This window comes from Gossypium raimondii, chromosome 10 (assembly GCF_025698545.1).
Source record: "Gossypium raimondii isolate GPD5lz chromosome 10, ASM2569854v1, whole genome shotgun sequence".
NCBI classification, from domain to species: Eukaryota; Viridiplantae; Streptophyta; class Magnoliopsida; order Malvales; family Malvaceae; genus Gossypium; species Gossypium raimondii.
Window position 1 is genome coordinate 39,205,850 of NC_068574.1, and position 72,089 is coordinate 39,277,938.

Sequence of the window (72,089 nt, forward strand, 5' to 3'; positions counted from 1 at the left end):
GGAACAATAATGAAGGATCAGGTTGGTCAAACTAAGCTTCAACTAGCCAATGGAGTTATGACTTAGAATATGACATGCCCGGCTACTCAGCTCAGCAAGAATTTGACTTAATCATGGATGATAACGTATATAGATATTTGTATGAGCAACATATAAGCAATAAAAAATCAAAGCTGTCAAACGGAGCCTCGACAAACCAATAGAGTTTAGGTAGCGAATATGGAGAAAAAAAATATTCATATGAACCTTTTTATGACTATGATCAAGAGAATGTAACAACCTATACCCGACCCAATTGTCAAGTTTGGGTACCGGATGCTACACTAACTCGATTAAGTTAATGATATTTTTGTTTCTGACTTACTTACATACTTAAACGACTTAAACTTTCTTTCGAAAGCTTAACTTCTATTAAAACTCATAAAAAATGGTGATAAATTCTTACAACTTTAATTCGAATGAATATTTACAAATTTTGGATTAATACTTGATAATGGATATGATCAACTTAAACCTCGAGGTGAGGCCTCTATGGGTGTCCCTTTATATACATGAACAGCTACCGCACTTTACTAAACTTTGGCGGAGTCTAGCTTGGTCCCTCTTGATGCCCAAGTCTTTATCTAAACTATATTCAAGCAACAATTTTTATAAGTTCCAGAGAACTTAGTGAGATTTTCACATAATTTTATGTAAACTACATGGATCTTAAGAAATTAAGGTGTTTGGTGCAAAAGTAAAACCCCTTCATTTCTGTAGGAGAATTTGTGAACTCAATTGGCAAGACCAATGCCCTAGTTACTCTGAGTCATTTATTGGCAGACATGATCCTTGATCAGGCCATAACCATGATTTCTCATTTGGGTCCCACCCCACTAATCGTCATCTACATCCCTAATACTCATATTCATTACTCCTGACTAACGACACTCAAAATAATTGTTGACATCATGGGTCCTTACCAAAATAAGGTCTCTTTCTAACATTCTCTTTCCCTTGGGGAAATATTGCCCATAATGCATCCCAGAAAGCATAAACTCTTTTAGTCCATTTTTTAAAAAGGCTTCATTAGACTTGCAGTTCCTACCCTTGATAGATAAATAAGATCTTTATCGTGTTTCAAGGTCCTATCAGACCTCTATTTCTACTATTCTTTGGTGGACTTTACTGGCTATTCAACCTTAAGCAAGCATTTTCTCCCATGAAGACTCTAATTGGTCTACCCAATCTCTAGGTTACCTCTATCGACTTTTAAACTTGATGCTCAAACACCATAGTGTCTGCTCCACAAGGCTCGAAGTTTTGCACATCATGGTTTGTACCAAGCAACCCCGTATGGCGGTATACAAAAACACCATTTCCTAAATCCGAACTTCATCTAACTCGTCAATAATTTTCCATCTACACCATACACATTACTGAAGCATATCATTGTACATATATCACGCCAATTAACCAATCATCAACTATCTACCATAAAACAATCAATAAACAACTAGGAAGCTCGCATAGTAATGTACAACCTCTGTACATAAACAACATGATACATGCAAGTCACATGACATCATCAATCATCCAGAAGGAAAGGTATAGAGACTTACCAAGATTCTTTAATCCTCATCAACTTATCTTGTTTCCAAATGCTAAAGCCTCTTTTGTCCTAGCAACTAAGCATGACAACCATTTATTAGTTAAACTAAAGATGTTCAATCCTTAAAATCCAAAATCCCAAATTGTATAGGATATTTAAGATATACTACTTTACTTCTTTCTTCAATCCACAAGTATAGAGAGGTAAGAAAGCTTTCCAATTCCTAAATTTCTCTATTACCAGACTTTAATTCACACAATTGCTACGATATGTAGAGCTTCCTTCAACTGAATCACCTTCTTCTTTAGAACGACTAAAGAAGATGATGTTATGGAGAGAAAAGATTTGTAAATAGAATTGAGATAATTTTGTCACCACACACAAATATATATATGCACTCCTTTGGCACGGTCCTCACTGGCCATCTTAACCATCCATTCTTAATCATTTTGTCTCCCACTATGGAACCAACTGATTCCATCCTAACTAAACTAGAATTGAAATACAATAAATCACAATTCATCCATTAAAATTTTTGAATTTCCTAGTGGAGGTTAATAATTTGCTAATCCTTTTAATTTAATCTTAACTTTCCTTAAATTTTGTGTCAATAAAGACAACTAAGTGTTACAGAGATTGCTATGCTCATATATCCAGAAGATCTCTATTGTAATTCACAAGAGATATATTCGTGCAAAGAAATTAAGCAACCCATTTTTGAATGGTTGGAGGAAATATCTGAATGATTGGAGGTTATGTCAGATCAAATGTTGCTTATGATAGAGCTACCCCAATGAAGGTACGAAGAAATGACTCCATTGGAATAGGTTGTGCATGATATTCCCAACCCTAATCATGTAGACCATAGTATTGTCATCGATCATCCTGATTTAGATGATAATAGTATACAATAGTTTGGAACCAGAGACCATTAAGATGAGTTAAAAATAGTCGAAGATGTCTTTGATCCAATTGACATAAGGGTAGACATAGCAGTAGAGGTAGCATTGACAACTAACATTGAGTTGCAATCGACTCTAAATGAAAGTGTAGAAGAGTCAATACACTTTCTGGATAAAATTAGTGAGATGCTAACCAAATACATATTGTTCTCATATGCTCGTGCAACCAAAGAGTCACGCAACATGGAGGCGAGAAAGCTTGAGCCAAAACTACTCTGAAAAATAATTTGGGGTTGGCTTGGATTTGACACCAAATGGATTGTAATGTTAATACCGTAACGCCCTAAACTCGGCCTCGATGTTAAGGCTGAATCTGGCAGTGTCACATTAAGGTGTTTAGCGAAAATTGAACTCGTTGGTAAAAATTCATTTCTAGGTTTAAAATCTCCTTTATTAGTGTTTAACAAACATCTAGTCAAAACGTGTGCCTTGTTATCCGCTATTGTTATAAAAGGTTGATCTTAAATCGCGAAAGCTTTTGAAAACTCTAATGTTTAAGTTTCATGGCTTTGCAAACAGTTATTAGTTTGAAAATTCATCTCCTACTAATCTAGCAGTTTAAAATAAGTAAACAGAAGGCCAATTAAAAATTTTAAACAAACATAAAAGGCCTTATTACAAAAACAAAACCTAACATAATCTTTAAATTTATTTAAAAGCAATGTAGATCAGCTGCAGTTGTGTGGCCACCTCCGAGTTCCTCGCAGCACAAAACCGCCTATGGCTGAGGATTACCTGAAGAGTTAAACAGAGGGGTGAGTTTATGAAAACTCAGTGTGTAATCCCCTAACAAGCAATCAGACAATTAAACAGTAGATAAATGCAGTTTGGGCTTGCGTTCTGATATGATCCGATTCGGTGTGGGCCTAAGCCCTTTCTCGTAACAGTAAACGATTGGGCTTGAGCCCATCACAATGCTAGTAATCAGTAGGGCCTTTGCCTATTTTCAGTAATAGTACCAGTGGGGCCTTGGCCCATAACTGTGACAAATATTAGTCATGCAGTGAACAATATGTAATATCATTAATCGATGCAGTAACAGTATAAAATCATTAATCAGTACACATATACAATTAGAAATCCTACCCAATCCAGCCTCTACACACCACTCTGTCCCGCCAAACACACCATGTGGGGATAAAATCGACCCACCCAGCCAGACACACCAAGACTAGCACCGATTGCGGCACTAAATAGTATTACAGCAAAACTGCCAGTAAAATAAATGACATATAGCCATCAGTACATCCACAGTCGTCTTGGGCGACCCGTGCAACCTTATCAGTATGGTACACTTCCTCCAAATATAACAACCCATCAACATGCAATATGTCGTGACATAATATCATATGTGTATGCAAAATGTCATGCTCAGTCATAGTCATACATATCATAGAGCAAATCAGTCATACATAACATAAGGCCATAACAGTCATTTTATCTCCTAAGGGTATAACAGTCATTTTACCCTATGGGGGTATTTCGATCATTTTACCCTATGGGGATATTTCCATCATTCTACCCTATGGGGGTATTTTGGTCATTTTACCCTATAGGGGTATTTCGGTCATTCTACCCTAGAGGGCTATTTCGGTTATTTTACCCCAGGTTCGATCATATTATAAAGTACTGGGTGAAAAAGGCCTAGAAAGTACTCGTAATTAGACCCGATGTGAGAGAGGCCTAAAACTCTTCATATAACATGAAGGGGGCGACAACCTTAGTAGAAATACAAGAGTAAGTCATTCACCCCTCTCCTACTCTAAGTAGGATGTTGGTTTTTTATTTAAAATAAACATCTACAACTCTATAAGGGTTCTACCTTCTCTTCCAATAAATAGATGACACCTGTAGAGCTATATACACAACTTTTCAAAGATTGTTATTTTACCGAAAAATAGAGAGAATTTATTCTCAAATTATAAACATATTTTTCAGAATAACAAATTTACCAAATTCTATTAAAGAAGAGAGAATTTCCATTTTCACCCAAAAAAGAAATTTTTTTCTAGTTCTGTATTTTGATTTAATTGGTTTGAGCCCACATTTGAAGCAGTTCGTGGTACGAGAATAGCATAGAAGACCGTTTGGTTGAAATCTAAAAAACATCAAGGTTCTGCATATCCAAAAATACAGATACGAATTTAGTTAAGGTTTATTCTATAAATATCATAAATTGAGTCAATTTTCAATTTTTCAATTTTTCACTTTGCAAGAAAACCGTTGTCAAACCGGATGTTTTCTAACAATTGGAACCAAGAGTTAGGTTGTGATATGTTTATGGTGTAAACCGAGACTGAATTTCTCTCTTCATCTTGTTTGATTAATATTTAATAAGATGTGACATTCTTGTAGTTATTCTTATGTTTAGGGGAATGTGTGTGAATGAATACAATATTTGTAACACCCCAAACCCGACCTAGACGTTATGGCCGTAAAGTGTCTCTAAAAAATTTAGCTTGTTGACAAACTCATTTCATATTTTTGGAAACCTCTTATTAATAAAAAAAATAGAGCATTTATTCATATGCTTGCTTTGTTAACTACTTCTTGTTATATTAAGTTCATTTAAAACGCAGAAGCATTTTAAAAACTCTAACATTTAAAGCTCATGTCTTTGAAAATAATAATTATTTTAAAAATTCATTTTTGAATTATTAGCAGTATAAAATATAAAAGTAAAACCCAATTAAAAATTCAAAACCAAATTAAAATGCCTTATTACAAAAACCAAAACCCAACTTATTAATTAAAATAAAAATAGAAGATAAGGTGTACAGCAGTGATTGTGCGCCACCTCCAAGTCCCTCGCTGCACCAAACCGCCTATGGCTGAAGATTACCTACACAGTTAGAAGAGAGGGTGAGTTTACGAAAACTCAGTGTGTAATCCTCTACCAAACAATCAGCATGCAACATGCAGAATCAGTCTGGGCCTTAGCCCTATACAATAGCAGTGTGTGGGCCATAGCCTAATACAATAATAGAGTGTGAGCCTTATCCCAAAACAGTAATCAGTACAAATGCAGTAGTGCAACCCATCCCAATCCAGCCAACACACCACGTGGGGATAAATCGACCCACCAAGCCAACACACGATGATCGCAAAGAAAGTCGCCGATGTCGATAACACAACAAAGTCGCCGATAATAGTATCGCAGCAGAGCATCGATGTCGAGATCGCGACAATGTTACCGATAACATTTTTATGGCAAAGCCACGAGCGAGACACTTCCCTATATCAGAATCCCAACCCTATGTAGTATGTCATGCAATAAATCATACGTGTATGCAATATGTCATACTCAGTAACAGTCATATAATTATCATAAAGCAAAATCGCCATACATAGCATAAGGCCTTAACAGTCATTTCATCTCCTAGGGGTATAACGGTCATTTTACCCATTGGGGGTATTTCGATAATTTTACCCTTTGGGGGCATTTCGGTAATTTTACCCTTCGAGGGTATTTCGATAGTTTTATCCTTCAAGGGTATTTCAGTAATTTTACCAATCGAGGGTATTTTAGTAATTTTACCCTTCGAGAGTATTTCAGTAATTTTACCCTTTGAGGGTATTTCGATAATTTACACAATGAGGGTATTTTAGTAATTTTACCCAACGAAGGTATTTTGGTCATTTTACTCTTCGAGGGTATTCTGGTAATTTTACCCTTCGCGGGTATTTTGATAATTTTACCCTTCAAGGGTATTTCGGTAAATTTACCCTTCGGGGGTATTTTGGAAATTTTACCCTTCGAGGGTATTTCAGTAATTTTACCTCTTGAGGATATTTCGATCATTTTACCCTTCGGGGGTATTTCGGTCATTTGCCCACAACTCGAAAGTTGGGCTTACTACTCGAGCGTTCGCACACCCGTATGGTCTCAATCGCCGTGTTCACGGCTTTTCGGCTCTTGCCACTTTGCAGTTGAGAGAGGGTGCGATTACACACCTGTTTGTGAAAACGCACTAAGATTCGCGAATACCCCAAAATCTGCATCCAAACACGTTTTCCATTAATCGATAAACAATAAGGCTAATCCCCTTCTTTTACAACCTTGACCCAAAACTAAACTAACACTTGCCTCGACTACCAAAAATGGCTCAGCCCTCTTTTACAACTGATGACGATCGACTTCAACCTTGCTGACAAATATTTGTAATACAACCACTCATTAAACAGTATTGCATATTCATGTGGTTGGAAACCACACATGATCATATGCAGAACCATAGAATATTCAACCATCACATAAAAGAATGCTAGCCTACCTACCTTGATCGAGGAATGAGGGAGATTTCGACGACTTTACATTGCTTACACTGCATCGCACCTCGAGGAAAATCTTAACACTGCAACAAGCAGCATATCGAGAGAAAAACATTAGCAGATAGAAATCAAAGTATTATGGAGGAGGCTATTCGGTTTTAGGAAGAGAAAATAAGAGGACAGAGTGAAGAGTAGCACTTATCGGTAATCGACAATACTTGCAACACAAAAATAGAGAGGAGAAGAATAGATGAGAAGAGAAGATTCGACACAAAAAGAAGAAGAAAGAGGAAACAGGATCTGGTAGAGAGGATACAAAAACTATTCGGCCACCCCAATCAAAAAGAAAAAGAAAGAAAAGGTAGGAAAAAGGTAGATGGACAAACCCGAGAAGTTTCCAAGGTACTTTTCAGAAATCGGCACAAAGAAAACAAAATAGAGAAAGAAAAATTAAATAAAACCGAAGCAAATAGAGTAAAGAAAGACCCCCAAACCGATTACCCTTCGTACTAAAGAGCAAATTCGGCACAAAATCCCTTCCCCAGCCGATTTTCCAAGTTGGAATACCCTCCAAATGCTACACTCTCCTCCTCTCCCACAAACTCCTTGATTTTCTCCTAAAATCCCTCCTCTTATCCCTCCTTGATTTTCTCCATCAAATCCTCCCCAACTGCCTCCATGACCAGTTCAAACTCCCTGAAGCAGTATTCTAATCCAACTCCACCACCTACCCAACTCAAGCAGCAAAATATATACTCTAATGCGCAACACAGGACTTGAACCTCAGACCTCACAGTTACTTAACACACCACCTTGCCACTAGACCACAACCTCTTGCTGTGTCATAAAACAAACACTATTAGTTTTAAAGCTTATATACTAGCGTCCAGGTTCATTTAAGAGAAAAATTAAAAATTCTGCAAAAGCCAAGGCTTGAACCTAGGCTTCTCAAACACTCCCATACACGCCCAAATCACTTAGCCATTAAACCAAACAAGCAATTTGTGTCGTAACATGCAGAAACTAAAAGCTTATATTTTGGGGCGTTACAATATTATATATATTTGTTATATAATTACTATTCTTTGTTAAGGTTGTGGTTCTTAGGAGATAAACCATGGAATATCATCTCCACGTAGGATTATTTTTTATTTATAAAATTCATGTGAGCCAGAAATGGACATAGGACATAAACATAATTTTTCGAAAAAGGAGACCATGATGAGGAGAAGATGGAGAGATGACAGTTGAAGACACAAGGAATGCTTTGTGATGGAAAAATATGTAATTTTTTTCATTTATTTTCTAGAAATAGAACTTTGGAAACCTTGGCTGACAATTTTATTTTATTACCCATCTCTTTATATATCTGTTGAATAATTATTTATGATATAATTGTGATATTTTTGTATGAAATGATCCACAGTTGATCTATCAAAGATAAGGAGTGTGGTAATGAGAAAATACATGTGTTGTATTGTTTCATTCACTTCTTTAGGTTATTTGATTACTGTGAGAAGTGTGGCAACAAGAAGGTGCATGTCTAGGATGTTGGGAAATGTGTCCATATTGTAGTAAACATCTAATTTTTTTCTATGTATTTGAACGATGGATAAATAAATTTCACATTTCACTGTTATGTCGTTTGTATTTCTATCTTTCATATTTTGTATGCATAGAGAAATTGTGGAAAGCAAATATTAGTTCATTTGTTGTCTAAGTTCAAACTAATGATAAGTGGCACTGTAAGAACGTTTACATTGCGATAAAGACAACTTACTGCAGTAGATAATCTAAATGATTCCGTAATCCAGTAAAAGAATGAAAGTGAGCATTTGATTTAAATACTGAGAATGATTATTATGTCATCTACAATTCCAATTGAGGAGATGGCTAGTCTTGGCTATCAAAGAAGTTGACTCCATGGGTAGAGACATAGATGTATTCATTGGCAGAATGATACATTGGACTGAACCCAAGATGAATTAATTCTGAATTTGTTTGTGAATTAATTAACTTGTGGTATTGATTGTGTGATTCACCTAAATCCTGAGTTAGTCACTGACCATCTGTATGTAATTCACGTGCTTTGATATAAGTGGAAGCTTATGCTCTAAAGATGATCGAGCCGATAGCTAATATGTTGGGTACATGACTTGTGTATGGCATGACTTTACCAGGAAAATTTGAATTCATATATCAATTAAAGAGTTAACGATATCCTCTCATTGACATTGTGTGAATTGATAAATATGGAACGTGACCACGGGTTGCTTGTTCTCGAATGAGATATTTATCATAGTTATTTGTTGATAGTGATCATATTAATTATTAAGAAGATACAATGGTGACAATGAGATAAAATAGGATTGGATTGAGTGAACGAATTTAACTAAAAGGAAGTAAGGATATTATATGAAAGTAAAACACACATGATGAGGTCATTGAACAAAGTAGTTGGATGAATTACTTTCGTAAATAGTATAAATAAGGGGTTTTCAATCATGGTACTTATTGTAGATTGACTCCATTATTAAGTAATTGCAAATTATTAGAACGATGCTTTTAGACATAATTGTAATTACTAGAGCCTAATTGTATATATCTGATTGGTCCTTCCGCTAGCTAAACAAAAGCTCGATCGGACTGCATTTGAATCAGACGAAATTTCTACGACTTTGGAAATAATTTAATTTAGTCAAATTATTCGATGTGTAATTAAAGTGGACGGTCGTAAGAATTGTTCAACTAGAGAGTTTGATTAAAGAATTTTCTTGAAAACTTAATTTGGAAAATCTTAGTGATTTTTGGGAAAATTAATTTTGATCAAGTAAAATTAAATTAATCAAATTAATTAAAATTAATATGATATTTTTGGAAATTAATTTTCAAGTCAGACAATTGCAATGGGTAATTAAAGTTAAAAATTAGACCTGAGATCGTAAATTGGGCACAAGAGCCCAAAAACTAATCGAACTAGGCCTGGTATGTAAAATTAGGTTGATGGTCTAACCGATGGCTGAACCAAACTGGTCGGGTCATTACTGGCCCATATCAAACCAACAACAATCGAACCTACTCAGGCTGCCAGTGGCTACGATGGCTGCATTCCGGTGGCTCGAAAATGATCGGCAGTGGTGGGTCTTCGTTGGTTGAGTAGTGGAAGAATTACACTTCTATTGGGAGTCTATTAGAGAATTTTATTTTAGATTAACTATTCTAAAAATAATATTTTTAATAGATTTAATATTAAATTAAATTTAATAGTTATCTTAATAATATTATATTAATTTAATATTAAAGTGATTAAGTTTAATTATAGTTGAACTCTCTAAACTCTCTCTATATAAAGAGAATCTTGGGTTATTATTTTACACACACTTGAATTCAAGAGAAAGTTGTAGAGAAAATTCTCTAAAGAATTTATGTCAACAAATTTCTAGAGATATTTTTCTCATTTACAACTTAGCCCAAAAGTTTAGAGAAATTGTGAAGTTACCCCACTGGTAATTTTTGTGATTTTTTATTCGAAGCGAGCCCACACTTGACAGATGTGAGCGTAAGGATAGTGGAGAAGACTACTCGATCAAAGCGTTCATCCTGGACGAATCTAAAAGGTACAATTTTGATTAAGTGTTTATTACTTTAGATATCACAACCAAGTTCTTGTTTTGGAATTTTTTTTAAACTCTAATTTTTCCTTAAATTTATTTTCCGCTACATTTTCCAAACTCAATTTTCCAACAATTGGTATCAAAGCAAGTTATGCTCAACCTATAAGTATAAACAGATAATCAAAATAATTTTTTTCTTCTTGAATGATTTTATTACATAAAAAGTGACATTCTTTAGATATTGTGCATGTTTTGAGTTATATATGAGAACAGATGTGATATTATATATTCGTTATATAATTGTTTTATTTTTGCGGGGTTGTGGTTTTAGGAATAGACCGTGTACTATTATCTTCACATAAGACCTTTTTTTAATTGATAGAATTCTTGTTCATTCTTACTTGTTCCACCATAGGAAGAATGAAAGAAAAACCATTATTTGAATTTCAAATTTTGGTCATCAATTAAGTAAAGAAATCAAAACTTTTTCTTGTAATTTTTATATATATTTTTATCATAAGAGCTTGATTTAGCTAGCCCATGTATCAATTTGTTCAATTATTTAAATTTTTATTATTAAATTTTTATAGATTTGTGATCGAAGAGCTTTATTTAGCTAGCCAATGTATCATCTTGTAATTTATGATATACAAGTTGCAATTGTTGATTAATTGAGGAATTTATTGAAAAAATCTGGTTTGAAAACAGTTTTCTTGCAAATCAGAAAAATAAAATTTTAAAAATCGAGTTGGCTTTTTATATTTATAGCAATAATTTTTTTGAAATAAACTTGAGCTTTGAGTGATATAGATCCTTGTCGTTCCCGACTTTAAACCAAATGATCTTATCCGCTATCCTTATACCATGAATTGCTACGAGTGTGGGCTCGAACAAATTCAAATCAAGCCTAGAACCAAAAAATAGTTTCTTTACATTTAGTGGGAAAGTAAATCTATCTCTTAATTGAAATAGAAAAAATTGTTATTCTCACCATTTTCGAGCAAAATAACAATATCTATATAACTTATTGAATTTTTAGCCCTGCCAATGCCTTCTATTTATAGGGAGAGTAAGTGAAACCCTAGTTAAATTAGTAGAATGCATTTAATGTGTGTTTAATAGAAAAATCAATCCCCTAGTTGAACTATGAGAGAGGGGCGACTAATTGGGTGTGTCTCCCCTCATATGTATTATGATGGAGATTCAGGCCTTACCTATATTTAGTCCAATTATATAAGCTTCCTAGACTTTTAACCCAATATTTTATAATTTAATCCAACCTAGTACATGTTTTTTTTTATTTTCTTAAAATATACATTATTTGTTAAATTAATTTTAATTAATTAATTTTCTCAATTAAATGATTTTCTCAACCTGATTCTAATTTTGTTAAAATCATGACAACTTTGGGTGTTTTTTCTTGGTTTGAATAGAGGTTTATAGCTTGAAGGGTGATAGAAATCAAAAGACTAGAGTTTGGAATAATAAAATCGAATAGAGAGGTGAGGGAAAACAAAGGGACGACAACAAGAATGGGAGGGAAGAAACTAACGTGAAATATATGTAGGTGGGGGAAGTATTGGGTTGAATTTTAAATTTTGGTTTAATTGCCTCTTAAAAACTCTAAGTTTTGACTATTTTACGAATCAGTCTTTTTTTTTTCAAAATTAAAGGTCTTTAAAACTCTTTTTTCAAAAATTGACTTAATTTTCTAAAAACCATAGTAAAAAACATTGCCGATAAACCATGTCGCAAAATTTTGAACACTCTAAGGCTAAAATCCTGAAAGTACCCCAAAAAATCTTAGGCTCTATTTTAGGGTGTTACACATGCCTATTAAGAAAGATTCAGTTTGGGTCATAGTGGATCGTCTGACCAAGTCCATCCATTTTCTACCTGTTCGTACTGACTACTCTCTGTATAGATTGGCAAGGTTGCCTATCTCATAGATTGTGAGGCTTCATGGTGTACTACTGTCCATTATTTCTGATCGGGACACTCAATTCACATCTCAATTTCAGAAAACCTTGCATGAGGCATTGGGCACGCGATTGAATTTTAGTACGGCTTTCCATCCATAGCTTGATGGGAAATCTAAGTGGGTTGTATAGATTTTAGAGGACATGTTGAGGGGTTGTGTGATAGACTTCAAGAGTTCGGTGGAACACTTGCTATTGGTCGAGTTTGCGTACAATAATAGTTTTCAGTCGAGTATCCAGATGGCTCCTTATGAAGCATTGTATGGTTGCAAATTTCGTACATCTCTATGTTGGACTGATATGGGGGAAAATAAGGTGTTCGGTCTAGATTTGGTACAAGAAACTAAGGATGTGGTGAATCTAATTCCAAATCGATTGAGAGCAGCATCTAATCGACAGAAGTCTTACGCCGACCTAAGGCGGAGGGATAATGAGTTCAGTGCTAGGGGATCAAGTATTCCTAAAAGTTTCACCATGGAAGAAAGTTTTGAGATTTGGACACAAGGGAAAGCTAAGTCTGAGGTTCATTGGGCCATACAAAGTTATTAAGGGGGTTGGACCAGTGGCTTATCAATTAGAGTTTCTTCCGGAAGTGGATCACATACTTGATGTATTCCATGTAACATCCCAAAATAGGGCCTAAATGGAACAGTGGTTGCAAAACCTCAAATCCGAGATAGAAAAGTTTATTGTGATTAATTTTTATGATTTACCAATTGTCAGATGCATGTGTTAGAATATTGATAAGAAATTTCAGCGATTGCATGTTTGAATTGCATATTAGGGTTTAATTGCAAAAGTGGGTAAATATGAGCTTTAGATGATAAATGAATTAATTGAAGTGCATAATTGAAGTAGAGGTCCTTAAATGGCAATTAGACCATTAGATTTTCATGGACAAAAATGGGCAGGCATAGATAAAAATAACTAAAGTTTTAATGAAGGGCAATTTAGTCATTTGGTAATAAAAAGAATTAAAAGGGAAAAAGATGGCAATGTGCTCATCTTCTTCCATAGGGTCGAAACTTCAAGGGACACCATAGCTAGGGTTTCTTCACTTTCTCAAGCTCATAGTAAGTGCATCCAAGTCCCGTTTTTCATGTTTTTTTTACGTTTTTGGAGTCCCCGTAACTTGGTTTAGCTTATTCTACTATTAATTCATGTTAGGGTTCATATTTGGAAAAATACCCATAGGTGAAATGTGTTTATTTTGATTTTTTATGGTACAATATAAAGCTTGAAATTATGTTAAACAACTTTTTCTAGGCGATTTTAAGTGAAAACGAGTAAAACGACATAATTGGTAAAAATACCTAATGTTCATAAGTAAATTTTAGAGTGAGACTGTGATGTTACCATAGAAGGGAAAGATGTTAAGCATGTCATAAAACATGAGAATAAGGGATGAAGTTTAATTTCTGAGCTTTGGGGCAAAAATGTAAATACGTAAAAGTTTAGGGGAAAAATCATAATTTTGCCAAAGTTCGAGTCAAGGACTGTTTTGATGAATGTGATTATTAGATAAGCTAAATTTGCTATTATAGATCAAGAGGAACGAAATCTGGTAAATAATGCAATATTTCAATAATTATTATTTATGTTTTTTATTTTCCAGCAATATGTACTTATTTTATGAAATTATTTAATGTTGACTCAAGTATGAGATGATAGAGAATCAGTGTTAAAAATTCCCGTTTAAACATTAGGAATGTATCGGAAACAAATGTCATGACATTAAGGGAATGACATCCCATGTAAGACCATGTTTGGAACATCGCATTGGAATTATTGAGATTATGAACGGTCCCACGTAAGACCATGTCTGGGACATGGCATTGGCACTGAGATGAGAGGTCCCACGTAAGGCCATGTCTGGGACATGGCGTTGGCACCAAGATGAGAGGTCCCCCATTAGACCATGTCTGGGACATGGGATGGGCACCGATATGAGAACTCTCAAGTAAGACCATATCTGGGATATAACATTTGCCGTATAGGAAACATTCCATGTAAAACCATGTCTGGGACATGGCTTTAGCATGTTATTATCAGATAGGAGACCCGAGTATCTTTACTATTCCAAGTGGTTCAACGGGCTAGTTAATAGACTATGTTCCATGAAAGTTCAGGTAAAAGCATAGTAAATAGATTCAGGTGAGTTATAAGGGTTAAGAATATTCCAGTTCTTAGTTGAGAAAGAAATTTTGGCAATGGAGGAGAAGTTATAATCATGAGTTATTTAAGTAAGCAAGTAAGTAAACAAGTAAGAGAGTAAGTAAAGAAGAAGCAAAGACCATGATACTTGATGATGGTTTATGAGTATAATTATTTATGATAAATGTTGTTATTTATTTGCTTGTAAACTTACTAAGCTTTACGCTTACTCCCTTTATTTTCTTTCTTTTTATAGTACCGCCAAGCCAATTTGGGGATCGTAAGAACGTCAGAGATCGTTCCACACTATCAACAGACCATCTCGATATTTTGTGGTTCGAAACATTTTTACTTCTGGCATGTATAGGGACTTAAGTTCTGGCATGTATAGGGACTTAGTCATTTTGTGTGTGTCGTTATGATATGGCTAATGAATAGCATGTAAATATTTGATAATGATTAGCTATTGAAATGTCTATTTAAGAACATGTTTTGGTGTTATGTATGCCTAAATGATAGTTAATATAAAGAAATTATAAAAGAGTAAAAAATTTGCAATGGAATAGTTTTTGGATAGCAGCATTGACGTGATTTTGAAAAATCACCAAGGATAGTAGAAATGGAATTAGAGGGTGAATGAGATATAAAATTAAATCTTATCGAGTCTATTTTAACTTGAAAGAAACGATGTAGACAAATGAATTTTATATTTTGTAATATTTGTATTTTAGTGAGGCAGGGTCAGAATGGTTTTTGAAGTCCCCTATTCTGACTTTAGAAAATCATTAAAAATTTTATAAAAAGAATTATGAGTCATAATTTATATGTATAGATTCCTTAGTGAGTCTATTTTCAATAGAAACAAGCAGAAGCACATAAAGCTTGTACAATGAGATAATTGATTTTTAGTTAATAAAGGTCAGAACCATCAGACAGTGAAATAGGGGAGACTTTAACGAATAAACTGTACTATTTGGCTAATCTAAAACTTCTAGAAATTTTATTGCAAGAAGATATATGAGTTTAGTTTCAGGAAACATTTACAGATTTAATTTTTGAGTTTCGTAACTTGAGTTAATTAAATTAGTGACTGTTACGCAAGTAGGCAGTTTTGTTGTGAGTAGTGAAATAAATTATTTTAATTTGTTTAAGTATTCAAAAAAATTTTAATGTTCCCGGTTGGATTTGAACCATTTCCGTTGCATGTTTTAGGGTCTTGAGGGCTCTTTTTAGGGACATATTGATTAAACGTGAGTGAATTAGTTTTAAAAGTTATTTTTTATGCTCCGAATTAGTAAGTTAAGTCAGGTAACGCCTCATGCTCGAATCTGCCAACGGTCTCAGGTAAGGGGTGTTACAGTTATTGGTATCATAGCGAGATTTAGTTGATTCTCGAAATATTCAGTATGAATAAAAGTCTAGCTATACGTGCAATGCTTGTATTTTGATAGTGTGACGACTTCTGACAATTTTAAAATGTTTTTCTTTAATAGTTATGGATCCTGAATGAGCTAGTACAGATGATGTAGAAAGTAATGTGCCCGCTCCCTCAAAAGGGACGGTGCCACCAGATAGTAGTGAAAGGCCCGTTACAGTTAGTCAGGGAGGAGGGGCTCGAGAAGCCTTCTTTCAAGCTATGAATAAATGGTTTGCCGAGTTTTTTCATACGAATCCGGCTATTAGACGTCCACCCCCTCATGATTCTCCGATCCCCTATGTAGCTCTTCTAATCACAGGTACAATTATAAGAGAAAGGCCACAAGTTGATAAGATCAGAAAACAAGGGGCTAAAGAGTTTTGAGTTACTAAAGATGATGATGCAGAGAGAATAGAATATGGGCTTGAGAATACTGTCAGTGTATTTGATGAGTTATCCTGTACACCTGAGGAATTCATGAAGTGTGTTGTCTCACTCCTTAGAGATTCGACCGATCATTGGTGGAAGACTCTTGTGTCAGTTGTACTGAGCGAGAGAGTCCCTTGGGATTTCTTTTAGGAGGAGTTCCATAAAAAGTATATCAGTCAGAGGTTTATTGACCAAAAAAGAAAAAAGTTCCTTGAGTTAAAGCAGGGTAAGATGACTATAACCGAGTATGAACGTGAATTTTTCAGACTCAGCAAGTATGCTCGAGAGTGTGTCTACAGAGGCTATCATGTGCAAAAGATATGAGGATGGGCTCACTGATGATATCTGACTGTCAGTTGGCGTTCTAGAGATAAAAGCGTTTGTTGTTCTAGTTGAAAGAGCCTATAAAGCAGAGGAGTTGTTAAAAGAAAAAGAAAAGGGCAAAGCTGAAATTGAGGTTCAAGACACGAAGAAAAGGCAGATGAGTAGATCATTGCAGTCTACATCCAAGAGGCCTAGAGAGTTCTCTATTAGATCAAATTTTTCAGACGGGTACCCTAGCCAAAACAGAGGTAGAAGATTTGTGGGTTCAAGAGCTTAGACTACTACAGTCGCAAGTGTGGGTAGTACTCGACCACCTAGACCAGAGTGTGCTCAATGTGGTAGACGTCATCTCGGTGAGTGCCAAGCAAATGAAAGTACTTGTTTTAGATGTGGTGTACTAGATCATTTTATTCGAGATTGTCCCGAAACAGTTAAAAGAGAAGTAATACCGAGTACAAGATCAGGAAATGCTCCCACTAGAGGCAGACCACAGAGGAATCTGGGAGTTGGAGCAAGTAACAAGGGTACGTCTAGAGACTCAGCAGCTAGACCAGATGCTAGAGCACCCGCAAGGACTTATGCTATTCACGCTCGCGAAGAGGCATCCTCCCCTAATGTGATTACGGGTACATTTTCTCTCTATGATACTAGTATTATTGCTTTGATTGATCCAGGTTCGACCCATTCCTATATTTGCTTGAGACTGGTGCCTAATATGAACATGCCCATAGAATCTACCAAATTTGTGATTAAAGTATCGAATCCATTAGGCCGGTATGTGTAAGTAAACAAAGTATGTAAAAATTGCCCTTTAATGATTAAATGTCAATGTTTTTCGGCCGATCTTATGCTATTGCCATTTGACGAGTTTAATGTGATTCTTGGTATGGATTGGTTGATTGCCCATGATGTGATAGTGAATTGCGAAAAGAAATACATTGAGTTGAAATGCAAAAATGGTGATATTATCCGGGTTAATTCAGATGAGTCAGATAGTTCTCTTGCCATGATTTCTGTTATGTCTACTCAGAAATGTTTGAGAAAAAGGTATGAAGCTTATCTTGCTTTTGTATTGAATACTAAAGAACTAGAGTTGAAAATTGAATTAGTGCCAGTAGTTTGTGATTTTTTCGACCTGTTTCCGGAAGAATTGCCAGGTTTGCCTCCTATTAAAGAAGTTGAGTTTGGTATTGAGTTGGTTCCAGGTACCACTCCTATTTCTATTGTTCTTTATAGAATGGACCCGTTGGAATTGAAAGAATTGAAGGCTCAATTGCAGGAATTAATAAAGGTTTTGCAAGGCCTAGTTGTTCTCTGTGGGGCGCATCAGTGCTTTTTGTTAAAAGAAAGACGGATCGATGAGGTTGTGTATATATTATCGACAGCTTAACAAAGTAACAATAAAGAATAAATATCCACTGCCTAAAATTGATGATCTGTTTGACCAATTGAAGGGAGCCACTGTGTTCTCTAAGATAGAGTTGAGATCTGGTTACTATCAATTACGGGTTAAAGAGTCAGATGTTTCGGAGACTTCTTTCCAGACTAGGTATGGTCACTATGAGTTTCCTGTGATGCCATTTGGCTTGACTAATGCTCTTGCCATATTCATGGATTTAATGAATCGAATCTTTCGACTGTACTTGGAAAAGTTTGTAGTTGTGTTTATTGATGATATTCTGATTTACTCTCCTGATTAGATTGAAAATGTCGAACATTTGAGAATAGTTTTACAGATTTTGAGAGATAATCAGTTGTATGCCAAGTTTAGCAAAAGTGAGTTCTAGCTTCGAGAAGTTGGATTCCTTGGACACATTGTCTCAGGTGATGGTATTAAAATTCATCCAAGTAAAATTTCAGCAGCTGTTGTGTGAAAACCACCCAGAAATGTGTCAGAAGTTAGAAGTTTTCTTGGATTAGCTGGTTATTATGTAAAGGGATTTTCCGTCATACCTACCCTGTTAACAAGGTTGTTACAGAAAGATGTCAAGTTTGAATGGACCGAGAAGTTCTAGCAGAGTTTTGACAAGTTAAAGGCATTGTTGACTGAAGCTCCTGTTTTAGTACAGCCAGAACTGGGTAAAGAATTTGTGATTTATAGTGATGCATCCTTAAATGGATTGGGTTGTGTACTTATGCAGGAAGGTAAAGTAATAGCATATGCTTCCAGATAGTTAAAGCCACATGAGAAAACTACCCGACGCACGATTTAGAGCTAGCTGCCATTGTATTTGCGTTGAATATCTAGAGACATTACTTGTACGGTCAGAAGTGCTGAATATTCACTGGCCAAAAAAGTTTGGAATACTTGATGACCCAGAAAGATTTGAACTTGAGGCAAAGAAGATGGCTAGAGTTGATTAAAGATTATGAGTTAGTGATCGACTATCACCCGGGTAAGGCAAACGTTGTTGCTGATGCCTTGAGTAGAAAGTCCTTATTTACATTGAGAGCTTTGAATACTAGTTTGGCTTTATCCGATGACTGTTCTATTTTAGCTGAGTTGAGAGCTAAACCGATGTTTCTTGAAGAAATCTGTAAAGCTCAGAAAGATGACAATGAGTTGCAAGCTAAAAAAGCTCTGTGTGAGTCAGGTGTTGAGTCTAATTTTCAAATCGGTTCTGTTTGTTGTTTGATGTTTAGAAATCAGATATGTGTACCGAAGAATGATGAGCTTATTCGAAAGATCTTACAGGAAGCACATAGCAGTTCTTTGTCTATTCACCCAGGTAGTACAAAAATGTATAATGATTTGAAGAAAACATACTGGTGGGCAGGAATGAAATGAGATATTTCAAAATTTGTTTCTAGATGCTTGATTTGTCAGCAGGTAAAGGCCAAACATCAGGTACCTTCAGGTTTATTGCAGACTGTGTTAGTTCTTGAGTGCAATTGAGACCGAGTTACCATAGATTTTGTGACAGGGTTACCGTTGACACCGAGAAAGAAAGATGCAGTATGGGTTGTGATTGATAAGCTAACGAAGTCGGCTCATTTTATCCCAATTCGTATAGATTATTCACTTGACAAGTTAGCCAAGTTGTATATTTCAGAGATAGTCAGACTACGTGGAGTACCATTATTGATTATCTCAGATAGAGATCTGAGATTTACTTTGCAGTTTTGGAAGAAATTACAGGAAGCTTTGGGCACAAAGTTGAGTTTTAGTACAACTTTCCATCATCAGACCGATGGTCAATCAGAGAGAGTTATTCAAATACTTGAGGATATGCTCAGATGTTGTGTTTTAGAATTTCAAGGTAGTTGGGAGAAATATTTGTCTTTGGTAGAGTTTGCCTATAATAATAGTTATCAGTCAAGTTTGAAGATGGCACCTTATGAAGCTTTGTATGGACGTAAGTGTCGTATGCCTTTGTATTGGACAGAGCTTAAGGAAAATCAGATTTACAGGATTGATCTAGTCAAAGAAACAGAAAAGAAAATAGAAGTCATTAGAGATTACTTGAAAGCAGCTTCAGATAGACAGAAATCCTATGCAAATTTGAAAAGAAAAGAGATTGAGTTTCAGGTTGGTGACAGGGTATTTTTGAAAGTATCCCCGTGGAAGAAACTTCTTAGATATGGCAAGAAAGGCAAACTAAGTCCACATTTTATTGGACCGTTGAAGGTGACTAAAAGAATTGGGCCCTTAGCATATTAGTTAGCTTTGTCGACTGACTTAGAGAAGATTCATGATGTATTCCATGTGTCTATATTACGCCGTTATCATTCAGATCTGTCACATATGATTTCTCAGACAGATGTTGAGATTCAGCCAGACATGACTTACGATGAAGAACCAGTAAAGATTCTAGCTCGAGAGGCCAAGCAACTAAGGAACAAAAGTGTTGCACTTATGAAAGTATTATGGAATAAGCATGGGGTAGATGAGGCTACATGGGAGCCCGAAGAGGCTATGCAAAAATAGTAACCAAATCTCTTCACAGGTAAGATTTTTGAGGACGAAAATCCCTAAAGGGGGAGAAATGTAACATCCCGAAATAGGGCCTAAGCAGAACAGTGGTTGTGAAACCACGAATCCGAGATAGAAAATTTTATTGTGATTAATTTTTATGATTTACCGATTGATTGGATGCATGTGTTAGAATACTGATAAGAAATTTCAACGATTGCATGTTTGAATTGCATATTAGGGTGTAATTGCAAAAGTGGGTAAATATAAGCTTCAGATGATAAAGGATTTAATTGAAGTGCATAATTGAAGTAGAGGTCCTTAAATGGTAATTAGACCATTAGATTTTCATGGACAAAAATGGGCATGCATAGATAAAAATAACTAAAGTTTTAATGAAGGACATTTTAGTCATTTGGTAATAAAAAGAATTAAAAGGGAAAAAGATGGCAAAATGTGCTCATCTTCTTCCATAGGGCCGAAACTTCAAGGGACACCATAGATAGGGTTTCTTCACTTTCTCAAGCTCATAATAAGTGCATTTAAGCCCCGTTTTTAATGTTTTTTTTATGTTTTTGAAGTCCTCTTAGCTCGATTTAGCTTATTCTACCATTAATTCATGTTAGGGTTCATATTTGGAAAAATACCCATAGGTGAAATATATTTATTTTGATGTTTTATGGTAGAATATTAAGCTTGAAATCATGTTAAACAACTTTTGCTAGGCAATTTTAAGTGAAGACGAGTAAAACGACATAATTTGTAAAAATTCCTAATGTTCATAAGTAAATGTTAGACTGGGAATTTGATGTTACCATAGAAGGGAAAGATGTTCAGCATGTCATAAAACATAAGAATAAGGGATGAAGTTTAATTTCCGAGCTTTGGGGCAAAAGTATAAATATGTAAAAGTTTAGGGGCAAAATCATAATTTTTCCAAATTTTGAGTCAAGGACTGTTTTGATGAGTGTGAGTCTTAAATAAGCTAAATTTGCTATTATAGATCAAGAGGAACGAAATCCAAAATTAGACTAGGGAAAGAGAAAGGTTGAGGACTAAGTTGCTAGATTTGATCGTATTTTGTACCGAGGTAAGTTTACAATAAATAAATGCAATTTTCAATAATTATTATTAATGTTGTTATTTTCCAGCAATTATGTACTTATTTTATGAAATTATTTAATGTTGATTCAAGTATGAGATGATAGAGAATCAATGTTAAAAAGTCCTGTTGAAACATTAGGAATGTATCGGATACAAATGTCATGACATTAAGGGGTTGAGATCCCATGTAAGACCATGTCTCGGACATGGCATTGGTATTATTGAGGTTATGAGAGGTCCCACATAAGACCATGTCTGGGACATGGCGTTGGCATTGAGATGAGAGGTCTCACATAAGACCATGTCTGGGACATGGCGTTGGCACCGAGATGAGAGGTCCCTTGTAAGACTATGTCTAGGACATGGCATGGGTACCAATATGAGAACTCTCATGTAAGACCATATCTGGGATATGACTTTTGCAATACAAGAAACATCTCATGTAAGACCATGTCTGGGACATGGCTTTGACATGTTATTATCAGACAGGAGACCCGAGTATCTTTAGTATTCCAAGTGGTTCAACCAGCTGGTAAATAGACTATGTTACATGAAAGTTCATGTAAAAGCATAATAAATAGATTTAGGTGAGTTACAAGGGTTAAGAGTATTTCAGTTATCAGTTGAGAAAGAAATTTCAGTAAGGGAGGAGAAGTAATAATCATGAGTTATTTAAGTAAGCAAGTAAGTAAACAAGTAAGAGAGTAAGTGAAGAAGAAGCAAAGACCATGATACTTGATAATGGTTTATGAGTATAATTATTTATGATAAATGTTGTTATTTATTTGCTTGTAAACTTACTAAGCTTTACACTTACTCCCTTCCTTTTCCTTCTTTTTATAGTATTGCCAAGCCAAATCGAGGATCGTAAGGACATCGGAGATCGTTTCACACTATCAACAGACCATCTCGGTATTTTATTGTTCAAAACATTTTAAGTTATGGCATGTATAAGGACTTAATCATTCTGTGTATGTCCTTATGATATGGCTAATGAATAGCATGTAAATATTTGATAATGATTAGCTATTGAAATGGTTATTCAAGAACATGTTTTGGTGTTATATATGCCTAAATGATAGTTAATACAAAGAAATTATAAAAGAGTAAAAAATTTGCAATGGAACAATTTTTGGACAACAGCATTGACGTGATTTTGAAAAATCACCAAGGGTAGTAGAAATAAAATTAGAGCGTGAATAAGATATAGAATTAAACCTTATCGAGTCTATTTTCACATGAAAGAAATGGTGTAGGCAAAGGAATTTTATATTTTGTAATATTTCTATTTAAGTGAGATAGGGTCAGAATGGTTTTTGAAGTTTCCTATTCTAAATTTATAAAATAATTAAAAATTTTATAGAAAGAATTATGAGTCATAATTTATATTTCTAGATTCCTTAGTGAGTCTGTTTTCAATAGAAACAAGCGAATGCACCATATAAAGTCCGTACAATGAGATAATTGATTTTTAGTGAATAGAGGTCAGAACCATCGGACAGTGATATAAGGGAGACTTTAACGAATACACTGTACAATTTGACTAATCCAAAAATTTTGGAAATTTTATGATAAGAAGATATATGAGTCTTGTTTCAGTAAAAATTTATAGATCTAAATTTTGAGTTTTTTAACTAAGTTATAATTTAATTAGTGACTATTATGCAACTGGACAGTTTTATTGTGAGTAGTGAAATAAATTATTTTGATTTGTTTAAGTATTCGAAAAATTCTTAATGTTCCCGGTTTGGACCCGAACCATTTCTGTTACATGTTTTAAGGTCTCGAGGGCTCTTTTTAGGGACATATTGATTAAACATGAGCGAATTAATTTTAAAAGTAAATTTTTATGCTTTGAATTAGTAAGTTAAGTCAGGTAACGCCTCGTGCTCGACTCCGGCAATGGTCTCGGGTAAAGGGTGTTACATTCCATGTTTCTATGTTGAGGCGATATCATTCTGATCCTTCACATGTGATTCCGATTGAAGTAGTCGAGGTGAGACCCAATTTGTCTTATGAGAAAAAGCCATTACAAATCTTGGACCGCGAGGTCAAGAAACTGTGGACGAAGTAGATTCCTCTAGTGAAAGTCTTGTGGCAGAATCACAGTGAGAGTGAAGCCACTTGGGAACTCGAATAGATGATGTGCCGTCAATACCATCACTTTTTTGGATCAGGTAAATTTCGAGGATAAAATTTTTTAAGGGGGCAGAGTTGTGAGGCCCTAGATTTTATTTATTCAATTGCGCAAGTTTGTATCACAAGGTAATTTGTAGATAAGTGGTTAAGGGTGTTAATAAAATCCTAGAGGTCCCATGTTTGAACCCCCCTACACTCTAATTGATTTATATTTCTCATCCTAGCCACAAATTTTGACAATTCTAGAAGGTCAATACTCCCTCTTGTCGTCCAAGTCTTTCCATAAAGGGGGAGATTCTCTTTCCTTTTATTTGAGTCAAACTTTCCTCCAAAACCCCCTTTTCACTTTCCTTTCTCCCCATGATCCACTTTTCACTCTCTTTGTCACTAAACCTACCCAAAGTAAGCCTTTGACTACTCATGGTCGGCCCTAGCACTCCTATAACCCTATTTTTTATTTTGGTACTCCCATTTCTTCCTCTCCTCCCCACTTTTTCTATTCACCATCTTTCCTCCACTGGTTTTCAATTTTTTCTTCCTTTTTTTACACTTTTGAAGCCAATTCTCTTCTAATCTCTTCCCATCCTCTGCCATACACGGTTGCCACACCACCTCCCTACCTCCACCATCGTCGCCGCACTGGTGCTGTCGGCCAGTGCTGATTTTTTCTTATTTTCTTCTCCTCTTTTCAAAAATCCTCTAGAAAACTCTTGAATCTGATTTTTAAATATTAAAGGTCATCTTTTGTATTATTATTATCTCTAAACTCTTCTAATTTTCGTTTATAGTGCCTAATCCCCCTCTTTAATGGACTTTTCAGGATTTTGTTGCCGAGCCTTTTACTCTCCGTTTAATCATAAGTTTGAAATACTATTGTTCTCCTTACACTTTTGTAATATTATTTTCAATTTAACAAGGTTCTAACTATTCGATTTCATGCATTATTGAAGAGTATTAAAAAATATCGAAATTCACGCATCAACTGTAGAAAGGGTGATAATTGACAACCTTTTTGCATAAGTAGTGCTGAATCAGTGTTGTTTTAGTTAAGGGATTGTTATTTATTCATTAGATCAATACTAACACATATATTTTATTAAACATAGTGACTCAAGAAATCAGATTCGTCCCTTTCAAAGTGGAATCGAGATCTATTCAATCGGATCTAAGGTGTGGGGACATATTCTTCATAATAATTAATAATATTGATTAAATAATAAATAATAGTGATATTTTAAATTTACTATTTTTTATTATATGATTCTTGAAATATAAGTATGTGTAAATACAAGTGTATACATAAATATCAGTAAAAACCAATGAGGATATCAAATAAGTAAAATTTCGAAACTCTGAGATCTATGATGTGATTGGTTTATTGGATGATTCTATGATATATGTTATTATGTGATTTCCATCACTCATGTCATGTGATTTATGGCTCATAAAAATATGATATTCTGGTCATATGAAAATGATATATGTTACTAAATCTGATCTATGGATTTGCATGATTGAGTATGCCCTACAATGATATTCTGATTTGCATGATTAAGCATGCCGTAGTGAAAATATGTGTAAAAATATGAGATCTGATTCGCATGCTGAGCATGCCATATTTTGATATTCTGATCCGCATGTAAAGCATGAAAAATGCATGGAGGAAGTATCTGGCAGTAAATTTGCAAATATCTGGTGGTTCAACAACATTATTCTGTTTCTAGCAGTACGATTGCATTACTAGACCACATTATTGGTGTGATATTGCATGGATCAGTTCTGGGAAAACTCTCGTTGGTGTGTAGTGGAGTTGGGTAGGATCTATTTTCAAAATCTATATTGTTTTCTTGAAAAGTGTTACATTAACATTGTCGTTATGCTTTTTACCGTACCTGATTCTATGAATGAATAATTTATATTTTATGGTATGTTTAATAAATCATGTTGGTATGAGTTAGTCTGTGATTATTATTATTAGAAATCCACACTGAGTTCTTTTAAAGCTCACCCCTTTAAATTCTGATTTTCAAATAATTGAGGTTAGGATGGGTTTGATTATGGAGGCACTCTCGGTTGTTTTTCAAAAAAAAAATATTAATAATGATATTTGATATGTCGAGGTGTGTTTATTCACTATGAACTTTAATTTTGGGAACTTTGGTTTGTCTTTTTTTTATGTTTTGAGACTTGGATTTGATTTGGTAATTTTTGTGCATGATTTGGATTTAAAAACTACCGTTTAAATGGTTTGAGAAAATCATAATTTACGATGGATTTTCATATTTATGAAGAAACTTAAGCTTAATAAGGATGATTTCCAAAACTCAATATTATGTTTTCAAATTTTGACACATCTATTTATGAGACTACTATTTTACTAGTTTTATGATTAATTCACGTCTTCAAAATAAATAATGAATTTCGATTTAGAAAATTTTCTACGGCAATGTCTTAGATAAATTACAACGTTTTCAATGAACAATCACAATACTTAAGTTTTTCAAAAAATAAGATATCAACTAAGTTTGGTTTTACATAAAACAAGAATTAAAAGTGATTTTGCATGGAAATTTTAAAGTGAAAAACTTCTAAATATTTTACTATGCCATTGTCATGGCTAATGTGATCTTCAAGATTCGGCCATAAAGTCTAGGCCGAGTCTAGGGGTTACAAGTATCCGCAAGTATACGGATCTAGTGGTAATATAGTTTAACAATAGAGTGGGTGAGTACTCTGAGTGTCGTACCTAAAGAAGGGGAGTGCTAGATCAATTCTAACCTGAACACTAAAGATCTAATTAGTACTTTTAAATTTAGTTGTAGTACGAAGAATATAAAATAAAAGATTTTTGGGGTTTTCATGATAATAAAAATAAAACAACATAAAAAGATAGAATTCAAGAGATTAAAAATGAAGAATAAATCATATCTGATTATGGGTATTTAGCTCGCTTCGGTAATTTCCATCAACTATCACTTCGAGTTCCTCATCAATCAACTAGTCACTACATTACCAGGGTCTTTCAATTTTCAACTAACATAACGAGTCAACAAGAACTACTTATCTTCCAACCTCACAGTCAAGACTAGTTTGGGGTTAAGGTGTTCACAAATGGACAATACTAATTTTGGGTTAATTTCCATCTTGATGACTTTTGGAAGTTGTCAAGTCTAGGGTTTGTTTCACATTCTTCCTTTTCCAAATAGCTAATCTGAGTAACCCTACAAAATAGTTAACAGATCATACCTTCACTTGCTAATCCCCTATAGAAGGATTAGTTCCTTATGGTGTTTATAAAAATATATACTCAATGTAAAGAGAAAGCATGCTAATTAAATCGACAAGATAGAGTAAATGAAAGAGCCTGATTGTATTGGTATTAAGTGCAAATCCAAATAGTTGAATGATTCCACAATCCAAATCTCTTGAAATAAAAAAACGAACAAAATAAACTAAAAACAAGAACTCTAAGAAAACAAAACTAAATCTAAAGAAAATAAACTAGGTTAATGAAAAAGGTGTCCATAACAAGTGACAAATAAACCTATTTATAGCCTTCAGGTGGCCATCGTCCTGAACCCTTAGTTAGCTGACGTTCTCGAGCTTAAAATTTTGATTGTACAAACCAAAATGCCTTTGCTTCATATTTAGATTTCATTACAGAGTCGATGCCGGACACACTAGGACCTGTGTTGCGACATAGCAACCATTATGCTCCTTTGTAGCCATCTTCAGGGGTATGTTGCGACACCCTCAGCCTGTGTCGTGACATCAAAGGTAGACTTGGGTTTTGTTCATTTTGTTCCTTATGTTACGACATCTATCTTTTCGTGTTGTGGCATAGCATCTACTATCGTCCTAAAAGTCCTTATGATGGTGTCCTGCACACTCACAAAGTACGTTAGCTCTCCCTTAGACTTCATTCAGCCCTTAGGGTTAATAAAAGATTCAATTTGTACATTTATTGAATGTAAGTAAAACTAAAGAAATTTAACTAAAATATAATGAAAATGCTTGTATTCAGGCTCCTTAAGTATGAAAACTTGTTTAATCTGCTACACCGAATTTCAGAAGATCAGTTACAACACGAGAAGTTTGATATCCCAACATAGGGAGTAGAATACAAGAATATTGAGACTGCCTTTGGTATCACAACACAACTATGGGATGTCGCAACACACCCTTGAAGAAACCCTGAACCTTAGCATACTGCCTTTGATGTCACGACACAAGGACTAGAGTGTCGCAACATCAATCCTGTACGGGAGATATTTATGAGCCAGGGGAGTTTTGGTCTGCACAATCAAATATTTAACATGAGAGCATCAACTAACCTAGGGTTGCGGATGACGACAACCCTAACTCTATAAAGAAGCTCATTTAGTACTTGTTATGTACGACTTTTCAGATTTTATGTTTTTCCTTATAATTTCAGTTCTTAGTTTTAGGCTTAGGTTTAGTTTTAGTTCTTTTTCTCTTTGTATTCTTTAGAGAACGTGGTTTGTAAACACAATCAAACGCTAGTGGATGTTCTTTACTTCATCTATCAAATACAAATAGGATTCTCTAAACTCTATTCTTGATTTTTTGTTTATGTTTATCTTTATATTCAAGTTTACTATGTTCATGAGATTCATGAAGAACTAATCCTCTTATGGGGGATTAGCGAGTGGAGGTGTGATTAATTGATTCTTATGTAAGGTTTTCTTAGTAGATCAACTATTTGAGAGAGGAAGAACTTAAATGCTAGGCTTGACAACACTAGAAAGTCATTTAGGTGGGAATTAACCCAAAATTAGTATAGCCTATCTGTAAACACTTTAGCCCCAAATTGGTCTGGACTGTAAGGTCAAAAGATAAGTAGTTTTTGCCAACTCATTAGTTTAGTGGAAGATCAAGAGGTTCTGCTAGGGTAATGCCTACTTGATTGAGTTGAAACCTGAAATAGGAGTTAATTATGACCACCAAAGCAAGCTAATCACCCATGCCTAGAATTTATTGAAGTCTATAAATTAAGTTTTTCGAAGCTCTTTATATTTAGGTTTTTTATTCTTTCTATTTTATTCTTAAAAATCTAAAATATTTTCTTTTATATTTTATCATACAATCATTTATTTAAATTACTAATTAGATCTATTTGTTCTTAGGTTAAATTAATTTACTGTTAGCCTTTCTTAAGTACGATCCTTGGAGTACTTACCTCCTTCGTTGTAACTATATTATAACCTGACCCGTATACTTGCAAACTCTTCTTATTTCATATATTTTGTGCAAGATTCTTACTCTGTATGTTGGTCCGTCTAGAGTTGGTCAAAACTCTTCCCAGGTAAACTCAAATCTCGATGGACAGTTAGGACCTTTCGCTATAAATCAGGTTTTCCTGTACGGAGTAGGCGAGCTACGAGACAATAAGGGAGCTAAGTTTCAGGTGGTCAATGGCTGAAACATTATTGGACTGTGAAGTTGAGCGAAAAACACCTCGTTCACTTTAATCGATCCGTGAAATTTTTATGCCCGGATAATGTTATTTTTAAATTTTTCTATTTTTATTTTTCTATTTTTCATTTTCTTCATTTTTTTTCCCAACCACTATTGCTTCTTCTTACTATCACCCCACGTGTACGCTGCCCACATCGTTCACACTACAAACGACTACTAGTCGCAACCCTCGCGTGCCCATCGCACCCCGTAACGTACCAATCGCATGCCCTTGTGCGACCACAAGGAAGCATGCCCTTGTGCGACCCGTCGTTCCTTTGCGCACCACCAAGACAGCAAGCCTGCATGCACTCGACAACAACGAAAATAGCCTCCAAAGCATCGACAACCCACGAGAGTCCCTTGGCGATCCACAGTTGTTTCCCTTAACCATTCAACAATCCCTTGTAGCTGCACCTTGTCCGTCTCTAAGGTAATTGGGATTATCTTTTCTAATAAAGTGGTTTTATGTTTGTCTCTTTGAGGAAAAAGATGTTTTGAAAGAGGGAAAATTCAAGTATTCAAGCTGATGAAATCCATCACTAGTTTTGAACTCCGAGCATAAAGGCAAGATATATCAGAAAATTGAAGAAAAAACCCATGTTCTCGAATAAGGGTTTCCAACTTGCCAATGAGTATGATGTATCGACACTCATTCAGGAAATTATCAAGAAACTAGGATGAAAATTATTTTATGATATTCGGTCTCCTCCGAATGAAGACATTTTCCGAGAGTTCTATCCCCATCTGAATTGGACAACGTTGACAACATTCCATGTGTGTGGAAAGGAGTTGTCTTTATCATCAACATAAACAGTGATCGATGCTTTATTCAATTTACCTAACACGTTCCTACAATACCCAATCATATGTTAGGGCCCCCAATGGCACTATTAACCAATTTGGGTCTCCAAAACAAGTAAAAACGAGGCATTTAAACTTATTAACTCAAAACCTAAAAACTACAAAAAAGAACATGGAAAAGACGCTACTATGCTTGAAAACAAGCACCTCAAGTATACTGGAAAGGCCTAATTTGTCATATCAAATTACAACATATCAGTATTATTTTGAGAGGTTTATTGGTTGTATTGTGAGATATTTTGGTGAGTGATTTATGACAATTGGGGTCGGTATTGGGGCTGCAATTACTTCTTTGTTTCTTTGTATAAGGGTAGATTGAGCTTAAGCGAATAGGTGATCTGGAGGATTGTGGAATAAAATCATTCACTAGATGAGGCTTTGTAAATGTAAGACCATTGTGTCCAAACTATTCTAGCAAGTATCGTGTGTTAATTCTCTCCTTACTTTGCTCATCACATTACTTTGTATCTAACATTTCTATTCGTTTCTATTCTAACTGTTAGATGAAACACAACTATTTTAAAATACCAATCAAAAGCTTTTCCAATAATCTTTTAACTATTAATTAATTTTGATATAGGTTGTGAAATATTCATAATTGATTGCTATATAGTTTTGTTTGATTTTTCTATAATAATTGTATATAAAGTAATGGTGTAGTCTCTTTTATTGATTGTTATGTGTATTAAACTTATTTCAAATAATTTTAAATATTACACATTCTCAACAGAATAACAGAAGTAACAGAAATAACAGAATACTAAGTTCAAAGAAAATATAATGTCGTAGGTATAAAAATTTGGTTAAATATTATATTGAGCATAATTTAATTCAATATTATGTTAATATTATGTTGAATAAAATATTATGTTGTGAGTACGAAAACTTAATTAGATCCACGCAATCTCATTTAAATTACAATTTAGTTTTATGTTGATAATATTGACACCATTAAGTAGTTTCATAGTTTAGTTTTATGTAGGTTAAAGTAAAGTAAAATAAAATAAAATAAAGAAGAAAACCTTGTTTACTATTACTTTTATTTAATTTAGCTGGATTACAAAACATTGCTCCCGCACATATATAAATACATGCAAGTTGTAGAGTAGAAACTAAAGTTGCATGCTGTTAAGGCCATGTTTTATTTTATTTATATATATATTTATTCCGAATCCAGATATTGGGATCTGGGTTTTATTGTTGATGCAATTACGTACGTACGTACACCTAGATTAGTTGTTTGATCTACTGTTGCGAGCCTTGCCTTGGGCTAAAAACCGACACCTCCTGTCTGTTATGCTTCAACCTCATGGCCTCCTCCCGGGATATACCAAAGGAGTTGGCCAGCACGTCCACCGGCAATCCTCGCATAATGGAGACACGTCCAGCAATCTGACTAATCTTGGCATTGGCATTTGTCTTGAATGCTATCCATTCAAACCCTCGCCTTCCTGCTTTTTTCACCACTGCATGATTCTGGGGTACGGTTATGACCTGACCCCTCTCAACCTGCTCATCGAATATCGCCTCTCCATTTTCCGACACAATTTGAATCCTTCCATTTCCCCTTGTGATGTAAACAATGCTGTGGGCATTCATGTTCCAGTGAGGAGCGTAGATAGCATTCTGTTACACCCAAATTAAAGCATCATAATATACATATATTAGATACCACTGTAAGAGAGTCTAATAGAATCAAATAATACAAGTAACGTAAAATGTGAGTCAGTCCAAAGTGCAAAATACGTACATTGTAAAGGACTCCCCTCTCGGCGCTGAGTTGGAGGTATTGGAGAATGGGAAGATTGAAACTGTTAACTGTGGTGATGCGACCACCTCGTGGGTTGAAAACATCAGCAGAGGAAGCAGGGGTCCTGTGTTTCAGTCTCATTGAGCAGAATGTTTCTTCTAAGCCGTTTCCTGACCTTCTCCTTCCTCTTCCTCGTTCTTCTCTTTCTTCTTCCTCAGATCCCTCTTCTTGACTTTCTTGTCGCCTCTGCCATTTCGGTTCTCTTTCTTCTTCTCCCTCCTCTTCACGTCCTTGTCGCCTCTGCCCTTCCTCGGGCCACTCAAATCCATGCTCCATTCTAACAATGGCTCCCCTGTTATCTCTTTCGTTTTGTAGCTTCCTTGCTAGCCTGGTATCAATTCCGAAAGCCTGCGCCAGGAGATTGTCGCGAAAGCCACTGAGCACATTGTTTCCGCCGCTCTCTTGCGACTCTTCCTCCTCCCGTTCCCCTCTCTGGGTTCTGCTTTGCCTTTGGTTTCGGTCTCTGCTTTGACCTCCTGTTACCACACCTCCTTGTGGATTACCAGCAAGGAAGAATTTCTATTAAACCCACCAAAAAATCAGTTAACCGGAAAAACAATTTCTATTAAATGTTTATGGTAGTGCCATTATTTGATTTTCTCACCCTGAAGTTCTCATCGAGCTGGTTGGCATCATTGCCAACATCAACAAGTGCGACCAACACAAGTTGAGACCGCCCATTGTTGAAAATCCAGTGAGCCACTCCAGCAGGCAAGGCAACCACATCACCCTCCTTCAACCGTCTGAGCTTTTGGTGCTGATCTCTTTGTGGCCTATCTTGTATACTTTGTTGCGACTGTGATTGATATGTCTCGGGACAACCTGGGAAGACCGCCCCATGAATACCCTCCCCTGTATATTTTGAAAACCAAAAGCAATGTCAGCAGCAATATCAATACTACGGTCCTACATACATTGAAGCTGCAGAGAGAGAATTGTATAGTGTTAGAAGACCTTGTTCAACATAGAAAAGCATAGGAGCACTGGTAAATGAAGGCAATAAAAGTCCTTTGCGCTGGATCTTATGACGTAGGAAAGCAACACCAGCACACTGGAATTGATCCTCATTTTGGTCCCAGAACTCAGTTTCACCAGCCTCTGACCTAAACCGGTGCTTAGGCTGAAGAGCATTCAAGTTCTGGAGTTGGCATTGGGATTGGTGACGTGGCTGAGGTTGCTGAGGCTGCCCCCAAGGTTGATCCTGGTGATGGTTAGTGACGAGATCTATCTGAGCAAAGCAGCCATGGAAGAGAACAAGCAAGCAAACGCTAAAAGAAAGCAAAGAAGTGTAAGCCATTAGAAAATTTATTTGGTGAAGAAGGGAGGTGACTTGAGGTGGTATTTATAGAGAAAAAAATGGGGGACGTGGCGAAGGGGTTGAGTGAGTGTGTTTGGGTTTACATGCATGTGAATATGTCTTGACGTGTGCTTGCATGGCTGAGGATGGCCTCAGTGGTTTACACATATTTTCTTTCTCTCCGCAACGTGCTCTTCATCTGCTGGGGCCTCAACCGTGCTCAGGTTCACCTGTTTTGAGTTTTTTCCTTAAATAGTTTTATACAATATTTTTTAGATCACATCGGTGTTGAAATCCATCCGACTATCGGTTAGATTAGTCATTATTGGTTCGTTGATTCTTTTATCGATTAAAAAATATTATTAAAATTTTAAATATTTAAAAACATCGATCCAATCTATTTGTATAAGTTGTTTGATCTAACCAATATGAAATCATTTTTGAGGCCCATATTCTTATTAATTTTTAGTCCAATCTAAAATACAATCTGAACTCGAAATAATTTAATGTTAAGACCGATCTAAGCCGGGGTTTAAGATCGATCCCACCTCAATTCCGAAATAAATCCGATTTAAATTATAGAAAAATTAAACTTTTAAAAATATATTTTAAATATTATATAATTATATTAAAAATTTATAAACATTAAATTATAAATAAAAATAAAATTTCAAAACATTAATTATAAATATAAATTGTTTTTAATGCAATTATTATATATGCATAATAAATATTAATTATTTGAATTTTAAAAAGTAATTTAATGATTATATAAAACATGTAACCACGTAATATAATAATTTAATAATATGAAAGTTAAATTAACCTTAAAGAATTCACTTATGGAATTTGTTAAACAAAATTAGATTTGTAAGTAGAATTGAGTAAAAATTGTTTCGACTAAAAAAATCAAAATTTTTTTTTGAATTTCAAATTATTCAGATTGAGTTAATCAAGTCAACTCAAATTTTTTATTCGAATTTCGAGTTCAAGTCAAATTTAGTTTTTAAATTCGAATAATTCGAAAAAACAGAATACCAAACTATCCTCAACCCTCTTCCTTCTGCTGCACCAAAGGTTTACCCCCTCTTCTCTTCAAAATTTTTACTTTCCCTCCCCCCTTTTACACTCAAAAATCAAAATGCCCCTCAAATCTTTTATCCCCCCTTCCTTACCCCAAAAGTCTTTACTTTCCCTCCCCTCATTCACTTCCAAAATGTATTTACTTTCCAGGGAGTTTCTCATCTATGCTTAAGATTTTGTGTTCCCTAATTTCCAAGAAATCTTCTATGAAAACCAATGTATAGGATATCGCTAAGTTCTCATGAACTTATAAAGTTTTCTACTTCTACGTAGGGTAGGTAACGTCTTAGACATTTAGTGGAAGGACCAAGCCAGACATCGCCAATTTCAATTTAGAGGCCACGCCTCAGGGTTAAATTTGGTTATCTTTGTAATAAAATATATATTTAAATCAGTAAATAAATGTAGGGCTTAATAAGGCACCAATTTTGTAAGAACTTTTAATTCGCACATAGTATGAGTTGTAGTAGGGGTTTTATTTTAATCTCGATTTGGTACTTTCTACTTCATCAGAAACAGCTCGGTTCGGTTTAATGACATCTTTTAGGTATAAGAAAAACAGAATGAAATTGAGTTAGGAGGCATCACACTATCACAGGTTATAAGGTGGTATGTATTTCTAGATGCGATACATGCTACGTTCAGTCTGAGAATCGACTAATCCGTAGCTTTGATACCACTAAATGTAACACCACTAACCTGGTCTAATCATCATACTCAAGCTAGAAGATGTTACAACAGAAAATAGAACATATAACATTCGTATATATGCTTAAACATACAAGATTTCATGTAAACACCTCATCCAATCATGTTTCATAGCATTCGTATTCAATCCGAGTCTCAAATGGACACACAAAAGCCTTTAGACTAACTCGAGAACATCTATGGACTTAATTGTAAACTTTACAAAATGTATGAAAATTTCAGTAATTAGGGGTCACATGGCTGTGTGGCCAGGCCGTGTGACAGGCTGAGGCCAAGTTGAGCTAGGTAACATGGTCGTGTTGTCAAGTCGTGCAACAAACTAATGCTATGTAATCCTGAGTCTCACGGCCATGTCGTCAAGCTGTGTAATAGACTAATGACGTGTGATCCAATTGTCACCTAAATCAAACAGTCCACACGGCCGTGCCATTTGCCCGTATAAAGCACACAGCTGTATGTTAGATCGTGTGAACCTATAAGAACCTTATCAAACAAGCTACATATCACTAAATTCACTTATGCGACAAGCAAGCAATAAACCATCATTCAACCTGTTCAAAAACATAAAAAAATACTATAACCACAACTTATATCAATCGTCCTAAGTGTCTAACCAATATGCCACGATTCGCACCTCATTTCAAACATTTACAATCAAGCATTCATCATCATTCATACTTAAACATTTTCACATGATCACCGCCAAATACCAATATGACATCAAGCAAAGTTCACGAAATGACCAAAACATAATTGCCAATTCATATCAAAACATGACACACACTTTAAAACTTAACGTTACATAACATTTCAAGTCACAAACTTATAAATACACATTTGTAAGAAAAATACCTAGTTACATGCCACTTATAACCTATCCCAATATGTTCAAAAATATAACGAGTCATTTAATAGATAGTGTGAGCTTCTACTTAATTTCTAACTGACCGCGTAATTTTCAGTGACTTATAAGAAAACAAACATAGCAAAGATAAGCATACACAATACTCAGTAAGTTCGTACAGAATTTAACATAACTTACCGATGTTAATATAACTTAAGCATTGAACACATAATTACATAATTAGAAAACATGGCATTCTTTGATATGCTAAGCACATCACAAACCCAACAAGGTTAGTTTTCTTCAAAATTGAACATAAAACATGATTTATGCCTTTATACCATATGCAAAGCTAACATACATGGCTCATATAACACCAATTCTTTGCTATTCATTTGTACCATCATTTCCATTTTATAAACTTTGTTTTCACCAGTTTAACTATAGAGAAATAACATTGGATACACGGGATAAAATGCTCACACGAGCTACAGATATAGTGATCACATGAGCTGTGAAAATGGGCCTACTCACACGAGCTGTGGGTCGGGTTGATAACATTACACGAGGCAACCCACACAAGCTGTGAAGAATTCGCAACAAATGTAGGACCTTAGCCATCAATAAAACATCAAAGACTAACACTTGAAATAGTAACATCCCTAATGACCTGTCATTTGTATCCTATTCATTCACTAATTTCATACGGGGCTCAATATATGTAACATCCCTCCCGACGTAGATCGTATCGACATGATCACCGGCGTATAGTTGAGTAAGTCTATAGTAGAGAAAAAGTGGTGTGATTGTGAAGTATATGTCCGTTTTTGGTGCCAGAAAATATATGGAAAACATCATAATGTAATATCCTTTCCAAAAAGATATTAATTTCCATATATTTTATGTTTGACTGAAATTATTTTAATAATTTCGGTAAGCTATACATAATTCATATTTTATATGAACAAAATTTATATATTTATTTTAACTATGTTCTCTATTCTTGTACAATGAATTTGTACCTATACTGTGTTTATTATTTAACTGTCAAATTAAATTAATTCAATGATTAATATAATTCTCGTGATAGTTAAATTTAATACCAATTGTGTTTAGATTCTTTTCATTTCAACCTATGATGTGACCCTGTAGGCTCTTGTAACATTGGTAGTAATACTAGAACACTTCTAATGTTACAAGCAATGAGTGGCATCTAACAATGCATCACCGCTACCTAAGTTAAAAGAATTCGTTGTTCGACATAACCTTTCTGTGATAAATTTTCATGTATTATATCCTTTTGTCCTTTATATCTCGATTGGACACAAGTCATGGAATAGTCACACTTGCAAAGTCCAATCATATGTTTCTTGATACTCGAAGTAGACTACAATAAAAAAATAAGTGTAATATCTTATGTTAACTTATTTGAGCATGGTCATACATTTGTAGTCTCACTTTATCAAGTGACCTAAGATATTGCTCCAATTATGTAGGAAGGACAAATCCTATCTTGATCAATCATATCCCACTACATAGATTATGGCATACTTAAAATCAGTCTTTATAGTACAACCTGTTACAGTAGACGTTTGACTGTATCAAAATGTACGACTCACTATGTTGGGACAATGATGATCTCAAGTCTATGGATCGTATACATAGTTATCACTATGAGTAATGTTGTGACTATTATATAATAATTGAGGAAACTTACTCATAGTGGGTCAGTCCAATATGTCATTCTCTAACATATACTCATGTATTGATTTTGACATCCCTATATCAATGATAACACTTTGTCATCAATCAACTACATATTACTCGTAATGCATTATTGTTGTCCAAGCCCACAGTAATACTTTACTAAGGACCTTTTAAGAATAATGATATTATTCATTGGACATTATTATAAATAAATTTATTTTACACTTACAGAAAGTGAAATTGAAAGGTACAACCCCTAGTTCAAATATGAACTTCTTGCTCAAAACAGCCTCTTTTCCAGCTTCACTAGCTGCAATATACTCAGCTTTTGTTGTAGAATTCACAATTGTACCTTGCTTTGAACTTTTCCAGCTCACAACGCCACCATTAAGGCAAAACACAAAACCTATTTCGATTGTGAATCATCATTTTTGGTTTGGAAGCTAGCATCAGTGTAACCTTTTACACTTAGCTCTTCCTCACCTCTCTATATAAGGAAATATCCTTAGTCCTTCTCAATTACTTAAGGATATTTTTAACTGTTACCCAATGATATTTACCGGGATCTACTTGATACCGACTCGTCATGCTTAAAGCATACGATACATCTGGATTAGTACATAGCATGGCATATATGATTGACCCAATAGTTGAAGCATATGGAATCTTACCCATGCTCTCTCTCTCTTATGGAGTTGAAAGACACATTTCTTTCAAAAGTGAGATACCATGTCTCACAGGTAAGAATCATTTCTTAGATTCTTCCATACTGAACCTTTTTAATACTTTATCTATGTATGTACTTTGGCTTAGACCTATAAGTCGCATTGATCTATCTCTATAGATTTTGACTCCTAAAATGTACATGGCCTCACCCAAGTCCTTCATAGAAAAACAACGTCCTAATGAAGTCTTAACAGACTGTAGGGTAGGTATTTCATTTCCTATGGTAAGTATGTCATCTACATATAGTACCAAGGATACAATAATGCTCCCACTAGCTTTCTTATAAACACAAGGTTCATCTTTGTTTTTTATAAAACCAAACCCTTTGATTGCATCATTAAAATAAAGATTCTAACTTCAAGAAGCTTGCTTCAATCCATAAATGGATCTTTGTAGCTTGCATATTTTTTCAACATCTTTCGGATTGACAAAACTTTCAGGTTGTGTCATGTACACATCCTTTTCTAGTTTCCCATTAAGGAAAGTTGTTTTGATGTCCATCTTCCAGACTTCATAATCATGAAATGCAGCTATCACGAGAAAAATGCAGATGGATTTAAACATAGCAATAGGGAAAAGGTTTCATCATAGTCGACACCATGAACTTGGTGAAAACCTTTAGCAACCAATCACCCTTTGTATGTTTGTACATTACCGTGCATATCGATTTTCCTTTTAAAAACCCACTTGCACCTTATGGGTTTAACCCCTTTAGGTGGGTCAACCAATATCCATACTTAGTTTTTTGACATGGAATCCATCTCAGACCTCATGGCCTCTAACCATTTCTCAATGTCTGGGTTCACCACTACTTCTTGATAAGTCCTATGCTCATATTGATGCATAAGTAGAGCATCACCATGTGTTTGAATGAGAAATCCATATCTCTTAAGTATATGATGTTCTTTTAAAGAGCTTCATGGTGGTTGTGTTTTCACAACAATTGATTGTTCCGCAACAACTTGTTGAACCTGTTGTTGTTCAACCTCTAGTTCAGCGATCTATTGTTGTTCTCGAATTTTTACGAGTTCAATCTTTCTACCACTTCCTTTCCTAGAGACAAATTCTCTTTCTAGGAAGACTCCTGTCCGAGCAACAAACACTTTGTTCTCAATAGGATTGAAGAAATAATATCCTTTAGTTTCCTTAGGATATCCCACAAAGGTACATTTTTCATATTTAGGTTTGAGCTTTGTAGACGTTTGACATTTAACATAAGTTTCACAACCCCAAATCTTCATAAAAGTCATACTAGGATGCTTCCTAGTCCATATCTCATATGGTGTCTTTTGAACCGATTTAGATAGAACACAATTTAGGGTGAAGGCAGCTGTTTCAAATGCATATCCTCAAAAAGAAGTAGGAAGATCAACATGACTCATCATTGATCGAACCATGTCTAACAATGTTCGATTTCTCCTTTCAGAAACTCCATTCCATTGTGGAATACTGAGAGGTGTAAGTTGTAAGACAATCCTACATTCCTTCAAAAGCTCATCGAATTCTAAGCTTAAGTATTCTCTTCCTCAATCTGATTGAACTACTTTAATACTTCTGCCTAGTTGGTTTTGTACTTCATTCTTAAATTCCTTGAACTTTTCAAGGGCTTTAGATTTATGGCACATAAGATAAATATACCCATATCTACTGAAGATATTAGTGAAAGTAATGAAGTGTTGAAAGCCCCCTTTGTCTTGTGTATTCATTGGCCCACGCACATCACTATGTATTAAGCCCAATAAATCACTAGCTTGCTCACTTTTACCATTAAAATGAGCTTTAGTCATTTTACCCAACAAGCAAGACTCACATATATCAAATTGTTCAAAAACAAAATAATATAAAAATCCACCTTTGTGGAGCTTTGATATGCGCTTTTCACTTATATGACCCAAATGAGAATGCCAAATATAAGTTTGATTAGAGTCATTTATTTTTGATCTTATAGTGTTTACGTTATAAATAGGCATATCTTGATCTAAAATGTAGAGGCCATTAACTATATATGTTGAACCATAGAAAATATTATCGAGATAAAATGAACAATAATTATTCTTAATAATTATCCCAAAACCAATTCTATCTAAACAAGAAATTGAAATAATGTTTTTAGTCATACTGGGCACAAAATAACAATCCTCCAGACATAAATCAAGTCCACTAAGCAAGGATAAAATATGTGTTCTTATAGCTAATGCAACAACTCTTGCTCCATTTCTATCTTGCAGGTCCGTATCTCTTTTAGCTAAATTTCTACTCCTTTGCAGTATCTGTACAGAGGTACAAATATGAGAACCACAACCGGTATCTAACACCCAATAAGTAGGAGTTGATAAATTAATATAAATGACGTAAATACTTGAAGTGGATGCTCCACTTTCCTTTGCCTTCTTGACCTGTTCAAGATAAATAGGGCAGTTCCTCTTCCAATGACCGGTCTCACCATAATGAAAACATTTTCCTTCCTTAGCAACTCCTCCTTTAGGTTTCAATATAGCCTTTCCTTCTTTATGTTTGGCCTTGCCGTTGTCCTTAGGCTTTGCCTTAGCCTTAGGCTTTCCTTTTCCCTTGTTCTTGTGAACCATCAAAATGGGCTTAGGTTTAGCCTGTTTCATGTTACTTTCAACAGTTCGCAACATGCTGAGTAACTGCGAAAAAGTCTTATTAATCTCATTCATATTAAAATTAAGGACAAATTGGCTAAAACTATCTGCCAACGATTGCAGAATAACATCAATGGCCAATTCCTCACATAGAAGGAATCCAAGTTTTTCAAGGCTTTCTATATAGCCTATCATTTTGAGAACGTGAGTTCTCATAAGAGTTCCATTCACCATTTCACATCAAAATAGATCCTTAGAGGTCTCGTACCTCTCTTGACGTACTTGCCCGTCATATAATTTCTTGAGGTGCTAGATCATATCATAAGAAACCATATCCTCATATTACTTTTGAAGCTCAGGAGTCATAGTAGCAAGCATTAGACATCCTATGTCTACCATGTCATCATTGTGCTTCTTATAAGTATCATTTTCAGCTCTAGAAGCATTAGTTGTTGGTCCATTAAGAACAGGTAGTTCAATGACATTCAATTAACGTTCTTGCCTGAGGTGATGCGGTACTTCATATGTAACTCCTTACTATTTGGTGGACAACTTTTGTTCCAACCATCTCATGATTATCCAAATCTCTTGCCTCTAGGTTTCTAATCCTATTAGAGTAACCTAGTTAAGTTATTAACCAATATTATAACCGACGAATATCATTTACTTATTCTTCACTTTTGACCAAGATAAATACAAGTCCTTCGCTTTAGCATACCCTACATTGTATCGATTGAGGCTTTAACAAGGGTAAATATTGGAAGCTATCTTAAATTAATATTTTATTGAGGGTTTTAAATAATAATTATCTCACCATTAATAGTCAATTTGGCTTATTAATATTTTAATTGATCTTATCAATTTTAATAACATACATAAAAATATAAAGTAGTAAATAAAATGAAATGGTTATACCCCATAAAACTAATGTGGTTCCCCCCAAGCCAATAAGACAATCAAAAGGAATCCTAAGGGTTCTAGACGCTTCTCAAGCTTCTCCTCCGCATTAGGCAGCTCTACCTTCAACTTTTTTAGTTCGCAGCAGCTCGAACAATTTTACGACTTATAGGAACTCATTTTACATACGAGGGAGTAAGATGAGAAAAGAAATACAATAGAAAGTATAAAAAGGCACGACACGTAGGCTATATTTATAAAATTCCAACCTTTGTAAATAATAAAATAAATGGGTTATTGGATTATAACCATGCAACCCCAAACATCATGCAAATCAACCATAACATACAACATACTTGTAAAATAAAAATATGTTATGTTTTATAATTTAGTTGATTGTTAAAATTAGAAAAGTGGTAAATTTGGGGATTTGTGTGTGTTGTGAAGGCCTTCGATTGTAGTGGCCACAGATCTGGAACGGGGGTGCAAGGGCGCAGCCCCCGCGATACGGACCTTGTTGTACAAGTAAAATTCCGAATAAGATTGTTTTTTTTATGACCTTTCTTACTAGAACAACCATTGTTCCCTTTCGAAAATACCAGTAAGTTAATTGTTAACTTTAATTAAAACTCCACTGCTCCTAAGCATATTCGTTAACCCTTAATAAATAGTGTATTAATCAATCACATTTTTTTAACAGATTACATGCATCAAATATACATATAACGGATTGAACAAATTGAACTGAACAACATGCATATGATACAATTGCATCAACCATTGAATTTAATTCCAAATCCGTATCGTACAAGTGGCTTTGATACCACTGTTGGGCCACTGGGACACCCCGTGCAGTAGCGGAAAAATATTTCGGTGATCCAAACTAGGAATCTATGCACAAGGAATGAATCAAGAAGTAAAGGTTTGAAAAATATACCTTTTGAAATATGAAAAATATGAAGGAAGTTGGTTTAATCCTCTTCGCACGCTGTCGATCTAAAGTCGCAACAGAATCATCTCGGCATCTACGTTGTCCACCCAGTTGCGAACGAACGAACAAAAACTCACTTTGAACGTTTCAGAGAATCTTTTTTCAAAAAAAAATGTGGCTGCTAGACATAGGTTTCTTTTCTATTTCGTGGTTAATGTTGGTAACAGTCTCTCATCTTAGGGTTTTTATTATGTTCTCTATTCTTGTACAACGAATTTGTACATATACTAGGTTTATTATTTCACTTTCAAATTAAATTAATTCAATAATTAATATAATTCTCGTGACAGTTAAATTTAATACCAGCTGCGTTTAGATTCTGTTCGTTTCAACCATAGGGTGTGACCCTGTAGGCTCTTGTAACATTAGTAGTAATACTAGAACACTTTTAATGTTACAAGCAATGAGTCAAATCTAGCAATTCATCATCGCTACCCAAGATACAAGAAGTCGTGGTTCGACATAACCTTTATGTGATAATTTTTCATGTATTATATTCTTTTGTCCTTTATATCTCGATTGGACACAAGTCATGGAATAGTCATACTTGCAAAGTCCAATCTCGTGTTTCTTAATACCCGAAATAAAATACAATAAACAAATAAGTGTAATATTTCATATTAACTTATTTGAGCATGGCCATCCATTTCTAGTCTTTCTCCATCAAATAGCCTAAGATATTGCTCCCATTACGTACATTGTGGCATACCTAAAATAAGTCTTTATACTACAATGATGATCTCAAGTCTAAGGATCGTTTACATAGTTATCACTATAAGTAATGTTGTGACTATTATAATCAAAGCAACATACTCATAGCGAGTCAGTCTAATATGTCATTCTCTAACATATATTCATGTAATGATTTTGACATCCCTATGTCAATGGCAACACTTTTTCATCAATCAACTAAATATTAGTCTTAATGCACTATTGTTGTCCAAGCCCATAATAATACTTGACTAAGGACCTTTTAAAAATAATCATATTACTCACGGGACATTATTATAAATCAGCTTATTTTAAACGCACAGAAAGTGAAATTGAAATAACAATGGCAATGCCTTTTATTAATAAACAAGGTAGAATGAGTATGTGATTACAATCAGCTCTTGATTGGCCTTCGGGCATACTCTAACATGAGCATATACGAATTCTATTTAAAATAGATCAGGATATCACCAATGAACACAATTGTTACTATATATATATCCAGGTCAGGTTGAAAAACTCAATTCATCAAATTCATAAGTTAACAGGGCATAAATTAGTCTAAACAACATTACAAGAACTCATAATGGTCATATTGAATTTGAAAAGCAGTTTCTATCACCTCACAATCTTTAACTAACAACTGAAAATAACCAAATTTGAATTTATCTTCGAGAAAAAAAATCGTCTATATGAGGTAATGGATTTTTTTGTTCTTAATCCTTAATTTATTCAATTATCTGAAATCAAAGCATAATCTCATTGATTCGTCTTTCTCTTTCACAAATAACATAGATGTACATTAGGAAGATACACTCAACCAAATAAAATCTCTGTCTGATAACTATTGCTACTGTGCTTTATTTCATAATTTTAGTAAATAATACATAATTAATATTTTATATGAATCAAATACACCCATTTATTTTAATTATGTTCACTATTCTTGTACAATGAATTTGTACATATACTGTGTTTATTATTTAAGTGTCAAATTAAATTAATTCAATAATTAATATAATTCTCGTGATAGTTAAATTTAATACCAATTGTGTTTATATTCTTTTCGTTTAAACCATAGGGTGTAACCCTGTAGGCTATTGTAACATTGGTAGTAATATTAGAACACTTCTAATGTTACAAGCAATGAGTGTCATCTAGCAATGCATCACCACAACCCAAGTTACAAGAAGTCATGGTTCGACATAACCTTTCTGTGATAAATTTTTATGTATTATATCCTTTTGTCCTTTATATCTCGATTGGATACAAGTCATGGAATAGTCACACTTGCAAAGTCCAATCTCATGTTTCTTGATACCCGACATAGACTACAATAAACAAATAAATATAATATCTAATATTAACTTGTTTGAGCATGACCAAGCATTTCTAGTCTCTATAGTACAACCTGTTACAGTAGACGTTTGAATGTAGCAAAATATATGACTCACTATGTTAGGACAATGATGATCTCAAGTCTAAGGATCGTATACATAGTTATCAGTATGAGTAATGTTGTGACTATTATATAATAATCCAAGAAACATACTCGTAGCAGGCCAGTCTAATATGTCGTTCTTTAACATATACTCATGTATTGATTTTGACATCCCTATGTCAATGACAACACTTTTTCATAGATCAACTACATATTAGTCTTAATGCATTATTGTTTTCCAAGCTCACAATAATACTTGTCTAAGGACCTTTTAGGAATAATCATATTATTCACGGGACATTATTATAAATTAGTTTATTTTACACACACAGAAAGTGAAACTGAAACAACAATGGCAATGCCTTTTATTAATAAACAAGGTAGAATGAATATGTGATTACAATCAGCTCAAGATTGGTTTTTGGGCATACTCTAACAACTCGATATAAGGTGTGTAACAGAGATGGGTAGGAACTTTTATAAAATGTGCATTGTTTTCAAAAATCTTCGATATGACATGCATGAGTATCAGTGTTATAACTTATGAATATTATGATGTTTGATATGTCATACTTGAAATACCTTGATATGTATGTGAATATTTTTGTGTTGATTTCACATTGGGCATTTTAAAGCTCACCCACATCACTTATGTGTTTCAGATAATCCTTGTGGATAGGACTCAAATTCGGTTGTCAACGATGCTCTCAGAAATGTTTCTTGTACAATTGTGGATTTTTCATATGCTTTGGAATTTTATGGACTTTATGACTTCTTACTAGGATTTTATTTTGGGATAGATTATTAAACTGTGGCATGGCATCGTAAACTCTATATATCGAATTTGAATTTAACGATGATCACATTGTTTTAAAAATATTAAGCAAGGTTGTTTTCAAAATTTTATTAAATGTATCGTATTTAAGAGAAATACTAGCATGTGTTTTTCAAAGACTAAACCAACGTACTTCAACTCAAGTTTTCTCTATTTTTATGTCCCATGTAATCGTTTAGATCAGGCCATAACGTCTAGGCCTGGTTTGAGGGGTTACACTAAGTGCCTAGCTCAAAGGCTAACATCCCTCTCGAACATACCTCGAGATGAAGTGCCAAGCCTGAAGGCTTTACATCCGCCCTTGGTAACACATCAAAAACAGTGTAAATATAACACGATAGTCCGCAAAAAATGCTAGACTTGAGTATATTCAGTGAACATGAAATATCATGAATCATTATCTCATCACATATCAAACCCGTATTGCGTGCACAGTATAACCTATTAGCATGCCAATCGTACTCTATCCTACGTTCATCCGGCTCAAGGGATATCATCTTTAACTAGTATTACATATAAATCATTAACTCAATTATCATCAAATTATCATCAAATGTAAATAATAAACTATTCATGATTAACTTCTTACTTGAAAATACTGTACAAAATATATTAAATTAAACTGATCGAACTTACCTGATCAAAAATGATGTCGAAGTCAAGACAATAATAAATCTGTTACTTTAGCCTTTTTTCCATTCAAGCATGATCGATTTATTTCTTGATCTACTAAAGAAGAAACCCTAGCTTGGCCAAAACTAGCAAGGTCCTCCCATGGTGTATTTGGTTTTCAACAACAAGAAGAAAGGAAATTAATGATAGTATTCTTTAATCCTTTAATTTTTAACTTACGTTTTAATTATTTAGAAATTTAACTGTTTAATATAACTTATAAAATTAATAAATCATGTCCATAAGTGTCCATAATATAAGTATATGGTATAAGTACCATCTAAGAAAGGTTTAATTGCACAATTGGTCCTTCAATTATTTTAAATTTTTAACTAAACAACCTTAATTTCAATTTAACCCTAAACTAGTTAGGAATTAATAAGCAAATAGCCCAAAAGTTAGTGGATTAATCATATCCACCACTGCTTTGGCTCTTCAACCATGGTTTAATCACCATTTTGGTCCTTTTACTATTTTAAACTTATAGAGATTAACTTTTACCTATTTTACAATTTAATCCTTTTACCTTAATTAAGCAATCAATCCCCAAAATTACCGGACCAAACTTCAACTTGCCTATAATACGACTCTGTAAATATTTAATAAAAATAATTATTACATTAAATTATGGAAACGTGGTCCCAATACCTCATTTTCAAAAACCACTTAACTTTTGAACTGAACCACTTATACTTATTTATCGTTCAGTTTATAAAAAAATATTAAGCCAGAATTTAATATAATATTGTAATTAAATCATAAATAGTAAATAATAATATAGACTTACTCATCGAATTTGTTGTCCTGAAACCACTGTTTTAGACACCACTGAAAAACGAGTTGTTACACTTGGGCCACTTGATAGAGTGAGACTAGAAATGCATGACCATACTCAAATAAGTTGATATGAGATATCACACTTATTTGTTTATTGTATTCTACTCAGAATATCAAGAAATATAAGATTAGACTATACAAGTATGACTATTCCAAGACTTGTGTCCAATCTAGATATAAAGGATAAAAAGATATAATACATAAAAAGTTTATCACATAAAGGTTATGTTGAATCTCACAACTTCTTGTAATTTAGGTACCAATATGCATTACTAGATGCCACTCAATTCTTGTAACATTAGAAATGTTCTAGTACTACTAACAAAGTTACAAGAACCTATAGGGTCACAACCTATAGTTAAAGCCAACAAACTACATACAAAATACGATGGGCATATACCCTCTTTCATACACCTCTAGCAGACTGTATCGCCTGGCAAATAATGTCATCTAGCAGATAGTATCACCTGGCGGACTATATCACATGGCAGACAGTATCGTCTGGTGAACAGTGTCACCTAGTGGATAGTATTACTTGGAAAACAGTATCACCTAGCGGATGTGACTCACAACTTCTGTCTGTAGTTAAGATTTATGGAAGTTAATATTTTTTTGGAAAGAACATAAAATTTTAATACCTTCCATGATTTTCTCTGGAAGAATAAAGTAATTATTCAATTTTATTATACATGATTAATAAAAGGAAAAATATCCCTAAAGTAAAAAAGTAAGGAAAAATTCAAAAGGTCTAGCAGCCAGTTTTGAATTTTCTCTAAAAGGTTCATAGGGTTTTGTTGTTCGTGTTTGACTAGGTTGACTACGTAAAGGCCAAGATGATTAGTTGTGGCTTGGAATCGACACCTCAAAGAAAATCAGATCCCTAAAGGTATATCTTTAACTTCTTTTCGACCCGATTCATTCGTCGTACATGGATCTTTGGTTGGTTATCATCAAAATATTTTTTTTGTTTTTCCACGAAGCGTACCGATGATCCAACATGATTAAATTAGATAAATGGTCGATGATTCTAATTGTTTCTTATTTAGCTCAAGAAGCTTTTGAAGGTCCGAGCAATCGAGGCAAAGGACCGGTAGAGTAGATTTTGTTTTGGAGCTTGCTAGTGAGTTCCTTCTTACTTCTTTTGAGTTATTAAACTTCTATGATATGTGGGTTATGTACGGTAAGTTATCTTTACTATAAATGAATCAATATGTTGTGACTAAATGTGTATGTAATAATCTAGTGTTGTATGTGTGAGTATGGCTATTATCAAGGTAAAAACACTCTTTTTGTTGCACGAGCCCAATACTAGACAATTTGGGATATGTGAAAAACTTGAAAAGAGATCTTTTTGTGATGCCTTCGGTAGGGCAACTATATTGCAAACTGGACTAACAGATCATGGCCTGACCTATCGAGAAAACACGTGTTCAACTTATCAATGATATAAGTATGAAAATGAACATGGCTGATATGTAGTTCTGATTTTTGAAGCATAGGTCGTTGGTGAACATGTATGTTTGTGAGAGATATGTATAAGTTGGTGGAATGAGTCCGCTTGGGTAGTGTGTGTGTGTGTGTGTGTGTGTGTGTCATGTTTAACTGGTGATGTGTGGCCACCAAAGATCTATGGATGAAAAATTGACTTATTATGTTTGTATGACAACAAATTGACATATTATGTTTGTATGATAGAGTCTCACGAAAAGTCTATTTTTCTTTATTTACAGGTATCAGTGCTTATTGATTGTTGGACTTCTTGTAAATTAATTGTGTCTAGTTTTGGAACTCACGAAGTTCAATTGAACTTAGCCCATTACTTTTCATTCTCAGGAATTTTGATAGTAAAAGAAGGATCAATTGAAGGGGAACTACACCAGAGTTGCGCTGCTGGTGAGCCACTTGTTTATTTTTGTATAATGCATGGCTATTTGATGGATGGCGTATAAATACATTTTTCATTCAACTTATGTAATTAACTTTGTCATTTGTGCTATTCCATTTCTAAAAAGAACTTTCCATGTACTATGAAAGTATACTCCTAACTTTGGTGTTTTGTTTATTACCAATTTTTATCATTTATATATATTCGCCATAAATGAGAAGTGGATGGATAATAAGCTGTCTTTTATAATTCCTAGATATTTCTCTAAATATATGTATTACAAAATGAAAGAAAAATAATATTTTTAACTAAAAGGGATATTCAAACTAGTTGTATTTTTAAAATGTTAAGTTTGAATCCACCAGTAACACCCTAGTCCATTGGGCAATTGGTCTGGCTGGGTGTTATAGTCTAGGTTTCCTGACGGGCTAAGGGTTGTTACAAGAGTTGATATCAGATCCTAGGTTGAGCCGATTCTCGAAGAAAAGGAAGGCTAAGTCACGCCCCATCATGCATGATATATCTGTGGCTGAATCCCTATAGTTTTGATTAACTTAAGCTATGTTGTAGCTAAGAATAATGTCTGGAAGCTCAAAAGAAGTGACGGGTGAGGAAATTGAGAGTCAGGTACCTTTGGCATAAGGACAGGGTCCTGCAGTTGATTCAGGCAGTAGAGGAAATAAATTTTGAATGTTTTCATCACAATGATGGGTTAATGGTTTGACCAGTTCATGGGAACAACCCAAGTACCTCAACCACCACAACAATATCAGCTTGAAGTGGTACAACCAGTACCTCTTGTACCTCAAGTTCTATCTGCAACTCATTATAAAAGAGATCCTGTGAGAGAGATAGTTAAATGAGGTGCTAAAGAGTTTCTAGGGGATAAAGTTGACCTCGCGACAATCGAACAATGGCTATCTCATGTATGTAGGGTGATTGTGGAGCTGAAATACACATTGACAGATAGCCTCTCATGCGTTGTTTCTTTGTTGGAATGGGACGCGTATCAATGGTGGGAAACACTAATAAGTGTGACCTCATGTAGAGCAATAGATTGGGAATTCTTTTTAATGAAATTTAGAGAAAATTATGTTAACCAGATTTATGTCGAGGAACTGAAGAAAGAGCTTCAATATATCAGAAAGGGAAGAATGTCAATAATGGAATACGAACGAGAATTTGTTAGACTTAGTCTTTATGTGGGAGACATGTTCCAAACTAGGGAATCCTTGTGCGGGAAGTTTGAGTGGGGCCTAAGGGATGAAATTCACACCCTAGTGGCAACATCAGAGGTTCAGATTCTAGCAGTCATGACAACCAAGGCTGAAAAGGCAGAAACTATAACATCCCGAGATAGGGTCTGGAAGTTTTTGCCCCGTAAATGAGGGTTCGCTAATGTTTTGTGAATTGGGGGTTCCCCAAAAGAATATCAGCAAAGAGTTCATCAGAGTTACCGTGAAGTGGTATACGCCAAAAGATACACTACGAGGGTGCGCCAAATTCATTTCAAGTTGTGTTCGCCAATTGGTTTGGATAGTTTCTGCATAGTTTTTAGATTTGTGTGATTAAATTGTTTCAAACCTGACACGTCCCTATTACCTCACACGAATGCTAAGAAACCCTTAGTTAATAAAGATCAGTAAAATGCGTATTTACTAAGTAAAGGATTCTGAAAGAACGTAATGTGGTTTCCAAACTCATGAAAGATCGAGTTGCCATGGAATGTTTTTCCGAATGTTATTAAGCATGTTGATAATAAATTGAGTTTAATTAAAGCAATTTTCCTAGTTTATTTATGTTATAATTGTTGCAAATTGTGTTTAATTTTACTAAAATCTATTTCATTCATATAGTTTGCGTACTTGGTATAATTTGCATTAGGGATCATTGCATTTAATTTAATATATTTTAATCACCACTTCTCAACTATATTGCCAAATTGTTAATATAATTTTACAAATTAAGTGACTTAGCACAAATACAATCCTTGTGGACACGATAACTCGATACTTACTTATTACTTGATAACGACTTTGTACACTTGCACAAACCTACGCATTACATATTCATGTATGTATGTTGCGAACCAGCCAAACCATCTACTAGTAAGGATAAAAGAAAAACAAAACTCGTTTAAAATTCTCAGCTTTTCGGTGAGTGTTATGGAATCACCACACGTATGTGTAAACCAATATGTCTTCAAAAAATTATGGTTTTAAAAGAGTGCTCATGGGTTGTTATTGTGTGCGAACTACTATATTTTCCAAGAACTTTGGCTTTCCAAAACTAAGTTCCAAGAGTAAGCTTTTCTATAAAACATTGTTTTCAAGTTTCAAGACTTTGTTTCCATGTTATGTTTTAAAAGGTAGGTTTTATTTGAGCTCCTAAGCGAGCTTATGTTTTAAGATATGTTTTTAAAGCACAATTTCTATAAACTTAGTTTTACAAGCTTTTATGTGAGATATACGTGCACAAGTGTTGTCAAGCAAGCTCCCTATGTGAGCTTTATAAGTATTTTGTGTGAGATCCTTATGTGAGCCTTATGTTGGATATATTGGTATGCCAAAGGATTGTGAGTACTCACCTATAAGTTCTGTGATTCTGGCGTTAAGGCCCTAGGACATGTGGAAAGATAAGGGAATGTCAAGCTATGCTCTATTCATCGGGACATGCAGGCGTACAAGAGAGTGTTCAGCTTTACGCTACACTTTTGGGACATGTTAAGGACTCATTGAGTCATTCTGAGGCGTTTTAAAGAGATCTGTATATCCAACAAATAAGTATGACAAATTACGATGAATGTTAAAGAACATGTTTCATGATTCTTCAAATATTCTTATAAGACAAGTATAAGAGCATGTTCTATGTTATACATGATCTGTATGAGAACAACTATAATCGAGGACACGACAAGTTCGTGTTTAAGTTTTCTGATTTCTAAACAAGATCAAGCTAAGTTTTTAAGGATGGTTTTCAGCAAGCACATCTGAATTAGTTTTACAAACTTAAGTGTTTTCTAACAAGCAGGTTCTACAAATTGGGTCTCCCACCTTCATAGCAAACCCAGCATGCAAAATGATTTTTAGTCTAAGTTCCCTTCTATTTTAAACTCCATATTTTAGGCATACTCTAAAGTTTTCTAAATATTCAATGAATTCTCATTAAACTCACCCACTCTACTCTTACTTCACAAGAAAGTAGATTGCGGGTGGTAGTGGCGAGATGGATGACCTGGGAGAAGCTAATCCCCGAATAATATCTGCGAACCTGAGAATAAGGCGATAGAGTTAATTGTGTGGGCTTAGTTTTATTGTAGTTCCTACTATTATTGAAATTTTTTTCTTAAGTTTAACTTTATTTATTCTATAAATCCTTAAGAATAAACTCTTGTTGCTAATTTCTTCTTCTCGGTATAAATAAACTTTGATGTTTCCTTATTTTTCCTTTAATGCACTCCATATTTCATTCTTTTGAATATTTTCAAGTATTTTTTAATCCTACATGCAAGTCAGTTGGATTACGAAGTGCCATTTCATGCAAACCATGTATGTTGTGACCCCAAATATGCATGTGAAACCTTAGAAGTGATAACCTATTGGCTGGCTGCGCGCATGCACATTAAAATAGTGAATTTATATAATAATTTTTAAAGCCCGGTTTTACTTGCAAGTGTACAGGTCAGTTGTAATATTTATAGTATTACAATGAAACACCAAAGTATTCCAAGGATTGAACCCAAAGGAAGAAGCGATTGAGCAATAACTAGCATACACAATAGAGTCTAAGTGGCTACTAATACGATTTTGTAGTACTGCAACCCATAAAATATGAATTTTTGCAAGAAAATGAAATATTCTACCCTAAGGACTAAATTATAAGAAATGGAAACTTAAGGGACTATCTAGCAAATAACTAATGGGGGTTGGTTGACTTCGATGTGGTTCACCAAATTTTGGACTCGGGACATAAATTGCATAAATTACTAAGTGACTCTATTTTATCTTTCGATCTCAATTTTACCGATTTAGATGAATTAGGTCCATCTTATCTTCTAACCTCACCAGTTAATCCAAGACTAATGAATAGGTGCACGACAAGATTACTATAAACTCGAAATTGTATAGGATTTTTTAGCAATTTTTACCACCTGTTGACTTAATAATTATATTAATCTTGAGTAGTTGTTAATAAATTAACTGGATTTTGTTTAAATGTTACTATTGGACATGAATTTATAAAGTATGTGAAGTTATGCTTTATTACATGATTTTTGTGCATAAATTATATTATTTTCATGTTAATTATTAATATGCTAATATTTATTATGCCGTGGGTCCATGGAAGATGAAATTATCATAATGTTGCATGGACATGAATAAATCCACCTTACTTGGACGACAAAACCATGCAAAATTGGGTCATAAGGATGTTAATTTTACCCACTTAAAGTGTTGTTACAAAGTGGACATGTCTGGTTATTTATTGGATTATGAAACCATCCAATAAGGGGGAGTCAAGCCCAATTTCGGTGCAAGCATATGGCTTCACAAAAATCAGCTTTGTGATATTTTATTAGAGGCCTCTACAGTTGTAATTTAATCAGAAAAGAGCCGTGGAAGATTGTCTTTGAAATTGTCCACTCTATGCCTAATTATAGCATGATTTTTGTGCTCAAAATGAGCAACCAAATCACCTCCCTTTCCACATATTGTGGCCGACCAAGCAATGGAGAAGATGGAGGGATTCCAATCCATATTTTTAATAAAATCCACCTTCAACTTGACCTATAAATACCATACTACTCTCACCTTTCAAATCATCCCTTCAATCATCAAGCATCCCTAATATCCCTCATCCTTTATTTTTCACAAACATCATTCATTCTCTCATTCCCTCTCTTGCTCTCTTCTCCCCATGCATAGTCATTCCATTTTCACTTCTATTTTAGCCAAAAAAAGCCTTGAAAAGATCACCTCTTGGCCAACCACCTTGAGGAACCATTAGCGAAAGAGCAATGGGTGGATTGATGGAACACTTTCAATCGAAATCCGAAAGGCTATTGAATTGAAATAGAGTAATCCAAATCCAAAAGGCTATTGAATTGAAATAGAGTTTACTTTTTCCTTACTATTTGTTTAATTTAATGATGTTTGTGACGTGTTTTGTGAGTTTTTTAATCAACAATGATAGATTAATTCTGTTTGCCTAGGATGATTGCGTGAATTCAATAATATTTGTTTGAATCATGTTTAAAGTTTTTGTGCCTCAGTTGATCATATTTTCAATTAAAATTAAGATGTAATTCATTCATACATGATGGATGCATTCAGCTTAACTGAGCGATCCTAACCAGACGACGGCTAGTAGACACAATAATTGAAAAGTGCATGCATAATTTAGATCATTAAACCCGACTAAATTGAAGATTCATAATAACCTTAATTAGCTCTATTATCTTGAATAGTTTTTAGGTTTATGTAATTAAATTATTTCAAACTTAATATGTCCCTGTTACCTCACATAAATACTAAGAAACCCTTAGTTTAATATGATCAATAAAATGCATATTTCACTTAGTAAAAGATTCTGAAAGGACTAAATTTGGTTTCCAAACTCATGAAAGATTGAGTTGTCATGGAATGTTTTTGAACACTATTAAGCATGATCAAAATGATTTGATTTGATTAATGTAATTATCCTAGCCTATACATGTTATTGATTGTTGAAATTATGTTTCATTGCTAAAATCCATTCATAGATTTAGATAATTTTTCATACTTAGCTTAAAATTGCTTTAGGGATCAATCTTATATTTAGTTAAATAAATCTAGTTTAACCATCATCACTCAAATTATTGTGTTTTTATCACCAAATTGTTAACTTATAATTTTGCAGATAATTGATTATACACAGTCCCTATGGAGAGGATAACTCATTTTACTTACTTATTACTTGAACAACTATGTACACTTGCACAAAAATCCCGTTACAAGGTTTCGGAACCATTTCTGGGGACTGTTGCCTTAATTATTTTTTATGAAATTAATTTTGTAGTTTGGTTTTTATTTAATTTATAACATTACTAATTTATTCTTTATTATTTATTTGTGATTTATTTATCAGGTGCTTATGAGCATAGATCGAATCATCAATCTATTACCTGTCGACCTTGAAATTGAGCGGACATTTAAATAGAGAATACGCGAGAGATTTGCTCAAAGACAAACCGAGATAGACCTTGGAAATCAAAATTATGGACAAGGTAATGGAGTCAATCATGTGCGCAATCCAATCCTTGTTGCTAATGATAGGGATCGTTCCATTAGACAATACGCTGTGATACTCTTCAATGAGTTATATATGGGAATTAAGAGGTCGGATATTGAGGCACCCCAATTTGACTTGAAATCAGTGATGTTTCAAATGCTCCAAACGAAAGATCCACATCTTCACCTTCGATTATTCATGGAGGTAAGGGATTCATTTAAGATACCTAGTGTGATTGAAGATGCGTTAAGGTTGAAGTTATTTCCATACTCATTGTGGGATCGAGCATGAGCATGCTAAATTCTTTTCCACCAAGTTCCATTTCTACATGGCAAGAATTAGTAAAAAAGTTTTTGGTAAAGTATTTTCCACCGGGCAAGAATGCAAAGTTGAGAAATGAGATAACCACTTTCCAGTAATTGGATGACGAGTCTTTATATGAGGCGTGGAAAAGATTCAAAGAATTTCTTTTTAAGTTTCCACATTATGGGATTCCTCATTGCATCCAGTTGGAGATGTTTTACAACGGTCTCAGCTCACACACAAGATTGATGGTTGATGCTTTTGCAAATGGTGTAATTTTGTCTAAATCTTATAATGAGGCTGTAACCTCCCAAACCCGGCCTAGATGTTATGGCTAGATTGAAGGCTACATTAGCCACCGAAATGGCTAAGCTAACTTACGTTACTTTTGAAAACCTTAAATAAACTCATTTTAGAGAAAATTGTAGTTGTACTTTGAATTAGCTTAAAAGCATTCATTTGTTAGGTCGTTTATACTTAGGATTCATTTTATTATTGATAGTGTTATTTTAGGAAAACCATTTTCTTGTCACTCTTCTCTCAAAAAAACTCGATGTTAAACTAATACAGCGAAAAAACCATTTTTCAAGTTATTTTAGAAACTAAGTTGCCTTATCAAATTTCACTTAAGCCCGATATCATGCATTATCCAGTTCTTATGCTTGAGTAATCCATGCATGCAAAAATACCCAAAAAAAAGCTACCAAGCCACAAACCAACAATAATTAAAAATTACAAGCCAAAACCAATAAAGACTTAATAATACTTATGAAGAATAGTCCGAGGTCCAAGGTGATTCCCCAAATGCTGAGTCCGGTCCTAATTTTGAGGTTTACCTAAAAAGTTAAACACAATTGTGGGTGAGGTTATGAAAAGCTCAGTGTGTCAAACAATTATTTAAAAAAACATAAATACTAAATACAGTTAAACAAATTAGCTTTAACAAAAGAAAACAGAACCACCATAGGAATTTCATATCATTACATAGCCATTATCAAATTGATGTAAAATGGTATATGATCATGGGACATTATTCATTTGAGTAAAAATCATTAATTTTGATACCATTCAATACAACACAATACAAAACATATCATAAATCAATAACATTCGAATATGTCGTGAGCATGATGAAATGCAAAAAGGGTCCTACCCATACCATCCGCTACACAGCAGGATCCCCAGAACTCGTCATCCAAACTCTAAAATATTATGGGCTTAAGCCCATTATGGTTAAAACCACCAATGAAAATATGCAGAAAATTCTGCCAGTAAAAATGTGATAAATCGTCATTCCCCTCGGTACTCCAAGTGCAGTGCACTAACTATGAATAATGCGAACTTAATATGCTGCCATTACTCTACAGAGCTCCTCCGTTAACCACAAAATCCCAACCCAATGCATATGCAATATGTCATACAATCTCATAAATAATCGTATCTCAATACTTTTCACATTCATTTGACATGCTCAGAATGTCATCAATAATCACATACTTTCAGTAAATGGAAACAATGTTCCAATCTTTCAAAATACCATTGTGTTGGTATCAATCAATATCGTTCTATTTCACATACTTTACAGATTTTCATTGTGCATAAATAACACCCTTTTCAGTACAATATAACATATATCCCATGCGTTGAAATCATACATAAGCTTAATAGCTCAACACATTATATCATCCAATCAAACATTCTCATATCTCATACCTTAAATATGCAATTACAAACTCAATAAAAAATTCATACTAACAAACTAGCAATTTTCCCAACATGTCAATCTTTTAAGGCTCGAAATATACCTGGTTCATGGAACAACATAAATGTGCAAGTGTATACAATTGAAGCAAGTAATAAAGTGACAAGTAAATGTCGAGTTATTATACCCACAGGGACTGTGAACAGAATTATTTATGAATGCAATTTTAAAAACACTTTGGTGAAGAAAATTATTTTGATTTGAATAGGTGATTAAAACTAAGATTTTTAACTAAGTAAAATAAATAAAAATAAAATAAAAGCCCCAATGCACGATTGAAAAGATGATTTTAATCAAGATGACATAATTGTGTTAGATTAATTACATTTCTTAACTTAGAATTATTAAACTCATGTTCATGTTGTTACGAATAAATTCACGGCAACTCGGTAATTTGCTAACTTCTGAACATACTCACCTACTAAAATCCATTTGTCTCTTGACTATATCTCTATGTCAATTCAACCGATTAAACAAATTTTAAAAAGCAAATGTGTTAATGCACATACATACTTATGAAATCAAAATAATCTCTTGTACATATCTCTATGCCAATTCAAACAATTAATTCAATTTTCATAAGCAAGTAAAAGATTACGAGAGGTAACAATGTATTTCTACCTTGAAATAGTTTAATCACAATAATCTTGCAAGTTATGCAAGGCTAATGTATCGTTAGATACCGTTGCTAATTTAACCCTCAGCTACATTAGATGATTAAAAATACACTGATTAAGCATTGTATCAATTAATTACAATTTCAGTCCGTTTAAATAATTAATTCATTAGTTACCTTGCAATTGTAATGCAAGAATAACTTAGTCATGATTTTACTTAATCAAACATCTTACCGAGGCCTATAACAACACAAACACAATTTTAATAAATTAAGTAGACGAAATGCAATCAACCTAACATGAATTAAATTAAGTCATATTAATTAAATTAAACATATCAACATCAAAATTATTCAAGGACATGTTCATAATAATAACAATAAAATTAAAAATGATAGGGAACAAGAATCAAATCCGGTGTTTCTTCGAGGCTTGACTAGTTTGCTCCGTTCCTCTTTCTCTGCTCATTCTTATTGAACTAAGACTTACACGAACACTTGAATGCTACTGCAAATGATGGTTGAAGGACTCTTTTTCAAGAGGTGAAATCGACAAGGGAATAGGGGAAGAAAATGAAGAACAATAGAATGGAATAAAGGGATAAAAGTGAGAGAGAAGTGAAGAAATGAATGGGTTTGAGATGTGTTTGAAGTGAGAAGCAAAAAGAGTCCCGCTTATTTGAAAAATAAAAATTTATTTTCCATTTAAGGAATAATTTCTCAAAAATTTATGTTAAAATCAATTCCCAGGAAAGATTGGAGGGGTCACAAGCGGTCCCGCTTAAGTTCCAATCTCCTAAACAAAATTTATTTAAACATACTAATCCCAAAAATATTCCTTAAATCATGTATTAAAAAAAAGAAAAACAAGAAAAATTAAATATCAGATAAAATGAACGGGATTTGATCCCTTTCAATTTTATCCCCTCAGTAATGTTTTAAGCACTGAGCATTGACTCAAAAATTATCTCCCTTACTTTGAAGTTCAACAACTCCATATGGATAAACTTGGTGAATCGTAAATGGACCGGACCAACGTGATTTTAACTTACCTAGAAAGAACCTTAATTTAGAATTGAATAAAAAGACTTGAGGACCTGCTTCAAATTCTCGAACTCGAATGTTCTTGTCATGCCATCTCTTAAGTTTTTCCTTAAGGAATTTGGCATTCTCGTATAAGAACATTTGGAATTCTTCTAACTCGTTGAGTTGGAGCATCCGTCTTTCTTTAGCAAGTTTAAGATCGAAGTTGAGTTGTTGGAGAGCCCAGTAAGCTTTGTGCTCTAACTCCAATGGCAGATGACAGGCTTTCCCAAAGACCAACCTATAGGGTGGCATCCTTAACGGTGTCTTGTATGCTATCCTGTAGGCCCATAAAGCATCATCCAGTCTTTTGGATGAATCTCGTTAGTTCAGTCAAACTACCTTTTCAAGTATGCCTTTGATCTCTTTGTTTGCCAGTTCAACTTGCCCATTTGTCTGCGGGTGGTAAGCTATGGCAACCTTGTGCTTCACTCCATGTTTGTCGAGTAACCATTTCAACCATTTGTTCACAAAATGGGACCCTTCATCACTGATAATGGCTCTTGGGGTTCCAAACCTCATGAACACATGCTTCTGCAAAAACTTCATCACAACCTTAACATCATTCGTCGGATATGCCTAAGCCTTAACCCACTTGGACACGTAGTATACTGCTACTAATATGTACTTGTGACCAAAATACGGAGGGAAAGGATCGAGAAAGTCAATACCCCAAACAGTAAATAATTCTACCTCAATAATGTTTGTTCAAGGCATCTCATTTCTATTGGTGATGTTTCCAACCCTTTGACATCAATCACAGCTCATAAACATACATGTCTTTAAATAGTGTTGGAAAAAATAATCTAGCTTGCAATACTTTGGTCACAGTACGTGTACCTCCGAAGTGTCCCCCACTAAGAGCTAAGTGGCAATGATATAAAATCTTATGTACTTCATCTTTTTCCACGCTTCTCCTGATCATTTGATCTGCACACTTTTTAAACAACTATGGTTCTTCCCAGAAATAGTACTTCACATCATGAAGAAACTTTTTCTTTTAATGATACGTCTTATCAATCGGCATCAAACCACAAGCTAAATAGTTAGCAATATCAGCAAACCTATGGGTATTATGGACATGATTTACCTTCAGTATGTGTTCATCTGGAAATATCTCCTAAATGGGTATAAATGGAGAATTCCCTTCTTGTAGCTCAAATCTGGACAGGTGGTCTGCTACTTGGTTTTCTATTCCCTTTTGATCTTGAATTTCTAGATTGAACTCTTGAAGTAGAAGTACCTATCGAATCAGTCTCGGCTTAGCGTCTTTCTTGGCAAGTAAATACTTAATTGTCGAGTGGTCCGTATAGACAGTCACCTTTGTACCTACAAGATAAGATTGAAACTTGTCAAAAGCAAACAATATAGTAGGTAACTCTTTCTCTGTTACCGTATAATTGAGTTGAGCTCCTATCAGAGTCCGACTTGCGTAGTAGATGGGATGAAAAACTTTGTTCCTTCGTTGGCCCATGACAGCTTCTATCGTGAAGTTACTTGCATCACACATCAATTCAAATGGCAAATCCTAGCCTGGTGTGACGATTATGGGTGCTAAAACTATTCGACTCTTCAAATATTTGAAAGCTCTTAAGCACTCCTCATCAAATTTGAACGTCATATCCTTCTCCAATAATTTGCTTAAGGGTTTAGTGATTTTGGAGAAGTCCTTGATAAATCTTTGATAGAAACCGACATGGCCCAAAAAGCTCCTAACACTCTTTACAGATGTTGGAGGTGGGAGTTTCTCAGTAACATCTACCTTTACTTTATCTACCTTGATTCCAAGTCTTGCTATCTGATGCCCTAGAACAATACCTTCTCATACCATGAAATGACACTTTTCCCAGTTGAGTACGAGGTTTGTTTCTTCGCATCGCCTTAATACCTTGGCTAGATTGGCTAGGAAATCATCATATGTATCTCCGAATACTGAAAAATCATCCATAAAGACTTTCAAGTATTTCTCAACCATATCAGTAAAAATAGACATCATACATCTTTGAAATGTAGCAGGTGCATTACATAAACCAAATGGCATGCGTCTAAATACAAATGTACTATATAAATAGGTGAATGTTGTCTTGTGTTGACCTTTCATTGCTACTGTAATCTAATTATACCCTGAGTATCAATCGAGAAAATAGTAATAGTCTCACCCTGCGAGTCTATCCAGTATTTGGTCTAAAAACGACAAACGAAAGTGATTTTTCCTAGTTGCCTTGTTCAACTTTTGATAATTGATGCAAATTCTCCATCCTGTAACCGTTCTAGTTGGTATCAACTCGTTATTCTCATTCTCAATAATCGTAATACCTCCTTTCTCTGGCATGCACTGGACCAGACTTACCCACGCACTGAGATGGGGTAAATTATACCTGCATCTAACCACTTAATGATTTCTTTCTTTACCACATCCTTCATGATAGGGTTTAGTCTTTGTTGTCCATCAATCATCACTTTTTCGCCATCTTCTAGGATGATCTTGTGCATGCATACAGACAGACTAATGCCACGAATATTAGCTATTGTCCATCCAATAGCCTTCTTGAATTGCTTCAATACTAGGATGAGTTTCTCTTTTTGCTCAACGATTAATTCCGCTGAAACAATCACGGGAAAAGTAGAAGCATTACCAAAATAAACATATTTTAAATGTAACGGGAGTACCTTCAGTTCTAATTTAGGTGGCTTCTCGATTGACGCTTTTGGTTGGGCATAATCCCTATTCTCTAACTCCAAAGATTTAAAATGAGATTGTGGATTAAATCCCCTTTGATTGGCTTCTAACAAGGCTAAGTATTCATACTCCTCTTCATCATTTGAAGGGTCTGATGTCAAAATTTGTTCCACTAAGTCCTTAACATAGTTGAGTTCCTTTCCCATGATTATTTCCTCTAAATTGGAAACTACAGAGCAATCATCAATCGTGTCAGAAAATCACATAGGCTTAAAAACATTAAATGTTACATGATCGTCCTGAACACGTATAGTAAGATCACCCTTCTGCACATCAATAAGGGTCCTTCCGGTTGCTAGGAAATGCCTTCCTAAGATGATTGACACTTCTTTGTCTGCTTCAAAGTCTAGAATAACAAAGACAACAAGAAAAATAAAGTTTTCTACACGTACCAATACGTCCTGGATTTCTCCTTCTGGATGTCCTGAGGATCGTTCTGCTAATTGAAGTGTAACCGTAGTAGGTCTAACTTCACCTATCTCTAACTTTCTAAATATTGACATGGGCATCAGGTTGATACTCGTACCTAGATCACAGAGTGTCTTACCACAATATGTTGTTCCAATGTTGCAAGGTAAGGTAAAACATCCAGGATCCTTCAACTTTGGGGGTAGTTTGTCTTGAAGATATGCATTGCATTCCTTTATCAGGGCTACCACCTCAAATTCTCCAAGTCATTAATTTTTTATAGGATATCCTTCATGACTTTGATGTCGTTCAGCATTTGTTCCAGTTCTTCAACCAACGGGATGTTGATATGAATTTTCTTGTGCATGTCTAGGAACTTCTTGATTTGAATTTCCTGCTTCTGCTTCTGAAGTCTTTGAGGGTAGGGTGGCGGAGGTTTTTTTATTGGAACTGGTTGATTTGTCTTCTGTGCCAATTCTGTATCTATTGAAGTTGTTAGTTTATCAGAATTAGCTGGTTTAAAAGTTACCTTATTGGATTTTACAGATTCAGATTCCGATGAAACTAAAATTTCAACAGTCGATTTAACTTTCTCTAAGCCTTGAGCATTAGCTGGCTCATCTTCAACTTCAACGGTGTTGGGCTCTACTGTCTTTCCGCTCCTCAATGTCAACGCTTTACAATGCTCCTTCCCTGGATTCCTCAGATTCTAAATACCACTGGGTAAAGCACCTTGTGGTTGTTTTCTAAGTTCAGTTGCAAGCTGGCCCATTTGGTTTCTTAGGTTTTTCAATCTAGCTGCTTGGCTTTGGATTAAGCCATTGGATTGTTCAGCTTGAGGTTGTTTCTGAACTTGTTGGGTAAAAATAGGTGGTTGGGTTGGTCTACGTTGGGCATATGTGTTACTAGATCCAGCCCCTTGGTTACTCTAGGAGAAATTAGGGTTGTTTCACCACGATGGGTTATAGTAATTGGATTGTAGTCCTTACCTTACACGGGTTTGGTTCTGGGTACCCATGTAATACACGAATTTTTGGTTTGATGGACATTCTTCGAACAAGTGTCCTTCCCCATAATAAACACAGGCTACATTTTCAAATTGATCCGATGGCTATGCTCCAAAACTATTAAACCCATTAGTTGCAAAATTTTTAAGCATTGAGGATATTGAGGATACCTGAGATGCGAGTGAAGTAAGAGTGTTTACTTCATGTATTCCAATGACTCGTCTTCCTGACGCTGCTCAATTGATTGGTCATTGATAATTGTTACTGGCAATCCTCTGAATGATTTTATAAGCCTCATAATAAGAATTAGAAAGGAGAGCACCATTAGCAAAAGTGTCCACTGTTGGAACGCCGGCACCCCTACGGCGTAGCGGATAAATAAAACATTTGGCGATCCTAACCATGGATCCATGTGTGAGGAACGAATCGAGGTGAAATAAAGGTTTCAAAATTACCGAATCTTTATTCTGAGTAGACAGCAACGCCTCAGCAACGAGTAATTTGATCTACTATCCAACCAAGCTGCAATCTATCGTGACTCCGGCCTCTACGTAATCCACCCAGTTGACAATGAATGGAAGGAATCCCCAAAATTATTTTGGAAAGGGCTTTGCTTTGACGGATGCTAGACCCCAAGCAAAGAAAAAATAGGCTTTTTGTATCTATTTTTAGGGTTTCTAGAAATTAAATAAATAAACAATGTTTTAAACCAAAAGTTATAATTACATTAATTATAATAATGATTTCGGTAAACTCTATATTTATTTGAATTTATATACTAACCAAATTAATGTTCTCATTATGCGTACAACAACCTTGTACATAATGTGTTCGATATTTGATTACCCAATTAAATTAATTATATTATTAATTTAATTCAAGTGACAACCAAGCACAATACCAACTATGTTTAATTCCGTTCATTTCAACTATAGGGTGTGACCCTGTAGGTTCTTGTAACGTTAGCAGTAATACTAGAACGATTCCAATGTTACAAACAATGAGTGGCACCTAGCAATGCATCATTGCTACCTACGTCACAAGAAATCATGATTCGACATAACCTTTTTATGATTAACCTTTCATGCAATAATCCTTAAGTCCTTTATCTCTGGATTGGACACAAGTCATGGAATAGTCACACTTGCATAGTCCATTCCATATTCCTTGATATCTTAAGTAGACTATGATATATAAATAAGTATGACATCTCATATCAGCTTATTTGAGCTTGGCTATGCATTTCTTGTCTCACTCAATCAAGTGGCCTAGGATATTACTCCCATTATGTAGGAGGGACTTATCCTATATCGATCAACCATATCCCTCTACATAGATCGTGGTATATCCAACATCAGCCTTTATAGAACAACCAGTTACGGTGTACATTTCATTGTATCAAAATATACAACTCACGATGTTGGGATTATGACGATCTCAAGTTTAAGGATCATATACATTTTAATCACTATGAGTAATGTTGTGACAATTACATAATAATCCAAGAAACACTCATAACGGGTCAGTCCAATATGTTGTTCTCTAATACACATATTAATGCATCAATTTTGACATTCCATATCAATGACAACTCTTTATCATCAATCAACTACACGTTAGTCTTAATGTATTATTGTTGTCCTATCCAACAATAATACTTGACTAAGGACCTTTTAAGAATAATCATATTATTCTCAGGACATTATTATAAAACAATTTATATATACACACAGAAAAGAAACTAAAATAATAATGGTAACGCCTTATATTAATAAACATGGTAATCAAGTATGTTATTACAACCATCTCATGATTGATCTTTGGGCATACTCTAACATACACTACCATCCTCGTGTAAGCATTGAGACCATTAGAAAACGTCTCAAGTTGGATACAATATGGTATTTCATGATGAGGGAACTTTTGTAATAATTCTTTGTACCTTTCCCAGGCCTCATAAAAGGACTCATCATCCATTTGTTGGAAAGCAGTGATCTCGTTCCTCAACTTAGCATTCTTGCTAGGTGGGAAATACTGCATGAGGAATCTTTCTGCTAACTCTTGCCATGTGGAAATTGAATTTGGTGGCAATGAGTTCAACCAGGCTCGAGCTTTGTCCTTTAGTGAATATGGGAACAGTTTCAATCATAGTGCATCTTCGAGTACTCTAGCTAACTTGCAAGAATCACTCACCTCCACAAACAATCTTAAGTGAAGATGATGATCTTCGGTAGGCATTCCACTAAATTGGCCCACTATCTGAAGCATCTAGAACATGACTAGCTTCAGCTCAAACTATTTTGCCTCAATTTCTGGTCTCCTAATACCTGGAGTAAGATCATGAAACATTGGCACGACAAACTGTCCATCTCCCTATCATTAGCAATACGGATAGGATTTTGAGCAGGGTTTGCTTCGTTTCCTTGGTTTGGATTTTCGAAGTTCATCTCTTCGGTCCTTCTCTGACTTGCTTGTCTTCTTTGCTGTAGAAAGTTCTTTCAATCTTAGGTTCTATGGGGAGTAAATCGATGATTCGATCAATACTCATAAACACGGAAGAATAAATTAAGTTAAAATTGAACAAAAAAAAGCCAAAATGAAAACTTCACAAATTCACAAATAATGACTTTTTAAAATAGTTCCCGGCACCGGCGCCAAAAACTTCGAATGACAGAAATGTACAAGTATACACAATTGCAACAAGTAATAAACTGACAAGTAAATGTCGAGTTATCGTACCCACAAGTACTGTGAAAAGAATTATTTATGAATACAATTTTAAAAACACTTTGGTGAAGAAAAATATTTTGATTTGAAGAGGTGATTAAAAACAAAGATTTTTAACTAAGTAAAATAAATAAAAATAAAATAAAAGTTCAAATGCACGATTTCGAAAGATGATTTTAATCAAGATGACATAATTGTGTTAGATTAATTACATTTCTTAACTTAGAATTATTAAACTCATGTTCAAAGTTGTTACGAATAAATTCACGACAACTCGGTAATTTGCTAACTTATGAACATACTCACATACCAAAATCCATATGTCTCTTGACTATATCTCTATGTCAATTCAACCAATTAAAAAATTTTAAAAAGAAAATTTGCTAATGCACATACATACTTATGAAATCAAAATAATCTCTTGTACATATCTCTATGCCAATTCAAACAATTAATTCAATTTTCCTAAGCAAGTAAAAGATTATGTGAGGTAACAATGTATTTATACCTTGAAACGGTTTAATCACAATAATATTGCAAGTTATGCAAGGCTAATGTATCGTTAGATACCGTTTCTAATTTAATCCTCAACTACCTTAGATGATTAAACATGCATCGATTAAGCATTGTGTCAATTAATTACAATTTCAATCCGTTTAAATAATTAATTCATTAGTTACCTTACAATTGTAATGCAAGAATAACTTAGTCATGGTTTTACTTAATCAAACATCTTACCGAGGCCTATAACAACACAAACACAATTTTAATAAATTAAGTAGATGAAATGCAATCAACCTAACATGAATTAAATTAAGCCATATTAATTAAATTAAACATATCAATATCACAATTGTTCATGGACATGTTCATAACAACAATAATAAAATTATAAAGGATAAGGAACAAGAACCAAATCCTGTAATGCCTCAAAATTTAAGTTTTTAATTTTTTCAGTGTTTTGTCACTGATTGCTTGTTTGCTATAATGGCTTAGTGATTTGGGTGTGTATGGGAGTGTTTGAGAAGCTTGGGTTCAAGTCTTGGCTTTTGCAGAATTTTTAGTTTTGCTCTTAATTGAATCTGGACACTGGCACTTAGGCCTTATAAATATTAGTGTTCGTTTTATATCACAAAAAGGGCTTGTGGTCTGGTGGCAATATAGCGTGTTGAGTAACTGTGAGGTTTGAGGTTCAAGTCCTAGGTTGCGCAATGGAATATTTATTTTGTTGCTTGAGCTGGGTAAGTGGTGCGGTTGGACTAGAATACTGTTGAGTGGAGTTTGAATTGGTCATGTAGAGAGTTGAAGAGGATTTGATGGAGAACATCAAGGAGGGATAAGGGGAAAGATTTGAGGAGAAAATTTAGGAGTGGGTTGAGAAGAGTTTTGATGTTTAGTGAGTTTTCACCTTGGGAATTTTGGCTAGGGGTATGGGTGTCCCGAATTTGGTCTTCGGCATTTTGGGTAATCAGTGTCTTGCGTTGTTTTCTCTACTTGTCTCGTTTTGGTCAGTTTCGTATTGCAGCTTTTGGTTTTCGGCAAGTTTCTTCTTGGGTTTGTATACTTTTCTAATTCTTTTTCTTTTTCCTCTTCTCTCTGTTGGCCGAATATCCCTTCCTTCTTCCCCTTCATTTTTGCTGCCAAACTCTCCTTTCTCTTCTCCCTTTCCATCTCTCTCTTGGCCGAATCCCTTTCCTCTCCCCCTTTTTTTCTTTGACTGAATGCTTTCCTCTCTCTTTCTATTTTGACTCTTACCTAGTATTATTTTATTTTTCTTTTGAACTAAGAACTATCTCATTTCTTTGTGTGGGGTTTAGTCGATTGATATTCCTCTGTTCGAGCACTCCCTGCGCTGATCTTCTTTTCACGGTTGCTGTTCAAGTGCTGTAAGTATTGCAAATTATCAGTAAGTCACGATACTCCTTGCTTTTTGTTTTAACCGGTTCCTTTCCATTCTCTATATTTAAACCGAATACCCTGTTGGCCACTATTATGGCCTAATTTAGTCTATGAAGGTCATTGTGTGGTGTAGATTATCGTTGCAGCGTGTGATTGCTTTTGGGTTAGCGGTTTGGAACAGTAGGGTTGCCCTCATACAAGCAAGGTAAAGATGGTGATTTTTTTTGGGTTGTGTCTTGTAAAAAAAGAGAGGGTGTCTTACCCTAACAGTTAAAGGACTGACGTTGGATTATGTTGAATCTAGGTTGGTGTACGTAGAGGTTGCACTCTTCTCGTAATCAAGTGTGTGATCACACCCTCTCAACTGCAAATCGACAAAAGCTGGAAAAGATAGCGTTAAGACCATATGAGCGTACGAACGCTCATGTGGTAAACCGAACCCACGAAACATGGTGTTGGGCTGTAGAGGCTTCCATGAGCATTTTCAAGGGCTTAAGCCGAAATGGGCCACCAATTATCAAAATACCCCCATAAGGTAAAATTATCGAAATAACCTCGAAAGGTAAAATTATTGAAATTCCCTTTAACGGTAAAATTACTGAAATACCCCCATAGGCTAAAATTACCAAAATACCCTCGAAGGGTAAAATTATCAAAATACCTCAAAGGGTAAAATTACCGAAATACCCTCATAAGGTAAAATTACCAAAATACCCTCAAGAGTAAAATTATCAAAATACCCTCGAAATGTAAAATGACTAAAATACTCCCAAAGGGTAAAGTGACAGTTATACCTCTAGAAGATGGAATGACTGTTATGGCCTTATGTTATGTATGACCGATTTGATTTATGATATATATGACTGCTACTGAGTATGACATACTGCATACACGTATGATTTAAGACATGACATACCGCATGGGGTTGGGATTCTGATATAGGGGAAGTATATTATTCTGATGGCTATGCCATATATACTGTTACTGGTAGCTTTCCTACGTTACTGTTATTGGTAGCTTTGCTGCATTACTGTTACTGGCAGCTTTGCTGTAATATTGGTGTGTTGGCTAGGTGGGTCGATTTTATCCCCACAAGGTGTGTTGGTAGTACGGAGTGGTGTGTTGGTTGTATTGAGGTGGGTTTGATTACTGCATTGTAATGTTTACTGTAATGGGATAAGGCCCACACTATTTCTGTATTGGGCTAAGGCCCACAGTGTTACTGTAATGGCCTAAGGCCCACAATACTTCTGTATTAGGCTAAGGCCTATACTGTTACTGTAATGGGCTAAGGCCATACTGTACTGATACTGTATAGGGCTCAGGCCTAAATTGATTCTACATTTTGCATAGTGATTATTTAGAAGGGGATTACACACTGAGTTTCATAAACTCACCTTCTCCTTTAACTGTGCAGGTAATCCTCAGCCATAGGCGATTCAGAGTTGCGAGGGACTCAGAGATGGCCACACAACCACTGCTTTTCATATCTGCATTTATTCTGATTTAAATTATAAGTTGGGTTTTGTTTTTGTAATAAGGCCTTTAATTTGGTTTTAAATTTTAATTGGGTTTTTACTTACATATTTTTTTACTACTAGTTAGTTTTGAAAATGGATTTTCAAAATAATTACTGTTTTCAAAGACATGAGTGTTACATTTAGTGGTATTAGAGTCAAGTTGCAAAAATCGGTTGTGGAATGGGTTTGAAAATATCTAGAATTTTTGGAAATTTGTTTCGAATTATTTTTGAAGGTTACAAGTGTGGCACACCGAGTCTCCAGCGCCAAATCTGTATGTTTCTATATATTTTAGACTGCTTAAACTGAAATTTACTGAGAGATTACCATAGATACTAAGACTGTACTGAAACTCTTTAATTAGGGAAACTGAAATTGTAGGAAAACAGAAACAGTAGGTAGACTTTTAAATTACGAAAACAAACTCTGATTATTGCTTCTTATAAAATATCTGTCAATAATTATTGGAATTACTAAGTAATGCAAAAGACTTTGTAATCAGATAATATGTTGCTAGATATGAGCACCAGAGGTACTCGCGGAAGGGGTACTCGAGGTCGTTGTAAAGGTCGAGGGAATGCTAAGGCTGGGTCTTCGACATCGGGCCACATGCCTAATGTGGAGGCTAGGGAAGCACCAGCTTCACCGGTGACTGAGACAGGATTATTCGACTGAGTGGCTGGGGATGATGCACTATCCCAAGCTATGCTCAGTATTCTGGAAAGGATCGCAGGGACCAGTACAGGTGTTGTGGACTGTGGGTCGATTTAAGAATGATTTCGGTCTAATAGAGCAGAAATTTTTAGGGGTGTTTCTGAAGTAGCCTCTAATGTGGCTGAATACTATTTGGAAGCCATGGAAAGAATAATGGATGACCTCGACTATACCTCTGAGCAAAAGCAAAAACGTGCAATGTCTTTACTGCGAGATGAAGCCTATCAGTGGTGGCCTACTTTGATAGAAGGTACTCAGGTTGAGCAGTTAACACGGGATTTCTTTAAATCAGCTTTTCAAGGGAAGTATGTGGGTGCAAGTTATGTAGACGCCCGAAGAAAGGAATTCTTAAGTTTGATTCAGGGGAATAAAACTGTGGCTGAATATGAGGCAGAGTTTTTGCGATTGTGTCGGTCTGCTCATGGAATAGTGGTGACAGGATATGAACGCTATGTACGATTTGAGGATGGCCTCCAGGATGAGTTGCGAGTTTTGATAGCTCCGTAGAGGGACCGAGACTTTGCTGCAATTATGAAAAAGGTAAAAATCGCTGAGGATGTGAAGCGCTCTGAGCAGCAGAACCGTGAGAAAGATAGAAGTAGGTTTAGGAAGGATTCAGAGCCCTCAAGTCCTTCTGGAAGGCCTAAAAAAAGGCTAGGTTTGGTGGGCCAATTCGAGCTGGGGTTTTTGTTGCAAGACTACAGCTTTGTGCTGATTGCGGGAGACATCATCTGGGTGAGTGTTGGAAGAAGATTGGGCCAGCACTTGTTTATGCTGCTCGTTGTCGAGAGGATGGTGACTCTCTAAGAGCTATAACTGGTATGTTCCTAATTCATAATGAACCTTACACTACTTTAATTGATATAGGGTCTACGCATTCATACATTGCATGTACTGTAGCTGGCACCTTGGGTATTATGTGTGAGAGTACTGTTAATAAGATGACTATGTTAAGTCCACTGGGACAATCAGTAAGGGTAGACAAGTTATTCAGAGATGTGCCCTGAGAGGTTCAATGAGTTATATTTCTAGCAGATTTGCTAGAGCTACCTTTTTGTGAATTCGACCTAATTTTGGGGATGGATTGATTGGTAAAACACCGTGCTAATTTGGATTGTGCTGCTAAGCATATGGTATTGAAGACTATTGAGGATGAGGAGGTGGCTGTGATCAGGGAGCGAAGGGACTTTCTGTCTAATGTGATCTCTACTTTAAGGACCAAAAAACTGGTTCGCAAGGGTTGTGAGGCGTTTCTAGCCTATGTTAATGTATCTGAATCTGAAGGTCTTTCTGTTGGGGATGTGAGAACTGTTTAGGATTTTTCTGATGTTTTTCCAAATGAGCTCCTGGGGTTGCCTCCGAACCACGAAGTTAAATTTGGAATTGAGCTTCTGCCAGGAACGACTCTAGTTTCTGTCGCCCCTTATAGGATGGCACCGAAGGAGTTGGTGGAATTAAAAGCTTAAATCCAAGAACTGTTGGATCAAGGATTCATTTGACCTAGTGTGTCTCCGTGGGGAGCACTAGTGTTGTTCGTGAAGAAAAAGGATGGGACCATGCACATGTGTATCGAGTATCGGTAATTGAATAAACTGACTATCAAGAATAAGTATCCTTTGCCAAGGATAGATGATTTATTTGATCAGTTGCAAGGAGCTTCAGTTTTCTCCAAAATAGATCTTCGTTTTGGGTACCATCAGTTGACAGTTAAGGAGGCTGATGTGTATAAGAATGCATTTAGGACTCGCTATGG

General features: G+C 34.8%; 1 protein-coding gene and 2 non-coding genes across 3 annotated transcripts; 1 reads left to right on the forward strand and 2 right to left on the reverse strand.

Moving 5' to 3' along the window:
- Positions 1–31,263: 31,263 nt before the first annotated feature.
- On the reverse strand, positions 31,264–33,360 carry LOC105777252 (legumin B). Its single transcript, XM_012600402.2, has 4 exons — positions 33,005–33,360; positions 32,655–32,902; positions 31,991–32,569; positions 31,264–31,866 (listed from the first exon to the last, which is right to left on the reverse strand). The coding sequence occupies exons 1-4, from the start codon at positions 33,345–33,347 to the stop codon at positions 31,486–31,488; spliced, it is 1,551 nt and encodes a 516-aa protein (XP_012455856.1). The 5' UTR covers positions 33,348–33,360; the 3' UTR covers positions 31,264–31,485.
- Positions 33,361–55,943: 22,583 nt separating this feature from the next.
- LOC128034320 (small nucleolar RNA R71) lies at positions 55,944–56,050 on the reverse strand. Its single transcript, XR_008190449.1, has one exon. It is a non-coding gene; the product is annotated as a small nucleolar RNA R71 (small nucleolar RNA).
- Positions 56,051–65,379: 9,329 nt separating this feature from the next.
- LOC128034421 (small nucleolar RNA R71) lies at positions 65,380–65,486 on the forward strand. Its single transcript, XR_008190546.1, has one exon. It is a non-coding gene; the product is annotated as a small nucleolar RNA R71 (small nucleolar RNA).
- The last annotated feature ends 6,603 nt before the right edge of the window (positions 65,487–72,089 follow it).

Bases quoted from the DNA above. Each gene is read 5' to 3' on its own strand.
- LOC105777252 (XM_012600402.2), bottom strand. From the start codon at position 33,347: ATGGCTTACACTTCTTTGCTTTCTTTTAGCGTTTGCTTGCTTGTTCTC. The intron at 32,570-32,654 runs GTGAGAAAATCA...TGGGTTTAATAG, and splicing joins AGCTCGATGAGAACTTCAGG to AAATTCTTCCTTGCTGGTAA. The intron at 31,867-31,990 runs GTACGTATTTTG...TGGGTGTAACAG, and splicing joins AGAGGGGAGTCCTTTACAAT to AATGCTATCTACGCTCCTCA.